The 72089-nt window shown below is 32.6% G+C and overlaps 5 protein-coding genes across 6 annotated transcripts; 1 reads left to right on the plus strand and 4 right to left on the minus strand.

Moving 5' to 3' along the window:
- Positions 1-23839: 23839 nt before the first annotated feature.
- On the minus strand, positions 23840-25764 carry LOC139845404 (protein LATERAL BRANCHING OXIDOREDUCTASE 1-like). Its single transcript, XM_071835668.1, has 3 exons — positions 25235-25764; positions 24550-24877; positions 23840-24269 (listed from the first exon to the last, which is right to left on the minus strand). The coding sequence occupies exons 1-3, from the start codon at positions 25714-25716 to the stop codon at positions 23961-23963; spliced, it is 1119 nt and encodes a 372-aa protein (XP_071691769.1). The 5' UTR covers positions 25717-25764; the 3' UTR covers positions 23840-23960.
- A 2406-nt stretch (positions 25765-28170) lies between these two features.
- On the minus strand, positions 28171-31973 carry LOC139845405 (protein LATERAL BRANCHING OXIDOREDUCTASE 1-like). 2 transcript variants are annotated; one of them, XM_071835670.1, is made up of 5 exons: positions 31932-31973; positions 31620-31829; positions 30168-31517; positions 28689-29019; positions 28171-28599 (listed from the first exon to the last, which is right to left on the minus strand). In XM_071835670.1, exons 3-5 carry the CDS (start codon positions 30641-30643, stop codon positions 28294-28296), a joined length of 1113 nt encoding a protein of 370 aa, XP_071691771.1. In that variant the 5' UTR covers positions 30644-31517; positions 31620-31829; positions 31932-31973; the 3' UTR covers positions 28171-28293. The 2 variants fall into 2 exon arrangements, with proteins under 2 accessions (XP_071691771.1, XP_071691770.1); XM_071835669.1 differs by having other exon boundaries at positions 31620-31839.
- On the minus strand, positions 31303-32407 carry LOC139842779 (uncharacterized). Its single transcript, XM_071832885.1, has 5 exons — positions 32402-32407; positions 32100-32312; positions 31932-31994; positions 31620-31839; positions 31303-31517 (listed from the first exon to the last, which is right to left on the minus strand). Exons 1-5 carry the CDS (start codon positions 32405-32407, stop codon positions 31303-31305), a joined length of 717 nt encoding a protein of 238 aa, XP_071688986.1.
- A 72-nt stretch (positions 32408-32479) lies between these two features.
- On the minus strand, positions 32480-36726 carry LOC139845406 (uncharacterized). The gene is made up of 5 exons (XM_071835671.1): positions 35715-36726; positions 33965-34159; positions 33775-33872; positions 32668-32734; positions 32480-32572 (listed from the first exon to the last, which is right to left on the minus strand). The coding sequence occupies exons 1-5, from the start codon at positions 35898-35900 to the stop codon at positions 32495-32497; spliced, it is 624 nt and encodes a 207-aa protein (XP_071691772.1). The 5' UTR covers positions 35901-36726; the 3' UTR covers positions 32480-32494.
- Positions 36727-37205: 479 nt separating this feature from the next.
- On the plus strand, positions 37206-40627 carry LOC139842780 (uncharacterized). The gene is made up of 4 exons (XM_071832886.1): positions 37206-37260; positions 37368-39403; positions 39492-39741; positions 39831-40627. Exons 1-4 carry the CDS (start codon positions 37206-37208, stop codon positions 40625-40627), a joined length of 3138 nt encoding a protein of 1045 aa, XP_071688987.1.
- The last annotated feature ends 31462 nt before the right edge of the window (positions 40628-72089 follow it).

Here is a 72089-nt window from a genome sequence, read left to right on the forward strand (position 1 = left end):
GTGTCGGACGCAATTACTATCCTTTGTAGGAGCAATAGTAAAGCTCACCCTTATAATTTTTCGGTCTGGCACAAGGTCCTGTCTTTGACCATGCTATGCAACCACCGTTCTTACGGTTGACACCCGATTTAGTTCAGGTGACCTAATGAATTCCAGGTGAATTTCTAGGATTTTACGTTCAATGGTAATGAACGCATTGAAAATAGGGTTTTCAGAAAACAAATCGGTTTGTAATTTTGATCAAAATATTTTCTCGTTCAAGCTCGAGTTTAGATATCATCGAATTCCATGAGTTTGTAATTCTCAATCTTTAAAGTCAATCTCAAGGATTGAGTAATATCAGTCTTAAAAGCTGATTTTTAATCTTTAAGGAGATTATCCTTTCTGGGGATCTGATTCATTAGTCTTATCAAGCTAATTTGCATGGTGCCCCCCATTGTACGAGATAAATCCTTCTCATGGTTAGGATAAATCTGACCACTTGGCGACCCTGTTTAATGCTGAGGTCCGTGGATTTCCTGCTGATTTTAGTGATGACTTTTCTAGATTTTTCGTCAACCTACAGCTGGTCTGGATGACAACTTCATGACCTAAATCAAGAAGCGCGTGTCTTTTTCGGAAGACTTTACTTCCTTTTAATGATGGAATTGATTCATCGTGTAGATCCATCTCTTCTTTTCTTTCATCGGGTAAAACAGTTTAGTTTAGTCCAAAGCAAAAGTATTTTCAGTTATTTGTTACAGATATATGTGACATATGTTTAAGATAACTTGGTAAATTTTCCCACACTTGGCTTTTATTTTCCTTTTTATCGTCCTCTATTCCATTTTAAATGAATTTTAACATTTTAGTTTGTTTCTCAATTTATGTCCTTTCCGAGGTAACAATAATTTCGGTGTTAAAACCTAGTTTTATCGTTCATAAATATGTATAAACATGATTTTGAATTCATTTAATTGAAAATTTTGAAAAATTATACTAGAATTGGGTAGTCAGTATATAAGACTAGGGCTGTTCTTTTTTTATCAGAGAGCACTAGATTCTAATACAACTACTGCTTTACTAGTATTTTTAATGGTAACCAAGTGTATAAAGTAAAAAAAAAATTTAAAATCCGAAAGAATTTAACCCCTTCCCACACTTAAGATCTTGCAATGCCCTCATTTGCAAGAAATCAGTAACAATTTAAATTATTGAGGGTGATTTGTGTGAAAATGATTAAATTTTACCAAAGTTTCCAAATATATTGGTGTTTGTTTGCTGAATGATAAATGGTGCACGTCATTTGTTCATTCCGTCTTGTTGTTATTTCACATATATTTTGCATCTTGTCGTCAAAATTAGTTGCTTTTGCTGAACTTAATGCCAGTCTTTGAAAATGCGTTGTTTTACCCTGTTGTGTACATAAGATAAACTGCAAACATATATACATATTTTTGAAGTTTGGTATATTACCCCACATTCAAAAATTATTAAAATCTAAGAATAAAAGTTAGATAATTATAAAAATGATTACAATATTAACAAAAGTATTAAACGTATCAATAATTACAAATTACAAAATAAAAATAAAAATAAGTAAACTAAGGATGATATTGGTACCAATAGGGGTTCCAGGCATAACCATAAGTGCTATAGAATGCTTCGGCAGGGTCATACGTAGGATATGGTGGCTGCATCTCTATAGACCAAGGAGGGAAGATGGGTTTCGGTGTAGGAATATAGTTTCTACCTATATGTTGGCAATGAGCTATGATTTGGTTCTGATGAACTTGCCAATCTTCAAATGCTCTCTGTCTAGCATTTTCGTATTCCTGAGAAGCTATAAACCTATGCATTTCTTGCATCTCATTCCCCCCTCCTACATTATCTTGCTGCTGGTTTCTCTCCACCTGTGGATGTCTACCATGGTATCGTACTGCGGCGTTATTTCGCCTCTTCAAAACTTTCGCACCATGGTATACATTTAAACCTATAGTATCGCGGGGTTCCGGCTCTTCTAGTAATAATCCCCCCCGACTTATATCCACACCGAGATATTCACCAATCAAAGTAATAAAAATACCACCTCCTATTATGCTATGTGGTCGCATCCCCCGAACCATAGCTGATAAATAATAACCCACACAATATGGTATACTTACAGCGCTTTGTGGGTCTCGAATACACATATGGTAAAACAAATCTTGTTCATTTACCTTTTCTTTGTTTTTACCCCTTTGTGTAATCGAATTAGCTAAAAACCTATGTATTACTCTTAATTCGGCTCTATCTATATCCAAATAAGAGTAATTTCCCCCTTTGAAACGGTGATGGCTTGTCATTTGACTCCACACACCGTGTGTATCAAAATTTTCATCTATCTTTCTACCGTTTAGTATCAATCCTCTACAATCGGCAGACGCTAACTCCTCAGGCGTATATATACGTAAAGCCTGAGCCATGTCCAGTAAAGACATGTGGCGCATCGAACCGCCTAACAAAAATCTAATAAAAGAACGATCGGTTAAACTAGCTACCCGATCATTCAACTCTATACTACATAACAATTCTTCACACCATACTTTATATACAGGTCTACGTATGGTGAATAAATGCACCCAGTCATTAAAAGAAGAATTACCATACCTCTGTACAAGTAATTCCCTAATTGGCCCGGCCAATTCTACAGCTTCTAAGGGTCCCCATTCTATGACCCTCGGTACCTCAACAACCTTAGAATGAAGAGTATGCAAACCCCTTTGATATTTTGGATAATCTATCCAAAGTCTGTCAAATCTCAGGTTCGGGTGCAACTCTTCCAAGTGCATATCGGAAAAGGTCATGACTGGATGAGGTATCTCCTGCTTGTAGTAGTTATCCACCTCCTGTTGTTCCAAATTCTCAGCAGGAGCATTGCGGGCTTGGGATGAAGATTCACCCCTTTCATTCTGCAAAACACATCAAACACAATTTTTGTGCATCCAAATATGCATTAGTGTCAGCAAAATCATCAATCAAAATAATTATAATGACATTATCAATTTATATCAAACTTAAGCTCATTTTCACATTTTTATCAAATCTACACTTTTTCAAATAAGCATATACGAAAATGTTCGCCAAGTTCATAAGCATTCAACTCAAATAACATGTCAAAATAATCATTACTAGCAATTAAACAAGTCTCAAATGGCATTATCTTTCAAAAATCAAGTTCATGAATTTTAGACTTGAAAAAGTCCACTTTAATTCTCAAAATCATGTTTAGGCTCAAAGTTTGGATCATTTAACTACCTAGACATGTTACACTACTCAATTTAGCAACAATTCATGACAAAAATCGGCCATAACCTGTTTATATCAAAAAGCCCCAAATTTGCTCAAGAACACAAACCCTAGATTATTCAAAATTTGAAGTTTAAGGCTTCTAATCATGTTAAACAGCATCAATCTAGGTTATACAAGCATAATACATAAACAATTTAAGCCTAATTACACTAAAAAGCATCAAAATCAAATTGGGGAAAAAATAGCTCAAGAACATCAAATTTCGAATTAAATGGTGTTTAGGTGTAGAAATTTACCGTTTTTCTTGAGTAATTCTTAGATAGCATCCTTCTCAACATGATTTTAGCAAAAGATTTGGTGATTAACGGTTAAAAATTGTGATTTTGGGGGTTTTTTTTCGTGTTTTTCGGGTGCAGTTTTTCGAGCTGTATTTTTGGGTTGAGGAGTATGAAACTGATCAGTTTGCAGCTCTTATATTTTTTTTTCTGTAATCCGGCTCCTCCGCGACTCGCGGGGATTTACTCTCCAAACTCCGCGACTCGCGGAGCTTTTTTTTTTTTTTTTTTATATATAATCATTAACTTTTGAAACAATTAAGTACTTAATTTTAAAATTTTGTTTCCCTTGTTATTTAGGACGAGGTCGTTTCGGATCGATGTCCTAGTCCGTCCCTCGACAAAATTTTAAAATTTGTCTTTTTGTAGCGATTGTTTTAAAAGCTAAGATTTTTGGGTTTTTTCAATGTTTTTGGCATACTCTAATTCAATAAGGTTAAAAATAATGATAATAAAAATTCTCGTCCCTCCCTCGGGTAAAGCAATTTCGGTTCAAAGACCTAGTCTTCAACTTACGACGAATTTTAAAAATCATATTCTTAACTTAATGAGATAAAGTAAATTTTTGTTTTTAAATTCACACAACTTAAATATAAAATTCAAAATTATTATTAAAAATTCACACCAAACTTAAAATTTGAAATGCATAAAATTAAAAATTTATATTTTAAAAATTCACACCAAACTTAATTTAAAAATTCATATTATAAATTCATACCAAACTTATATTAATTTTTCAAATATTTACAATTTTAAATATATTGTTTTTTACAAAGTTTACAATATTAATTTAAGATTTAAATATTAATTTTAAAAACATGGTAAAAATAAAATTAAAAATCTTTTTGTCTTTTTATCCCACTTTAATCAATCAAATATTAAAAAATATACGCCCCTCTTTTCGGTAAAGTAATTTCGGTTCCAAGACCTAATTTAACTCATGACGAATTTTTGAAATATTTTTGGTTGATTGATTAAAGATATTTATACCTTAAGAATAAACGTTAAATTTCGCAGTGATGTAATAAATTTTTGAATGATATCAATAATTTCGGTCGCCAAACCTAATTTTATTCAATACCAATTTAATACTTTTTAGCGAACAAATTAGCGTTTATTATCAAAAGGTTAAAAATAAAAATAAAAATAAAAACTGTACAGACAAACCTGTGAAATAGATTTCTTAGTTATATGATCTATCCCATTCATAAGATAGTCGGTTTAATTGGTTTTCCATGGCTACATAGGCGTAACCTCGAGCATTCAGTGTCTTTTCTTCTAAACATATGAACGGTCCGTCTCTGCATAAAGTAACAAATTCGGTATTTGAATAGGTTTGATTATTTGAACATTTACCTCCATGTGACCATTTTCCGCATTTGTGACATCGTTCTAGGTGTCGTGCTCTTCTTTTCGCTGCGGATTTTGATTTTCCTTTACCAAATTGTAACTTATTATCTTCGCATCTAGATTCTTTTCTAACTCCGTCCATTCTTTCTCTGATTACTGATACTAATTCACTCGGTAGTATGTCATTATTTCTTTTAGTGATCAAAGCGTGTAGCATTAGACCATGGTTTAGTTCACAGGCAGTCTTCATTTTGTAAAAACCTAAAAAAAAATAAAAATTCAGAATGGGGGGAGAAGACTAGTTCTTTAGGGTCTGCTAGGGAAAGACCATTCGGGTTCCATTTTCGAGAACTACACGAAAACAGACAATCTAACTCTAACAGAAATACATATTATCCTTTAAAGACTTGATTCTCCCCACACTTAGTTAGCTGTGGTGTCGAAATTGTGATTAACTTCGTTGTCGACTTCCATCGGACCATGTATGTAATGTTTAACTCTGTGACCATTAACTTTAAATTCAATCCCATGTGAATTTATTAATTCTATCGTTCCGTATGGGAAAACTCTTTTGACTATGAATGGTCCAGACCATCTTGATTTCAATTTTCCAAGAAATAGCTTGAATCGTGAATTGAAAAGAAGAACTCAGTCTCCTTCTTTAAATTCTTTTGAACTTCTGATTTTTTTATCATGCCATTTCTTCGTTCTTTCTTTATAGATTAACGAATTTTCGTATGCTTCATGTCTTAATTCTTCTAATTCGTTTAGTTGACTTAATCGTAGACGTCCGGCTTCATGTAAATCAAGATTACATGTTTTCAAAGCCCAAAATGCTTTGTGTTCAATTTCTACTGGAAGATGACATGCTTTTCCATAAACAAGTCTAAAAGGTGTGGTTCCAATTGGAGTTTTGTAGGCTGTTCTAAAAGCCCAGAGTGCATCCTCCAATTTAATGGACCATTCCTTCGGATTTGATCCTACGGTTTTCTCTAGAATACGTTTTAAAGCTCGGTTGGTATTTTCAACTTGTCCACTTGTTTGTGGATGATATGCGGTGGAGATTTTATGAGTTACTCCATATCTTTTAAGAACTTTCTCAAGTTGATTATTACAGAAATGAGTACCCCGATCACTTATTAAAGCTTTCGGTGTTCCAAACCTTGCAAAAAGACGTTTTAAAAAGTTGACTACAACTCGTGCATCGTTAGTTGGGAGAGCTTGTGCTTCCGCCCATTTAGATACATAATCAATGGCTACGAGTATATATAGATTATTATGAGATTTTGGAAATGGACCCATAAAGTCAATACCCCAAATGTCAAATACTTCACATACTTGTATGACATTTTGTGGCATTTCATCATGTTGACTTATTTTTCCGGCCCTTTGACATGCATCACAGGATTTGCAAAGAAGGTGTGCGTCTTTGTAAATTGTAGGCCAATAGAATCCAGCTTCATAAACTTTTCTTGCTGTTAGTTGAGGCCCATAATGTCCTCCTGTTGGTCCTGTGTGACAATGGTTTAATATTTTACTAGCTTCATCTCCAAATACACATCGGCGTATTATTCCATCGGGACAACTTTTAAACAAATGTGGATCTTCCCAGAAATAGTGTTTTATATCACTGAAGAATTTCTTTCGTCTTTGGTACGATAATCCTTTTTCAAGGAATCCACAAACTAAGTAGTTTGCATAGTCTGCAAACCATGGGATTTCTTTATAATCTATCTTCAATAGATATTCATCAGGAAAGTTGTCTTGTATGGCTGATTCATTTAGAACTTCTAATTCGGGATTTTCAAGACGAGAAAGATGATCAGCGGCGAGATTTTCTGCTCCTCTTTTATCTCGGATTTCAATATCAAACTCTTGTAAGAGTAAGATCCAACGGATTAATCTTGGTTTAGCATCTTGTTTTGAAAATAGGTATCTAAGAGCAGAATGGTCGGTATAGACCACCGTTTTTGCTAGAACGAGATATGATCGAAATTTGTCAAAAGCAAAGACAATAGCAAGGAGTTCTTTTTCAGTAGTTGTATAGTTTGTTTGTGCTCCTTGTAATGTCTTACTAGCATAATATATAGGTTGAAATCGTTTTTCAATCCTTTGTCCTAAAACGGCTCCCATTGCAAAATCACTTGCATCGCACATTAGTTCAAATGGTAGATTCCAATTTGGTGTTATCATGATTAGTGCATTAGTGAGTTTCTCTTTAAGAATATTAAAAGATTTGATACACTCATCTGAAAAGATGAATGGCGCATCCTTTTCTAGGAGTTTATTCATAGGAGTGGCAATTTTAGAAAAATCTTTTATGAAACGTCGGTAAAAACCGGCATGCCCTAGAAAACTCCTAACTCCTCTAACATTTGTGGGATGTGGAAGTTTAGCAATTACATCTACTTTAGCTCTATCCACTTCAATTCCTTCTTTTGAAATTTTATGTCCAAGAACGATGCCTTCTTTAACCATGAAATGGCATTTCTCCCAATTAAGTACTAGATTTGATTGTTCGCATCTAATTAACATTCGTTCCAGATTAACTAGACATGATTTAAATGTATCACCGAAGACTGAAAAGTCATCCATGAATACTTCCATGCATTCTTCTATCATGTCGTGAAAAATCGCCATCATACACCTTTGAAAGGTTGCAGGGGCGTTACAAAGTCCAAATGGCATGCGTTTGTAAGCAAAAGTACCATAAGGGCACGTGAATGTGGTTTTCTCTTGGTCCTCGGGTGCTATTGGAATTTGAAAATATCCGGAAAATCCATCTAGAAAACAATAGTAACTATTTCCGGCTAATCTTTCCAACATTTGATCTATGAAAGGTAAGGGAAAGTGATCTTTTCTGGTGGCGTCATTTAATTTTCTATAATCAATACATACACGCCATCCTGTTACAGTCCTAGTAGGAATAAGCTCATTTTTCTCATTTGTAATGACAGTCATGCCACCCTTCTTAGGCACGCATTGAACTGGGCTTACCCATGGACTATCAGAAATTGGATATATCAAACCTGCATCTAGCAGTGTAATAATCTCTTTCTTAACTACATCTTGCATATTAGGATTTAGTCTTCGTTGGTGTTGCACATACGTTTTATGACCTTCTTCCATAAGGATTTTATGTGTGCAATACGAAGGACTTATTCCTTTAATATCATGAATCTTCCATGCAATGGCTGGTTTATGAGCTTTCAACACAGAAATGAGTTGTGATTTCTCATTTTCAGTAAGAGAAGACGATATTATTACAGGTAATTCAGATTCACCATGTAAATAAGCGTATTCCAAATGGTTTGGAAGTGGCTTTAACTCTAATTTCGGAGGTTCTTCTATCGATGATTTATATCGATATCTGTCTTCTTCTTTTAGCATTTGAATTTCTTCTGTTGTTGGTTCATATCCATTAGCTATAAGTGTAGCTAACATTTCAGCTTCATCAATTGGTTCATTACCTTCTCCTAAAGAACATTCTCCTGTTCCTTGTAATTCTGGAAATTCTTCTAATAATTCTGCATGTGCATCTATAGTTTGAATATAATAACATGTATCATCTGCAGATTGTGGTTGTTGCATTGCTCTATCAACTGAAAAGGTAACACTCTCATCCTCTATACTTAGGGTCAGTTTCTTACCGAACACGTCTATCATTGCTTTAGCCGTGTTTAAGAATGGTCTTCCTAATATGAGAGGAACTTGAGAATCTTCTTCCATGTCCAAAACAACAAAATCTACTGGAAATACTAAAGTACCAACTTTAACTAGCATGTTCTCCATTATCCCTCTAGGATATTTTATTGATCTATCGGCTAGTTGTATGCTTATTCTGGTTGGTTTCAATTCTCCAAGGTCTAGTTTAGCGTATAGTGAATACGGCATTAGATTTATACTAGCACCTAAGTCTGCCAATGCTTCTATTGAACTAAGACTACCCAGAAAACATGGAATTGTGAAACTTCCTGGATCAGATAGTTTTTCTGGTATCTTATTCAACAGCACTGCTGAACAATTAGCATTCATAGTAACAGCCGAGAGTTCTTCCATTTTCTTTCTATTTGAGATTAGATCTTTCAAGAATTTAGCATATCTTGGCATTCCTGAAATCACATCAATGAAAGGAAGATTTACATTTATCTGTTTAAACATATCCAAAAATTTGGATTGCTCGGCTTCAAGTTTCTCTTTCTTCATTTTACTCGGGTAAGGAAGTGGTGGTTGGTATGGTTTAACATAAGGTTTATCCTTAACTGTGTTATCTTCATTAACCTTTTCAACTACCGGTTCTTTTTCCTTATCTTGATCAGGTTGTGGTTCTTGTGGAGTAGGAATGGTTTCATCAGAAGTTACAGGTATTTCAGGTGGTTTAAGTGTTGTACCACTTCTTGTGGTAATGGCTTTAGCTGTTTCATTCCGGGGATTAGCGTTTGTATCACTAGGTAGACTTCCCGGTTTTCTTTCACCTATTAACCTTGCTAGGTTACTTACTTCTTGTTCCAGATTTTGAATAGAAGCTTGTTGATTTCTAAATGCTTGAGCATTTTGTTCATTAGTTTGTTTTTGAGATGTGAAAAACTGCGTTTGAGTTTCAACTAGCTTTGTCATCATATCTTCTAAATTCGGCTTTTTATCATCGGTTTGTTGTGGTGGTTTGTTTTGAAAATTCGGTCTTTGCTGATTGTAAGTATTATTGGATACTTGTTGATTGCTAGGACCTTGTTGGTTGTTGTATGGAATATTTCGGTTATAATTCTGGTTTTGATTGTAAATCGGTCTTGGCGGTTGATAATTATTCTGATAATTATTTCCAGGCCTTTGGTTTATGTATGAAATATTCTCTCTTTGTCCCATTGTTAATTCAATACTGAGACAATCTTTTGTCAAATGTGGTCCTCCACACTGCTCACAACTAATTCGTATTGAGTGAATATCCTTAGTCATCTTTTCCATTAGTCTCTCCACAGCATCTATCTTTGCGGAAATGGAATCTAAGTCATGGCTAGAATCGGCTCTAGCTGCTTTAGATGATCTAATGATATCTTTTTCTTGGTGCCACTCATGTGAGTGGGAAGCAGTGTTATCAATAATTTTGTAAGCATCAGTTTCGGTTTTCTTCATAATAGAACCACCAGCTGCTATATCTATGTCTTTCCTTGTAGTGATGTCGCATCCTTGGTAGAATATTTGTACTATTTGACAGGTGTCTAAACCATGTTGCGGACATCCTCTTAACAACTTTCCATATCTTGTCCACGCCTCATATAGAGTTTCATTTGGTTTCTGTGTAAACGTAACAATTTCTGCTTGAAGTCTTACGGCTTTAGATGCAGGAAAGAATTGTTTAAGAAATTTGTCAACTAAAACATCCCATGTATCAATCGCCCCTTCAGGTAACGATTCCAACCAATCTTTGGCTTCTCCCTTTAAAGTCCAGGGAAATAACATGAGATATATCTGTTCATCCTCCACTTCTCGGATTTTAAATAGTGTGCAGATCCTATTAAAGGTACGTAGATGTTCATTTGGATCTTCCTTCGGCGCACCACTAAATTGGCATTGATTAGTCACCATGTGTAGAATTTGTCCTTTGATTTCATAATCTGGCGCATTAATGTCTGGATGAGTAATTGCGTGACCTTGGCCAGTGCGTTTAACTCTCATTCGGTCTTCCATACTTAAAGGTTCCAGATTCTCCATAATTGAATTTGTTGAATCGGTATCACTAGATGATTCTGATTTAATGGTTCGTTCCTCAACAATCTCTGTTTGAATGATTGGTGGTTCCGGAGAAAAGTTTAATGGTTCAGGATCTACGAACCGTTCCTGAATATTCTCTGGATTCTCAATTGTGAGGTCGGGTTCAAAAAATGGATTATCGGAAATTTGAACTGAAGTACTTGGTCTACTGGATGACGATTCTAAAGAAAAATCAAGGGTGGTTATATTTGCTAAATGTCTTGATCTAGTTACAGGTGGTGAACGTACAAAAGGTGGTGAACGTCTTGCTCGGTGCATTCACTGAATATCCTATTAGTTTTTAAAAGGAAAGAAAAATTATAATAAGTTATCCAATTAATAGACTTTTCTGATTTTGCCCACGTTTCGAATAGCCAAAAGATGCAGCAGAGGGGCAGGATTCGTTTGGTCTCAATATAATTGAGGACTGTTTGGCTCCAATAACCCGGTCCACGTACAAATCCAACTATTACTACGAATCAGAAAATTTTGATGTCTATTAATTTAACCACTTAAAATAAATTTTCGTAATTTTAAGAAATTTAGATAAGAAGTAGAAAAAATATCTATGTCCTAAAACTAGAATAGCGAGAAATAAGAAAGAAAAAGAATTCGTCGAAAAAGGTCGAAAAAGAAAAAAATGGTTGAAAAATAAAAGGTGACGGAAAAATAAAAGAAACTTATAAAAACTTAAAAATACTTGACTAACCTAACCTTATTACTACAACTAACTTAAAATTATAATCGCAAATTGAAATTACTAATTGGAATGATAATTGATACATAGTAAAAGGTGTCTAAAAATATTAAAGCTTACAGGAAAAACTAAATCCCAAATGGAGATAACTAAAAAAAGAAACTAAAACTTAAAAAGGCGTCGCAAAATTCTAAAGCACCTAAATCTTAGTCTAAAGAAAAAGCACTTAAGGAATTCTACGGCAAAGCCTAAAAATCTAGGAGTAAAAATAACTATAGCAAAAACTAAGTTTAAAATTAAATATGAGCTAAAAATACAAAATTTATGCTACAACGATTAAAAAGGGACAAAATATAAAAATATACAAAAAGTTGTAAAAAGTACAATTTTTATAAAAATATTATTTTTATATTATTTATTTTATTAAACTATTAATTTAATTAAACTTAATAAACTAAAATATAAATTAAATTAAACTTAAATTAAACTAAAACTAATTATAATAATAATAATAATTAAGGTTAAATAATAATAATAATTAATTAATACCCGTAATTAATGCAGGATTAGGGTTTCTGTTCGCGTGTCAGAGAAGCTCCGCGACTTGCGGTATTTAATGCTTCAAACCCCGCGACTCGCGGGGTTCAGAAATTCAGTTGACAGATTTAATCTTCAACGCGTTTTTTCTTTATTTATTTATTTTTATTTTCTGTTTTCTGTTTTTTTTTTTTAAATAAAAGATATTAAAATTAAACTTATATTTTTATAAACTAAAATAAAAATAAAGAAACTTATAAAACTTAAATATTTAACAAAATCTAAAAAAAATACTTATATTTTTGTTTTTCTTTTTATGTTTTCGAATAATTAAAACGTATTTTTACAAAAGCGAATTTTTAATAGAAGTAAGCTAAAAAAAAATTTTTTTATTAACGTTGCGCTTCCGGCGTTTAGAAAGTTCCCCGGCAGCGGCGCCAAAAATACTTGATGTCAAAGCAGAGGGGTATAAAATACTATTAATTTTTACAAGGAAAAACTATTAAATACGATACAATTTTACACAAGATATTTATTTATTTATAGAATGGATATACTTAAACCTTGCTACAACACTTATAGGCAGTGTACCTAATCGTAAAGTAGTGTAGTTTTTAGTAAGTCCGGTTCGTTCCACAGGGAAATCTTTAAACAAAGCTCAACGCTATATTAGTTTACTTTTATAAAAATACAAATATATATATAAGTAATATTATTATTATAAAAAGGGGGTTTTTACCGTTTAATGACCGGTTTGTCGATTTTAAAACTTTAGTCGCAGTTAAAACCTAATGTAAAATATTAAATAAATAAAAGACTTAAATTAAAGCGTAAAGTAAATAACAATAATGAAATTGCGAATAATAAAAGTGCGATAAAATAAACTTGCGATAATTAAAGAGTACGATAATTAAAAGTGCGATAAAATAAATTAACAATAAAAATGCGATAATTAGAAGTGCAATTAAATATAAAATAAAGGAAATTAAATATGAAATAAAAGAATTATGCTTATTTAAACTTCTGTAATCATGATGTTCGACGTGTTGATTTTAGTTTTATGCCCATGGGTTAATTGTCCTTTGTCCTGGATTATTTACTATGTCCGTCTGGTTTTTGTCCATAACAGTCCATCAGTCATAAATATAAAGTGCGAGTGTCCTCGTCAAATTATTATTATACCCGAAGTTAAATATTCCAACTAATTGGGGATTCGAATTGTAACAAGGTTTTAATACTTTGTTTAATGAATACACCAGGTTATCGACTGCGTGTAAACCAAGGTTTTACTACTTTGTTAACAATTACACCAATTACCCTTGAATGTAATTTTACCCCTGTTTTAATTATTCTAGTGGCTATTAATCCATTCCCGTGTCCGGTTAAATGAACGATTATTCGTACATATAAATACCCCGCCCATCGTGTCCGATTGAGTGTATATGGTAATTTATAGGGACGCCCAATTGTAAATCTTTATATTAACATTAACAAACTATCATTTAGTTAAACAAATATAAAGCCCATTAATAGCCCATAGTCTAATTTCCACAAGTGTCGTTCTTGTCCAAACCCCAATTATGGTACAAAGCCCAATTACCCAATTTTAGTAATTAGCCCAACATCATGATTACTTCGTTTTAAATAAGCATAATAATAACTTAGCTACGAGACATTAATGTAAAAAGGTTGAACATAACTTACAATGATTAAAAATAGCGTAGCGTTACACGGACAGAATTTCGACTTACACCCTTACAACATTCGCTAACATACCCTTATTATTAGGATTAAAATTAAAATTAAAATTAAAATATAAATTATATATATATATTTTACGTATATAGATAGAGAGATGGATGGACATATTGTTAATTTTGCGATCAGAATTCGTTTGCTTTTATAGGGATTTTTGACTTTTGGGGCTCCGCGACTCGCGGCCATTTTGGCCTTCAAACTCCGCGAGTCGCGGAGTTTGAAATTCCAGCTCACATCTTGGAGTCTTTCTCTGCCGACGGTTTTTATTTATAAATATAATATATATATAATTAATATAATTAATTATATATTATATTATATTTATATGCATAGTTAACTTGTAATTTTTAGTCCGTTGCGTCGAGCGTTAAGAGTTGACTCTGGTCCCGGTTCCGGATTTTCGAACGTCCTTGCGTACAATTTTATATTTTGTACTTTGCGTTTTGAATCTTGTACTCTTGTAATTTCGAGACGTTTCTTATCAATAATTGGAACCTCTTTGATTGTCTTTTGTTCTTTTGAGCTTTTTGGTCGTTTGCGTCTTCAATTCGTCGAATCTGTCTTTTGTCTTCACCTTTTATTATTTAAACGAATATCACTTGTAAATAGAACAATTGCAACTAAAAGCTTGTCTTTCTTGAGGAATAATGCTATGAAATATATGTTCGTTTTTAGCATTATCACGTAGTAATCGGGGCAAATCACCGTATTTAATTAAAGAGATTTTAATTTCCATAAATCCCGAAGAATCAGATCTTATAGATCTTCAATATTTTCTTTAAATCCCTTGAATTCCGGAATTCAACCAAGGCAATGTTGAAAGTTAAGACGCGCCTTATTTTCTAAATTCAAACTTGACTACGTCAAAAGTTAAAAACAAATCTTTGTTTCTCATTTCATTCTTTTGTGAATAGCTTCACTTGTGCTCTTCGAATAATCAAATTGTTTTATCTATATTACTCAGTGATGATAAAACTCTATTTATCAACTCATATTCGTCATGAAAACATTTCTATAATTAGCCATGACCATCTCACTCAAATTTCGGGACGAAATTTCTTTAACGGGTAGGTACTGTGATGACCCGGGAATTTTCGACCAAAATTAAACTTCAATCTTTATATGTTTCCGACACGATAAGCAAAGTCTGTAATGTTGAGTTTCGAAAGTTTTAAAATCTATACTCATGTAATCAATTACCCTTTGACCATGCCTGACGATTCACGAACCATTGTGTGTAAGTATGTATGTAACTAAATATATATTAAACATTCAATAAAGATCATATATCATATAATTATTAAATATTATATAATTAATAACAAATAATAAATTAAAACATAATTGTTATATTAATATTATTATGAGTACTTTCATTGTTATTATCAATATTGATATTAATATTAAAATCCGTAGTATTAATATTATTATATTTTTTATATAGATAGGAATTCTGTGATGACCCGAAAATTTTTGACTTATTTAAACCAATTCTCTATACGATTTATTATTTTAACACGCTAAACAAAGTCTGTTAGATTGAGTCTCAAAATTTTAGAACTGTTTCATATATACAATTACCTTTGATTACTCTCGACGATTCATGAACAATTATATGTATGTATATATATATATGTACAAGTAAAAACGACTTTCCTACAGTAAAACCCTATTTGCTACAGTAAAAATTAATTTGCTACAGTAAAACACTATTTGCTACAGTGAAACCGTATTTTGCTACAGTGCTACAGCGAAACACTATTTGCTACAGTAAAACACTATTTGCTACAGTAAAACACTATTTGCTACTATTTGCTACAGTAAACACTATTTGATGTCGACGAACTAGCAAACAAAAACAGAAAAGGCGGCCATGCGATCGCATGGCAAAAACACTGAAAATTCATGTGATCGCATTAGCTACAGTAAATCGAAAAGTACTATAAAAGGTCAGTTTTGCTCGACGAATTTTTCATAATAATTTCTTTACGTAAATTTTATATTTATAATTATAATTATAATTTTAATTTTAAATTTAATAATAATAAAGTATATTCGAGGGTATTTTTAATTCGGGTTTCAAACCGTTTTAAAATAAGGAAATTTTGGGTATTGTTCGGGATATTGTTCTTGAATCCAAGACCAACCATACAGTCGTCTACCATCATTACGTCTACGCAATTTACCTACAATATTGAATCGCAATATTGAACTGTGAGTTATAGTCTCCCTTTTTAAATACTTTAAATATTTTTGGGCTGAGAATACATGCAATTTATTTTAAACGCAATAAGACACAAGTACATACAAAATTCTACACTGAGTTAAACCGAAAATCCCTTAGCTTTGGTAACTAGTAGCTGCCAGTACATAGGATATAGACTGGTGGGCGCGAATAATTGTATATGGATCCATAGGGCTTGACATCCCCGTCCGAGCTAGAGAGCTAGCCTTTTAACGGACATATGTTATTTGAGTTTAAGACACGTTGATTTGCGTGTATTAAAACGAATGGGGTAATTATCACTATAGCGTTAAGTTTAGTTACCAGGGTGCTCTGTTACGTAGAATCTATTGATAAACTTTTGATGAAATCTTGTGGTCTATCTTTATACATGTTTATGACTCGAGCAATTAAACCTATAACTCACCAACATTCGTGTTGACTTTTTAGCATGTTTTATTCTCAGGTCCTTAGAATGCTTCCGCTGTGATGTGCTTGTTGCCTGCATGGAGTCTCTCATGCTTTGTACAAAGTTTATTGCATTCAAAATAAAACTGCGTTGTGTAATAAATAATTGGACTGTGATGTCAACCTGTAAATTAAAGACTTATGTATTTCGGGGTTTTGCTTATACCTAAGCACTTGCCCACATGTTTATAACTTTCTATGTTTAGAAAGTCACTTATTTTAATGAATGCAATATTTTATCAAAACGTATCATATAGAGGTCAAAACCTCACTGTGGAATCAATGATTAACGTGCCGCGTCAATAGCGATTTTGACGGGTCGTTACAAATTCTAATACATGTGTATTATTATTATTATTATTATTATTATTATTATTATTATTATATATAATAAATAAAAATGAAAATCTTACACAATTGATTTGTTATATAACTACTATTATTATTAGTATTGTTGTTATCATTATTCATATAGTAAATAGTAGCAAGATTACAATTTAAGCTATTATCAATGAATACGTATGATTATTATTATTATCTTTATCAATATTGTTATTATTAATATTATTATTATTATTGATACCTAATATTATTATAATTAATATAATTATTATCAGTGTTATGATAATTAATATTTAATAGGATTGTTATCAATATTATTATTAGCATTAAGATTATATATTATCATTATTAGTTCTATTAATAATATTCAAAATTAAGATATGTATAATTAATATTATTAAATTTCTTTATATAAATATATATGGATAAAAATCGCTATAAAAAAATACAGTTACATAAAATACTGCTGTATATTTATTTTACATACGTAAATATGGCTAATAAAATAAATATAAATACAGGAAGTAGATAACCAGGTAAATACTGCTGTATACTTATAACCATTATTATTATTAATGTAAAGATTACTAATATTATTATCATTACTAGTATTATTGTTAAGTAGTATTAAAATTAATATTATCAATTGTATTATTATTATTATTATTATTATTATTATTATTATTATTATTATTATTATTATTATTGTTGTTGTTGTTGTTGTTGTTGTTGTTGTTAGTGTTGTTATTATTGTTATTATTAGTGTTATAAAGATTATTATTATCATTTGCATAAGTATTAAAATGATTACTATTATTATTAGTATTGCTAATACAAGAAGTAAATATAAATTATTAATATGATTATAATTATAATGATGATGATTTATATTATTGTTACTAAAATTAATATCATACTAATATGTGTGTTATTATTATTAACATGTTTAGGATTAGTATTATCATTATTAACGATATCATTATTATTATTGGTATTTCATTATTAATAAAGGTATTATTATTAGTAACTCATTAATATAAATACTATTATTTTTAACAAATAAATATTTTGATACAAAATATATTTAGTACATATACTATAACGATATTAACATCTCATATAATTACATATTAACATTATATAAATAAATATATATTTTTATCATGTATAAACCCTAAAATAAATTGTTATATTAGCCATATAATTATATAAACTAAATATAATAAATTTATCTATAACTATATAACATATGAGATAACAAGTATATTATTTATAATAATAATAATAATAATAATATATATAAACTTGTTCGATTACGAATTATTAATTTTGTTCGATTACAATTATGTATATTAATAAATATACAAATGTTATAGGTTCGTGAATCCGAGGCCAACCCTGCATTTGTTCAGTTGTTTAACGTCATTATATGTATTTTTACTACAAAATACATTAGGTGAGTTTCATTTGCCTTCTTACCCTTTATATTTTTGGGCTGAGAATACATGTGCAATTTTTATAAATGTTTTACGATATAGACACAAGTAATCGAAACTACATTCTATGGTTGAATTATCGAAATCGAATATGCCCCTTTTTATTAAGTCTGGTAATCTAAGAATTAGGGAACAGACACCCTAATTGACGCGAACTCTAAAGATAGATCTATCGGGCCCAACAAGCCCCATCCAAAGTACCGGATGCTTTAGTACTTCAAAATTTATATCATGTCCGATGGAGGATCCCGGAATGATGGGGATATTCTTATATGCATCTTGTGAATGTCGGTTACCAGGTGTTCAATCCATATGAATGATTTTTGTCTCTATGCATGGGACGTATGTTTATGAGAAATGGAAATATGAAATCTTGTGGTCAATTAAAAATTATGAAATGATTATTTATGTTAAACTAATGAACTCACCAACCTTTTGGTTGACACTTTAAAGCATGTTTATTCTCAGGTACGAAAGAAATCTTCCGCTGTGCATTTGCTCATCTTAGAGATATTACTTGGAGTAATTCATGACATATTTCAAAAGACGTTGCATTCGAGTCATTGAGTTCATCAAGATTATTATTAAGTCCATTATAGTAATATATACTACGAAGTGGTATGCATGTTGTCAACTTTCGATGTAATGAAAGATTGTCTTTTCAAAAACGAATGCAATGTTTGTAAAATGTATCATATAGAGGTCCAGTACCTCGCGATGTAATCAACTGTTGTGAATCTTTTATAATCGAGATGGACTACGTCCGGATAGATTAGGACGGGTCTTTACAGTTGGTGCTGATGCTGGTGGTGCTGTTGGTGCTTGTAAATTTTGCACCATATTCTCCAAAGCCAATCCTCGAGCACGAAGCTCGTTGACTTCTTCTATTACACCGGGATGATTGGCGGTTTGAACGAGCGGATGAATAAGATTTAGAATAGTAGATGTTACGTAATCATTGCGAGCTATTCTGGAAATGAGGGTGAAAATGGTGTTACAGATTGGTTCGCCGGTTAGTGCTTCAGGTTCTTCGCCCAGAGGGAAATATGGTGGATGGAAAGGATCACCTTCTTCCTGTCTCCAATGATTAAGTAGATTACGAACCCATCCCCAATTCATCCAGAATAGATGATGGCTAATTGGTTGATCCATTCCGGTTACGCTGCTTTCGGAGCTCATGTAGAAATCCATATCGGAATAGCTGTCGGAATCTGAGGAATTTGAACTAGTTGCGAGTTCCATGTTGTACGTTCAGATAAAGGTTTTTCGATATGAAATAGATTATAGGACTTAGATTGGTATTCTTCAATACACAATTTACATATGTATATATAATACCAAAATCTCATAAATTACGGAGGAATCTTCGGAAGATGTCAGGCAAAGTTTACAGTAACAGATATGCTAAGATATGAATTCGTCTGTACACTATCTATGAAATAAATGCAGGAAAACTTGTCTAGACTTAAGAATGATAAGTATGTAATTTCCAACAAGAATTGATAAGCAAAAATCGGTAAAAACAAATACGGTCATAGTCCAGACTCACTAATGCATCCTAACAATTACCAGTTAAACACAATAATGCAAATTCTGGTTCCCTATGACCACTAGCTCGGATACCAACTGTAACGACCCGTCAAAATCGCTATTGATGCGGTACGTTATTCATTGATTTCATAGTGAGGTTTTGACCTCTATATGATACGTTTTGTAAACATTGCATTCTTTTGAAAAGGCACACCATAAATGAATATATAAATCCAAGGTTTTCGACATATGATGATTTCTACGTATAGATAATCACCGTAAACAATAGTTTACAATACTACATCTGTTGACAATACAGTCAAAATAAGTTACATAGTGATTTTGTGAATGCAAAGTTTTCTCGAATAAAGCATGTATGACTCCATGCACATAGCTTGTATAACGTATAAGCAAACAGCGGAAGACTTCTAGGAACCTGAAAATAAACATGCTTAAAAGTGTCAACACAAAGGTTGGTGAGTTCATAGTTTTAAATGATGCGCATAATCTGTATATAAAGGTGGATCACAAGATTTCAGTTGTTTCATCCAGAAATGTTTATCAAAATATTCTACGAAATTGAGCACCCTGGTAACTAAACTTAACGTATATATAATAAGTACCCCTGTTTTAACATACATGCAACTAACATGTACAATACACGCAAACCAACATGTACAAAACTCAAATAGCATACGTCCGCTTTATAGTTCAGGCTAGGGTCTCTAAACCTGGAATGGACGGGGATGTCAAGCCCTATGGATCCATATACAACTATTCGCGCCCGCCAGTTCTTATAACCGGCAGCTACTAGTTACCAAAGCTAAGGGATTTTCGGTTCAAACTCAGTGTAGAATTAAGTATGTACTTGTGTCCATTGCATATAAAATAAAGTGCATGTATTCTCAGCCCAAAAGTATTTAAAGTATTTAAAAAGGGAATCTATAAACTCACATATCAATATTGTGGTTCAATATTGTATGAAAAGTATGCAGACACAACGGAGATGACAAATGAAAGATTAGCCTTTGATTCGCGATCAAAAACCCCAAGCAATACCCATAACCTCCTTAGCTATAACCCATAATTTTCTTAGCTCTATCCCGCCCGAAAACCAATTTTGAAAATAACTCGCTCATGACCTCGTCGTAATATTTTATGTATAATAATACTAATAATATTAATAATAATATCGGTAATACTAATAATATAATAAAAATAATAATAATAATAATATAAATATAAATATAATTACATATGGAGTAATTGAGAGAGATTGAATGAATTCAATTAGGTCAGAATTCGATCGATTTATAGAGTAAATATAATAATATAATAATTAAAGAGAATCCAACGTGGGATTTAAAACCCGCCCATGTTTTGTCATTTCTACCGACAGTTTTCACGAACCGGTATTTCGTACTCTGTTGTTAATAATTGACGGGTAAAAGTATAAATAAAAAGAATTTCACTTTTTATAATTGAATACATATATTTATTTTGGTCTTAAGCTTTATAAAACTAGTTGTAAAAAGGTCCATTTATTTATAAAATTACTATATACGTTCGATGTAGAGTGTACGTACTAGTCTGCTGATCATTCTGTGCCACCGTAAATTACTGAATTTGTTTAATTCAATCGAATTAACGAATTTTAATATTTTAAAAAGTCGTATTTATTAAATATACTTCAGGGGTATTTTATGTAACTTATAATTAATAGTTTCTATCATGTCGCTTTTATGTGAATAGTAAATTAATAAATTTCGTTTTATTTACTATTTATATGAATAGTAAATAAATTAATTTCGCTTTCATGTCGTTTCATTTACTTTCAGGTGTATTATTATTATTATTATTATTATTATTATTTAATATATTTATTATAATAATAATTGTTATTATTATTATTATTCGAATTCACCTTAGGTAAATATATTACTTAAGATAGTATCATATAATACACTGTTAATATAGTGTATATTAACGCAATAATTGGTACCAAACCACGATTCCATTTTTTCCTTTTATGATTCGTAGTCACACCTATATGTTTACTATGTTAATTAATGAGAAATGATATTTCAACCTTCCATTTTATTCTTTCCACCATAATTTAATGAAACTTCTCAAAATACCTTTATTTATAACTAGTGTCCACTTAAATAATTTAATTTATTTATCAGCGTAAGTTGTGCCGAGTACTTTTTCTTTCACTTGGAGTCTATTAACTCTCTCTCATCCTGAATTGATACACGCATATATATCATTTTTATTATCATATCTATGTATGTATCATTCCATAATATTTGATGGAAGTAGTTCTTTTACATTACGGAGTATTTTTCTTTTTCTTTAATTCGTACATGATCCACCATCCTTTTCTATTTATTTATACTTGTTCACATCTTGTTTGAAAGTTTTCCAGTTTTTTTTTTTTTTTCCCCCTGTATTAGCACTTGATTTTTTGGGGTGGTGTTTTATCCATCTATTTAGACTCATGTTCAGATCTTGTTTGAAAAACGCAAGTTTTCTAATTTTGAGTTTTAACTGTTAGGATGGCATTGAAGGACGTAGTACATGCTCTTCATTTCATCTCAATCTTAATATAGTAATAATATAATATGTTTGATTGCCTTTAAAAAAAGTAGGAAAAAAAAAAATTATGAATGCGATAAATAAGATGAATGTGAGGCAAAAGACAAAAGGAGAGAGATATGTATATGAGATAAGAAGGTGTAATGAGAGGTGTACTCAGATCTAGTTGAATATGTAAGTAAATCTGTCAATATTAAGCAATTAGTTTATAGGGGTATTTGAGGGAAACTATTAAATATAGTGGAAGAAGTAAAAAAAGTGTAGAAAATATCACCTCCGTTTGGATTATTATGCAACATATATTATTTAAATAATTTAATATTGTTGGTACAGTAGTACACACATTACATGCCAAAATGTTAAACACAAGCGTATAAGTTAAATCTAAAATTGAAAACAAAATCAAAATTTAATCTTTTAAGTGTATTATCATATAATTTTTATCTGACAAATCGGTTCATAATCTCTTTGATCAATATTATTAACAATTCAAAATTGATTGGTTACAAATGTTAGCAGATAATTGGTTTCAATAATATCATGTACGTAGTAACAATTTATTACTCCTAATAGAAGCAGCTAGCCCTGTTGTAATATTGGTGCAATATTTTAACAAGTGGTATAAGAGAATAATGCAATATTCCTTGTTTATTTCCAACAAATGTATCCCATGTTTATCTATATTAATAGTAGTATTTAATGCATGTCTATGCATTTGTTTATTATGTCCATTCATGAGTTTCAAAAGCCACATATTAATTTTAGGAAAGCCATTGCCAGACACTATATATATGCACACTTACAGTATTATGTGTACACATACTCATAAAACAGAACAACATAGATATCCAAAGATACAAGAGGGAATTCAAGTGAAATGATGATGATGATATAGATACATAGAAAGTGATGATGATGATGATGATGATGATGATGATGATACATAGAAGGTGATGATAATGATGATGATTCAGAAACTGGAAATGTGTATGCAAATATTGAAGTTGGCATATGAGTTCTTGATGGTGTTCATTGAGGCAGTTGATTTAGTTCTTCATCAAACAATTGAATCACAACAGATTTACTCTTCTACCCCTTCCAACCTCTACATTGGTCTTCTTCCCTAGCTACCATTTGAGTCATGTAATATTTATTAATTTCTTCCAATTTTGCTTTTGTTATGTGGATGTAAATGAATGATGATCATAAGTTACTTTACATATATATAGAAATTTTTTGGTTTTATACTTTCATGCATGTAATATAAGACGGATTTCAACATATATAACCTTAAGTAAGCATTTAATTTTGGGATTATATATTAGGAAGCCACCCAAGTTTATCGTTATGTGTTTCTAGTCCATCCATATTTGGAAATGATTTTGTAGGCCACCCAAATATATTCGTGTTTAAACTGTTTAATGGTTATGAAACCAAAATACCTTTTATCGAATACGGGTCAATCATTTATACTAACAATCATTCTTTTTATTCAAGAGGGCCAAAATATTGACTCATGGAACATCGGTACCATTACAACTACAAATGCTAAATATCAAGGTCCATAACTTTATGTTACATGAAAAGATAAGATAACCACTTCTTACTTACATAACAATATTCTCAAAACGAGAAACGACATCATCAATTTTTGGCTCATCTGGTTTCTTAAAGTGATAAATCTGTATGTTCTCAACATCAAGTTTCTTGAAATTACTATGTTTTCGAGTGACAAAGAACTTCCCCCAATTGTAACCTTCATATTTGGCAGGGTTTTGCTCATCTATTAACTCTCCTAGCGGTTCAACGATAGTGTAGTGGGCAGGGTTCACGAAAAATGGGATCGAAAACCGTTCTCTTGTGGAGTTCACCCTCACCCTGTGTTCTACACTCTCATATGTATCATTGCTCCATACCTATAAAACATTATTAATTATCAAATACTTCAGTTCAAACTAAAAGTGCTTATAGCCTAGCAGTATTCGAAGAGCTGTTCAACCAAAATGGTTGGAGTTCAAGTCCAGTTGTGAGCATATTCGTGAATTAATTCAGGTTGGATGTGTGAGTTACTGTTCTAAGAAAGATACTACAGTTCAAACTATTTATTTATATTCATATATTTATTTACAGTAACTATAACTATTAAAGTTTAAAACAATCTAACAATTAATATTAATATAATTAACTATATTGTACCTGAATTATGTCCCCAACATTGATAATGAAAGCATTTGGTGTAGGCTTGACAAAGATCCACTCTCCATCTGTTTTCCGTTTAACTTCCAAACCTCCTACGTCGTCTTGAGTCAAGATAGTCAACGCACCTGCATCCTTGTGTCGACCAACACCAAGGGCTAAGTCAGGTGCGTTACATGGCGGGTAGTGATTTAGCCGAACAAAGGTTGTTTGGTCCTTGAAAAAGGGCTGTAATCGGTTCGCAGGGAGGTTCAAACTCAAAGATATCAGTTCCAACAGTTTGTTTGACAGTTTTTGCAGATCTTTAACATATTCTTCACATGCCTCCCTGTATTATTAATGTGAAGAGTAGATATACAATAACTTGTTAATCATTTTAGATTTTTTCGTATGTTGACAATTATGAATTCTATGATTAACCTTTAATAGTTGAAATATCTCATGTTTACTAAAACTGAACAGAAGGTTATCTAAAAAATTAATAAGAACTCTGTGGTATATAATAAATAGTACTGAAAATGGAGTGATCCGTACACTACCAGTTATATCCGTACACTACCAGTTATTATCTGTAAACCACCAAATATGTTTTATGATATTGTACAATACAACATGATAATACATATTTGATGATGTATGGATGAAAGCGGATTGTGTACGAATTATCAGCCTACTGAAAAAGTACCTTAATTCCGGAGGATGTTGAGGCCACTGACTCGTAAACTCAGTGGTCCGTTTATCCTCCGGCTCATGAGAACTAGGCATAACGGTTGGATTTTCGACCGTAAAATCAAAAACTTCTTTCCAGTCTCTCACATTTTTTGTATGTTCGGTATCATAATAACCAAATGGATTCGATTCATCTCTCTTCACCTTCCTCTTCTCTTCGACCGTTTGATCGAAAAACCTCTTGGATGCCAATAGTATCCGTTCCCGGGTATCGATTGGAACCCCGTGGTTGATCACTTGAAAAAAGCCCCAGTTTTTGCACGCGTCATGGACCTCGGCAACAAGATTTTGTATCGCGGCCGTATGATCATTGGTGTCGGTTGGTTTCGAGTTTATGAAAGGTGCGAGATCAATTTGTGGAATTCCATGAGCTTCGATTACTGATGGTTTTGGCCTGTGTTCGAGTTCTTGGATGAAAGTTGGATCAACTTCTCCCATGGCTAATAATGATTGATTAAATTATGAAAATAGTTAAAAGGTGGTGGTGGTGGTGGTGGTTCAAAATGCATATATAATGTCAAGATTCATTTGTAGATACATTATATAATTAATATAATATAATCATTTGGTTGGAGTTATGAATCTGGATGCTTTTTTGCTCATAATACATGGAATGATTGAGATTGTTGGTTGATGCATCGTTTTTACCATAAACATTTATTGTTACATTTATTTTTTATGCATATAAAACTTGGAAAAATGTAGGCCATAAACGTAAACGAGCTGAGTCATGCTTGAGATGGCTCGTTTAGAGTTAAAGATGTTGAGTTCGACTTGTTTCTAGCCTAATATATTAAACTCGAAATCAGCTCGTCTGATAGTATACAAACTCGAGTTCTACTCATCTAATATTATTCAAACTTAAGTTCGGCTCGATATAGTTATAGTACGGAGTAATTCGTATATTCTTTAAAAGGAAAACTCACACACTCATTACATGAATATTTACAATAATTCACGAAGTATGTTCATAGCACGACAACTCGTATGAAATTATATTACTCAGTACATATATTATATTGTTGTAAAATAATAATTAATGTATAAAATTAAAGAGTCACTTAGGCTTGCGAGCACGTTCTACTTTTGTGTATGTTAACTAAACGATCTTCAAAATATGTTCAAATTCGGACTCTGGCTTGTTTAAACCCGCTCGAATGGAGTTTTCAAAAAAACGATCCCAAGTTGATTACGAATTGCTCGACTCATCTACGCCTTAGAAAATGAGACGCATCACATTTTAAACTAAACTAATACAAATATTTAATACTTTTGTTTTTAAAAAATGTATACATAATAAATTAGAGAAAATAATTTACAAATGAACTTTTCTCGCTCTTTCTATTGGGATTGGGACACATCAATTTGTATCATAAATTTTATAAAAGTTTTGTAATCGTATTATTTCTTTAGATATTAAAACAACCTATTACTTTTTCTTTTTTTTCTTTGGCGAAAAACGAAAACTTATATATAACCGAGGTCGCTTTCCAAAGAAAAACGCCCACAACAAGAAATACAAAAATACGGGAGAAACGGCCAAACGGAGAAACTCGCACCTAGAAATGAACCATCTCGAACGCTATCTATAACCGAGGCTCCCCTAACATCCCGAAAACCTTACAAACAAACTAACCAAACAAAACCGAAAACTACATGAATAAAGTAAGAACCAAATGAAACGAATTACACAAGACGAACCTCAACCATCAACCTCTAGGTCCCGCCCTTTTCAATTTGCCATTAACCGTCTCTAACACATTAGCGGATCCATCTCCCGGTATGCCCTCATCGGCTAAACGTGTCATCATCTCATCGAAAGCCGCGAAAGCCTTCGAATTCGCAGACATAGTTCCTCTCCCGAGTGCTGATGAACCGCCATCTCTTCCATCTCGAGGACCCATAAACAAGCTTTGAATTGCATCTCCATAATCCAAGTCATCAATGTTGTCTTTGAGCTTATAAACACCCGAAGTGGAAGCCTCGTTTGCCTGCTTTCTTGACCTCAGATTAGCTTCACCAATTAAACTTCTTGAGACATCTTTATTCAAGACATACCATGCTTTACAAAAACCTTCACACGAAGGGACCTCGCAGCCGCAATAACTTCTTCCACTCCGACCAATCAAAACCAGTGTAGGCTTATCAACGTTCGATTCTGTCATACGTTTTACCAATTCTTCTTTCCTATTCTTTTTCTCCTTCTTCAACCGATCCAATCTAACCGCAAATGTGATGTTATCATCATTCGGCTCTAACACATCATTAGAAACTTTGTTAATTGTCGAATCATTGTCTTCAAAAACAGCCCGAGATAAACCCGATCTAGACCCGATTGTGGCCCTGTCAATGACCCAAACTGGATAATGGGCCCATCCTCAGCAGCTGCAAACCCAAAAGAAGGAACCGGCCCAGGAGTAACACCCGGCCGGATAGCAACTGCACAATCGGAAACTAAAACAGAAGCAGTAGGCGTAGAAGCATTCAACAAATCAATAGGTTTTATTGAATTAACGTCATCTACAACATCTTGATCTTCTTTCTCACAGCATTCAGCAGAACCATTTTTATCACCAAAAACCTTGGCAGAAGCGTCTTCAATTGCTTCGAATAATAAAAATTCAGCAAAACAACCTATTACTACTTCCCAATCTTATACTAAAACTTATTACATGTCATTTTGTGTTATCTTGTACTGGGCTAAGGTTCAGTTAAATAGTAGAAATATAAATACTTCAATACATGGTAATCTTGTGAACCTATATAGACCCAAATGATCAAGTGTTTCAACGGTGATCTAATAACTTGTAGAAATTTAAAAGCAAACCAAATTGTACCTTTTTGAACATCACAAACAATTAACTAAACAAGTTATATATCTTACAAGCAAACACTCTTTTATTCATGGGAGTAAAAATTTTGGTTTTTAGCTATCATCAGTATATGATAGTAGCAAATTTCTTGCCCCATAACATCTTCCTTTACATGAAAACATGACATCCATCTATTTTCTACTTATACAAGATTTTCGTTTTGGGATAAAACAGCAACAGTTTTTTGCTCACTTGATATTTTAAAATGATGAATTTGTATGTTTTCGACATGAAGCTTCTGAAAATTACTGCGCTTTCGAGTGGCAAAGAACTTGCCCCAATTGTAGCCTTTGTATTTGGCAAGGTTTTGTTCATCTATCAACTCTGCTAGCGGTTCAACCACAGTGTAGTACGAAGGGCTCAAGAAAAATGGGATCGAAAACCTTTCTTTAGAAGAATTCACCATCACCCTATGCTCAACGCTCTCGTATCTATCATTGCTCCATACCTATAAAACAACATAAACAAAGTGCAAACAATAAAAGCCCAAATGAAATTGAGACCTTAATATAGAAGTCGATATGATTTTAACGGTACCTGAATTATGTCCCCGACATTGATAATGAAGGTATTTGGTGTAGGCTTAACAAAGATCCACTCTCCATCAGTTTTTCGTTTAACTTCAAGACCCCCTACATCGTCTTGAGCTAGAATAGTCAAAGCGATAGCATCCTTGTGCCGGCCAACACCAAGGGCTAAGTCGGGAACAGGGCAAGGTGGGTAATGGTTAAGCCGGATGAAACTGGTTTGGTCCTTAGAGAAGAAGGGCTCAAACCGATTTGCAGGAAGGTTCAAACTCAATGAGATAAGTTCCATCAACTTGTATGATAGTTGTTGCACATCCTTAACATATGCTTCACATGTCTCCCTACATTTTTACCAAATGTTCAAAATATGTAATAATAAGTATAAATATAATCAGGCCATGATTTACTCATACGAAATCTTATGTTCAAATTTAACTTGGGTTGGCGGGAGAAAAGGTTGAAAACGGTCACGGGGTAACCTCGTTATGCGCATACATCTGAGTAAAAAATATTCACCTTCTCTCCAGATAACCGCCTGACCTTCTCTCCAGATAGCCTGAACAGAGAAAACCTTATCTGCTTTATAATTTGTCCAACTTTATGTAGTTTTTCTAGTAACATTCTTCTTGCAAATCATATTTGTTTCGTATACTCTTACAAATATTTCGCCTTAACTATTTGCTGTAAAATAATTTTGTGAACCGAAAAGATATGTATATCATTTCCGACCCTTTTCCCTGGCCAGCCCAATATATAGGCTTGAAGTTGAGACCTTTTATAAGAATACCATTCGGCTATAATAAAACTAATAACATGTTGTCTTATTAGTTATGAATAGTACTATTTAATATTTCATTTCTCACGCACCCTACCCCTAACTTTCATTAAAATACAAATCGAATCCCCCCATTTTATAGTACTATTTAATATTTCATTTTTCACACACACAACCCCTAACTTTCATAAATACAAATCGAACCCCCCATTTTATAGTACTATTTAATATTTCATTTTTCACACACTCAACCCCCTAACTTTCATTAAAATACAAATCGAACTCCCCCATTTTATACCTATATTCTAAAATATTATTTATCCCATCACTAACACTAAAAATATTGAATAATAACACTCACCACGCTACTACTGTGCTACTTTTTTTTTGTCTCAAACGATAAAAAAGTAACTTTCATAAAAGGAACAACCCTTCAATGCTACCAAAAGATGTCGAAAAATATTCTTTTTTACAAAATAGATCAACTAACTTTAAAAAAAAAAAAAAAAAACCCGAACGCTAAAATAAGCAACTTTCACAAAGGAACAACCCTTCGATGTTAGATGTCGAAATTTTTTTTTTTTTATACAAAATAGATCAACACTTTTTTTAACTCGCATTCAAAACGGAGCCCCCGGCGCGAAGCGAGGGCTCCACAACTAGTATACATAAAAGGCGAAAGCAAAATGTACTACTTTTAGAACGTAAGATTACCTTAATTCCGGAGGATGTTGAGGCCATCGATTAATATACTCGGTGATTCGATCATCATCAACTTCATGAGAAGCAAACATCTTTGTCGGATTCTGCACCGTGATATCAAATACTTCTTTCCAGTCCCTAACATTTTTTGTATGTTCAGTATCATAATAACCTTGCGGATTCGCTTCATCTCTTCTTACTTTCCTCTTCGCTTCTACAGGCTGATCGTAAAACCGCTTGGCAGCCAACATTATCTTCTCACGGCTCTCAAGTGGGACCCCATGGTTATACACTTGAAAGAACCCCCAGTTTTTACATGCTTCTCGTATCTCCGCAACTAAATCTTGTATCGACTCTGAAGTATAATCGATTGAATACAAGTTGATTAAAGGAGAAATATCGATTTGTGGAATCCCTTGGGCTTCGATTATTGCGAGTTTAGGCCTGTGTTCGAGTTCTTGAATGAAAGTTGGATCAAGTTCACCCATGGTTTGATGATTGATGGATTGAATTCAAGAAGTGGTGTATTAATGGTGGTGGTGTTGATGTGTAAATATACTTTGTCATGTGAATGAATTTGGATGGGGTTGTGTATATAATGCGGTGAGTTTTGGTTGTTTCTGAATTATGATTCCATCACTGTCACATTGGACCTATTTTTATACGTCATCTTTTTATTACATTTCTGCTAAATGGTGAAAAAATGAATATTACAGCGAGGGCGATTGCGATTTGTTGTATAAAATATTGGAACATTTTTATGTTAAGAGCATTGTTAGATAGAAGTTAGATATATGAATAATTTCATAAAGTAACAAATATATGAATTTGTCACATTGGACACATTGGACCTATCAATGCAACTGAAGCCTTGGAGCCCAGGAAAATAAACCTTTCATCAAAAGGTCAAAATTATGAATCATCAACAAGAATAGTAGACGATTCGTAAATCGTTCAACTAGAAATTGTACACAACTTACAAGTCATGAAAAGTACGATTTAAAAAAGATCGTCTATTCAAGGTAACTAGTAGGAGTACAGATTCATGTATAGATCATAATAAAGTAAACTTTGCAATCCAAACTAAACGAAATAACTATAACTATATACAACATGAGAACTGTATTAATCTATAATTTGGGATTACCTAAGCAGCAGGCATCGAATTTGAAAGAACAACATATGCCAAGAAATGAAGGTCGTCCTGAATTTTACCAACAGCTGTGGTCTGATTAACATTTAGATCTTCAGAATACAACTTCACTTTACCTTCAACTGATTTCTCTGGTACAACTTCATTTGAATCAGCAGTAGCAGCAGATTTTATGGCTGCTGCATACGTTTCTGCTACATCTGATATGCCTGTTTACGAAATTGAGATTTATAACATCAATATTGCAAATTAAGGGGAAAAAAATTGTACTTTCAGTGTGTAATATGCATAGCTTAAATGATTATACACACCTGTGACAAAACTAACTGCAACTGCCTCAAGATATTCGGTCATTAATTGGGTTTTCATTTTGATAGTTTTAGCTTTTTCAATAGAATCCTCGGGCCAGTCAAGTTTAACGATATCTTCATCATCATCAACAGCATTTTGGCCTTTGTTAGCATATTGTATAACCGATTTCCCAATAATCAGAAGTTGAGAAACCGCAATGCAGCACATTTCTGAAAGTCTCTGCAAAAGCACGATAAATCATCACGAGATACATTGATTTCACACAACTTTTTGATACTATAGAATATTTATAACAAAGCATATCTTCATACATGAACACCCTCAGAGTAAAGAGAATCAAGTTTTCCACCAGTCCAGATAAGGTATTTGTAAACCTGCAAAATATCAGTTAAGCTGTTAAAGGACGATAACTTGTGATAAACCGAGTAACGAGAGTACGAAAAAAATTACCCCGCAGACATTTCTGTAGCCTTACTGACACTTGAACTGTGAAAACTCTTGATTTCATCAAGAGCGTTATCAGATATATTCTCGATATTCTTTCCTTTTTCAGATTCAATTACAGTGTCTAAACTCAACATTTGTTGGACCTCTTTAAGTTTTATATCAGATGCAGATTTTTCTTCTGTTGACAGCTTTGCTTTTCGCCGGTTGAATAACAGAGCATAATGGTTTGATAGTGCTTCAAGCTCCTGCAAATCAATATCATTGAACACGATTCAATTTAAGGGCTTTTATGACTGGAATTTGACAATAAACAGTACCTCTAGCTGTTCTGGACCTCCATAGATATAAAAACATCTCTCAAAAGTGACTTCCTCCAACAGTGACTTCCTCTAGCATAATGGTTTGATAGTGCTGTCTGATTCCGTTATCAAAAGATCCACGGTTTCTTTTCTTTTCCAACATAATAGAGTACTTGAATGCCCTTAGCAGTAAAAGCTCTCCCGGTCTGTTTTACCGATCCATAATATATATCAAATATAAAAAATAAATTATAAAAGAAAGTTTTATGAGAAATAGAAACATGAAAGGATAGGTGTTAACCTCTAGAAGAGATGGTGCAACAGAACCTGGTGCAGGTACCCCACCTTGCTGTATGGATTCTTCTAACCTGATGATGAAGTAATATTAAACTAAAACACGTTAGAAGTGACATGCAAACACTAATTTGCCCATACTATTGAATATATACATAGAAGTAGTGTCTTCTTTATAATTGCAAGATAATACTAATCTAACTCTTTTTAGTAAAATAAATTCGAATTCGTGCTTGGTAGTTTCAAATCTATACTTGGTAGTTTCAAATCGAACACGTCCCAGATTAACTCACTCATAAGTATACCTGGCAATTAAGACCCATACTCTCAAATTTGGGTCAAATGAATCAAGATTTCGGGTCAATTGGTCTTGAAAAAAATTAGGCCCGATAATGTAAAACAAAACTTGAAAAAGTTCCAATGAGTTTTTCTTCAACCTATTGGGTCTTATACAAAATATAAAAGAACGGGTCAAATGGGTATCAAATCCTAAAGTTCATTAAATAGAGACAGGTCTGATGGGTCTTGTGAATGGGTCAAACAGGTCGAGCATAACAAGTTTCATCCGTCAATCATTTAAAAAAAAAATGGTAAAACCGACCCTCTGCTAGCCCCACACCGACCGGTCCCACGGCCAAGATGTGAGATCCGTCAATCATTTATGAAAGCATTAATGGCTATATCAATTATTATGTATATTATTATTTTCTTATATATAGTTATAGTTATAATAAATAATAATAACTAAAACAATATAATAAATGTAAAAAATCAAATGTAAAAGTATGTGACCTGTTTGGATCTATTTGACCCACTTGACTCATTACCCATTTGGACATGTTACCCAAACCGACCCAACCTGACCCGTTTAAAATTTTTACCCGTTTGACCCAATACCCATTTCAACCTAAAAACGTTTTGACCCGTTACCCAAACCGACCCAACTTGACCCGCTTGCCAGGTATACTCATAAGTAAAAGGGTAAAAATTACCACCACAAGAGCACATAAAAGTATTTTACTCTTTTCTGAAACTATTATCATTGGGATAGATTTTACCATATAAGCGCAATGTAAGCTAAGAAAATTTAAAAAAAGCCACTAAATTGGCTTACTTGTGAACAAAACTAGAACCCTCATTCCAAGCATTCCCTAATGCTTGCCAAGCACCAGTAGCAAAGTTCTCCACGGATGTGTCAATGGCCTTTATTCCCTATAACAAAAAAATAAAAATAAAAAATAAACTAATGTTTATAGAAAAATCCAATAAAAAAATTAACCACCATTCCTGTTTTATGCATTTACCTGGCCAAGGAAGGTGTCGTCGCTAGCTTTCTCAAGTCTTTCAAGAGCAGCCTTACGCTTCTTATCATCTCCATCTTCACTTTCTTGATCATCATCAGAAGCTTCCGGGTGATCCTCCTTATAAGATTCTGAATCTTCAAACTCCTTTTGCAATTCAGAGATACTATTTGCAGCCGACTTAGCAACCTCAGAAGCCTGTAAACACAAAAAAAAAAAAAAAAAAAAAAAAAATCACTAAACCTTAAACATATTGCAAACATCTTTCCATTACATTATGTAATTTAATGAATCATGTTAGAGCTGCGGAAACCACAAAGGCATAGAGCAAGTTGTATATTGTAACTAACCAAATACGATTGAAATCAAATGGAAGATTTCATTAGTAAATAAAACTTCCTAAACAGGTTACATATCACAATACTCTTGTTACTTTGACTTCATATAATGATACGCCCCACGAACCGTATCAAATAATCCATAATTCGGATATGGATTATCCATTCACAATATATTGTTGCCGGGACGGATAAGATACTTGTTACCGAAGGACGGAACCAAAATTAATAAAAGGAATTAACATATTCAGATGAATGGAAGACGGGAAGGATGAATTATAAATAAGAAGATGATGTTCATAAATAGGCAAGATGTTCCGCCACCATGACCAAAAAGACAAGATAAAGATAACCGGATAGAAGGATCCGGATAAGTTGTGACAGATAGGAATACTTGGAACATATTTAGGATGTACTTACACGTAAGCCCTTTAGTTTGAACATTCTTTGCGTTATTCGGTAGCATGTACACGTGTCCCAAAATATCTATGCAGTGGCACAAGAGTGGAGTGTCTGTGCCACGTAAACCCGAATATCCAGGAAAGTTTGTTACACACTCAAGTTGTACGTGTTCCACGTCAACTATTCATGTAACAAACTTTTCCCGTTTAAAAATAGACCTCTTAGGTGTCATTCATTTGAGCATCAACACACGCACAGTAAACTTACTCTGCAAGAATCGCATTTCAGATTCAAGTTCATCAACTCCGATTGAATTCTGATCATCTTCACCGGAATTCATCACCTTAGATATTAATTACTAAATTGAGTAGATTAATCGATCAATTGTTTTACACGCTCGCGAACTCTCAGGCTCCAATTAGGTTTGCAAGATTGCTTGCCAGAGATAAAACAATTGATCAATCCCATTTTCCCAAATTTAGCCTCAAACATATCATTTCCAATACTAGGATTGATCAAATGGCATCGTCTTAAGGTATGAACGATTCGACAATCTAAAAGAGCAGTTCGGTATCAAAAACAGGAGCCTCTGAATATGATCAAGTGGTGAAAAACCTTGATGCTCCGTTCATCATTGGATTGGAGTAGGTCAATAGCAAATTTGCTTCACAAGTTAAATTCGGAACATTGAAAGGAGCGAGTTTAATTTCGAATTATGAGGGAATTAATGCTGTGTAAGTGATGGAAGAGAGAGTGACGTGGCGCATTGCCATTGCAGCATAGATACATACAATTATACAAATATATAATCATAAACCTCTCAGTTACATATAGCCATATACGTGATACATATGAAACGCAAGATCGAACAAGTGAACGTTGAAGTAAAGCCCTAAGTTTAATTAACCTAAGTTTATTTAACCTCTAATTGAGGTTAACAGATAATAATAATTAATAATTAATAATTTAATAGTAAATTAGAGTAACAAAATGCAATGCAAAGAAGGCGTTACATTGCGAGAGATCTCTTCAGCGGCTTTTTGAAGAACTGAAAACGCAGAGAAACCACCCCACCCCCATCCGCCGCCGCCGCCGTTTACTTGTTTGGGAGACTGATCCACCGGCGGCGCTGATTTTTCTTCTACTGGCTGTATCTCGTTGGTTGATGATAATTTTATGTCGGTGTTGTTGGTTTCCATTTGTTATGTGATTTGGGAAATCTGAAGAAATTAATTGAGTTTTTTTTGGGTAGTGGATCGGGTGTTTGTTGGTTGTCAAACTTAATGAAACGAAAGGCACTTCTGGATCTTAACTAACAAAACTTCTGCTTCACTATACTCGTCTTGTTAACCGTTTTACGTCGTCGTTTTGTTGGGCGGTTTGTCTGTCCCTATTTCATTCCGATGCCGTGGTAGTTTCGGCACGGAGGTGATAAATCCACTCTCAATTTTTATTCATCCACCACAATAATAGGTAAGTTCCTAAAATACCCTTACTATTGTAATTGCTTTTAATTTGTTTACCCTCTTTCTCTACTTCTCGTAAGTAGATATTATTATTGTTCATGAACTACATAGATGTTATCTGCTTCTCTAGTCTTCTTACGAGAGCTTCACAACTGTAGTTTCTATTTTCTAATTATCCACTACTTTTTGAGTAGGTCACCTTCTTCATTTGATATTTTTCCTCAGTATTTTCTTTTGGCAAAAATAAAATTTTCACCCAAAATATTCCTACATCAGTGATATCTGTTTCTGGAATTTTTCTTCACCTAAAAATTTGAAGATTCCCAAGTTGCTTGATTCATTTACCAACATACAAATACATGAATCAAAAATTAGAAGTATAAAAATATAAAAAAGAATACAAATTGGGTGTGTGCCTCGATTCAATAATCCTTACACCACATGAGGTAAGGAGTGATTAACTTTTTAATTTCTGAATATCCAATTCTTCTTTTTCTTATCTTTTTCAAAGATGACAAAATATGAGTGATTGATTAATACACTCAAAATTCTAATTTTAACATTCGCAATCAAAGATACAAACCCTAGAACTAAAAGCAAGAAATTCACAAATCGTGACTCAAGATACTTCACTACCCTCAAAGAAATTAAAACAACCAGAAAATTCACTACCATTTCATTTTTGTATGATTGAGCAAATGAGAAAGAGAATCGAACACCAATTTTTTCTTGATAAAATAAAGACAAAATTTCATTCCTCGTCCCTGAACTTAACATCGACTTTGACTCCCGGTCCTTTTTCTTTTTTTTGTGCAATCCGAGTCCCCAAACTATGAAAAGGGTACAGCCCTCGTCCCCCCGTCTACTTTCTGTCAAAACCTACCGTTACCCCTTATCACGTGCATGTCATGTGAGGGCATTTTTGTCATTGTATTTTCTTCTTCTATCATAAAAACCCCCAAAACTTCACCTCACTCTTTATTCCTCGTCCCCAAATTAGGTCAAGTTCTTCTTTAACGATCCTGAGGCTCGTATTCGATGGATTACACAATTCGACCTATAGATCCTGATTATGATCTTGGATTTATTTACGGTGAGTATCTGTGTATCTTAATTGCATTTTTTGTTCTGTAATTTCACACTCGATATCATTTTAAACCCTAATTTTTTACATTTTATTTTGTGTTTTATTCGTAACAGGGTGTGATGATTTACTGTTTACACTAAAGATTCATCATGGTGGAGAGTTTACTGATGCTCCAGGAAGGGAATATGTGAATGGGAAAGTAAGTTACATTGATTTTATTGACATGGATATGTTTTCAATACATGAGCTTGACCATCTCATTCAGGACTTGGGATATGATGGTTTCAAGGTGATAGTATATCACTTTCTTAGGCCTGGTAGTGACCTTGATTTTGGTTTAGAACCATTAGGTTCAGATGATGATGTTAGAAATATGCTTAAATATGTCAAAGAAAGTAGGAAGAAGAATAGGGTTGTGGAAATGTCTGTTTACACAGAACATGAACTCAACCCAAAGGTGATTGTGCCTGAGTTTGTTAGTCCAGCTGGTAGAAGTAAATTTGTGCTAAAGGAGATAGTTGAGGAAGAGGAAATAACAGTTAAGAAAAAACCAAAAGGTAAAAAAGGCAAAGTTGCTAAGAAGCTAGTTGTAGAAGGAGCTGAAGTAACAGTTAGTGAAGTTCCATTGGTCCCTGCATGTGAAGTTCCAGTAGTAATGGATGAAGCTAATAATGTTGAAGATGATGAACCATTGGTGCTATCTAGTGAAGTTCCAGTAGTTAGTGAAGTTCCATTGGACCCTGCATGTGAAGTTTCAGTAATTAGGGATGAAGCTAATAATGTTGAAGATGATGAACCAGTGGTCCTTTCTAGTGAAGCTCCAGTAGTTAGTGAAGAAGGTGTTGAAGATGATCAGCCTGAGGCATTAATTGAAAGTGATAATGATGATGATGAAGATGATGCTGAGTTTATTGTAGATGAAGAGAATGATATATTTGATGAGTTTGTTGACATGAGAGAATTTGTAAACAATATTGATATTGATGTTGAATACATGGGAAATTCAACCAAACAACCTACTGAAGCACAAAAGGATGACTATGTTGATAATGAAGTTTTTGGTATTGATCAATTTGATAGTGATATTGGTGATGAGGATGACCCTGGTTTTATGAGGAAAAAAAAAATTAAACAATTGAAGGCACAAGAGCAGGAAAGACCAATTGGAGTTGGTACTATTAGGTTCATTCATGGTCAAGAGTTTGGAACTAAGGCAGAGGTTACAGAAGCAATAAATTTGCATGCAGTTGAGAGTAGAAGGAATCTGGTAATAGTGAAAAATGACAAGATTAGAGTGAGGGCAAGGTGTGAGGGTGTTGTTTGGAAAGAGTCTGGTCAAACTTCAAAAGATGTGAAGGTAGGTGAGACTAGTGGGACCAAATTAAAGGTGGGAAATAAAGGGAAAAAGACAAATACACCCACTACACCCAATAAAGATAAGAATAAAAAATCACATCATAGGGCAAAGCACATTGAATGTGACTGGGTTTTACATGTGTCCAAGGAACCTAATGCAGATACATGGGTGGTTAAAACATACAGAGATCGGCATGATTGTTTTGAATCAAGAATCATTAGGCAATGTACATCAAAATTACTTTCTAAACAGTTGGTTGATCATTTACAAACAAACCCAGAAATCCCAGTGAAAGCAGTGAAAGCCCAATTAGAGAAGGATTTGGAGGTCAAAATACATCCACATAAAGCTTTTAGGGCACTTCAAAAAGCCAGACAATTGATAAAGGGAAGCTACATGGATCAATATGGAGAACTAAGAGATTATATACTTGAACTGAGAAGGTCTAACCCTGGTAGCACTGTTAAGCTTGAGGTAGAAGATTGTGATACACCATCATCAATGACAAGAGTGTTCAAAAGGATTTACATATGTTTGGGTCCATTGAAAAGAGGTTTTAATGCTATTGGAAGAGATCTTCTTGGTTTGGATGGAGCTTTTATGAAAGAACCAGCTAGTGGTTTTATGTTAACAGCTGTTGGTCTTGACTCCAATAATGGAATATACCCTCTTGCTTATGCAATTGTGGAATCAGAATGCTACAGTTCATGGTTGTGGTTTCTTGAATTATTGGCTAGAGACTTGGATTTGACTGAGATGTCCAATTTCACTTTCATAAGTGATAGGCAGAAGGTACCATTAATACCATGTCTAATTTATGTCATATATTACTTAGTTTTTAATGTCTAATTTATATACTATGGTTATACTGTGGTTACAGGGACTAATAGCTGCTGTTGGTAAAGTTTTTCCTGTGGCTGAACATAGATTCTGTTTGAGGCACATTCAACAGAATATGAAGAAGTATTGGAGTGGGGTTGCATATAAGAATCATTTGTGGGCTTGTGCAAGTGCCACCACTGTACCTCAGTTTGAAAGGAGAATGGCTGAGTTTAAAGATTTTAGTGAACCTGCACATCTGTATCTTTCTAAAATACAACCTGCACAATGGGCAAGAAGTCATTTTACAGGTAAAATTGGTCTTTATTTCCTTTAAATTCATAGTTTGGTACCATTTACAGTTGCATTTTATTAAAGTTTTAAATATACTGTCCCATAGGGCGTGCACATTCAGACATATTGTTAAACAATCATTGTGAAGTGCTAAATAGATGGCTATGTGAGGCTAGAGACAAGCCAATCATTACTGCTTTGGAGTATATCAGAACATATTTGATGAAAAGAATTGCTAATGTTAGAACAACAATCTCAAAGTCTAAAGGGCCACTTACACCAGCTGCCACTAAGATGTTTGACAACATAAAGAAAGAAGCAATGAAATGTGATGTTATTTGGAATGGGGATGATAAGTATCAGGTGAATGGTCATCATCATGACCAATGTGTGGTTGACATGACTTTGAGAACTTGCAGCTGTAGAAAATGGGAGCTTACAGGCATGCCTTGTAAGCATGCAGTAGCTGCAATGTTGAACATGTCTGTTTATAGTCAAGATGTTGTTTTAGAGTCAAATGTTCATCCTGTTTATTGGTTATCTACTTGGGAACAAACTTATTCACATACCATTAACCCTGTGAAAGGCAAATCTGAGTGGGTCAAGTCTCCAGTACCAACAACTTTGGTATGTCCAAAAAAAATTCCAACTGCAGGTCGTCCTAAGAAGAACAGGAGGAAATCACTTGAAGAAAAAGATGACATGGTTAATAAAGGAAAGCTGTCAAAGAAGGGTACAAGTATTAAATGTTCAAGGTGTGGAATATATGGTCATAATGTAAGGGGTTGCCCAACTAGAGGTGAAGGGTTGAAAAGAAAGCAAGCAAGTGGTAAAGGTGCCAACAAGCAATCAAGTGGTAAAGGTAGCAAGAAGAAAGCAAAAACTGGAAATGGTGGTCCTTGAATGTGATTCTGTTTATTGTCTTTTGGTTTGTGTTACTTGTCTTTAGAACAATGTTATTTGGTATTTGGTGTTAATGTAATGAACAATCTAGTGTATTGTCTTTTGGTAATTTGGTACTTTTGTAACGAACAATGAATTGCTTTAATTAGTACTTGTCTTTTGGTAAATTGGTACTTGTTATGTGGTACTTGTCATTAGCTAAATTAGATGTTATTTCTCTTGCTAATTGATGTTATTTTGCAAACACAATGAGAAAGAATCAAAACATTGATTTTTATTGATGTTAAAACACAACATTGGCACATACAGTACTTCAGCATACATTACCAACATTTTACAATCCCAAACAACACCATTGACAACTTAAAATACAATAAAGTACAATATAATTCCAACCCAATGAAGAAAAATAATCCACTTTAGTCTTCTTGTTTTTTGCTTTTCCAATTGAAGCAAATCTTGTTGTGGCTCATCCCCGATAGCGTCAGCCCTAGTAGGTGGATCAATCCAACAAAAGAAACCACAATCTGAAAACTGCAAATATAACAGATTACAAAGCATTTAATCAAACCTCATTTCTGGATTCGACATCAAAATCAGAACTAAAATTAAAATAAAATTAGTCAAAAAGAAGAACCTGATTTCGACATCTGAAGAAACGCCTATCTGGATTCTTTCGTGTTGTTGACGTTCGTTGAGCTGCAAGTATACCGCAATTACAAGAAACCATCGTTATTTGATGTGTTTGTTGACGACCTGCGTGCTCGCTTTTTAGAAAGATGAACAGGTAGCTTTTTGGAAAGATGGAACCCTAATTTGGGGACGAGGAATAAAGAGTGAGGTGAAGTTTTGGGGGTTTTTATGATAGAAGAAGAGAATACAATGACAAAAATGCCCTCACATGACATGCACGTGATAAGGGGTAACGGTAGGTTTTGACAGAAAGTAGACGGGGGGACGAGGGCTGTACCCTTTTCATAGTTTGGGGACTCGGATTGCACAAAAAAAAGAAAAAGGACCGGGAGTCAAAGTCGATGTTAAGTTCAGGGACGAGGAATGAAATTTTGTCTAAAATAAAATAGTTGTGCTGTGATTTTCAAAATAGGGAATGAAAGAGAGTTAACCATAAATATATATATATATATATATATATATATATATATATATATATATATATATATATATATATATATATATTGTTAAGGGTATTTTAGAATGGATGAATAAAAATTGATTGGTGTGTTTGGCGCAAGAGCTTATGGGAGCTTATGAGAGCTTATGGGAGCTTGAACTTATGATTTTAATAAGCTCTAAGTAATAAGCTTTGTTTGGTAGACATAAAAAGTAGAGCTTATGAAAATCATAAGCTCTAGAAAAAGAAGCTACTTTTAGTAGCTTATGAGTGTGTTTGGACGAAAGTAGCTGGAGCTGGAGCTTATAGCTAGAGCTGGAGCTTATGAGCAGAAGCTGGAGTTGGAGCTTGTTTTTGAAGCTGGTAGCTGGAGCTTATTATTTTTTATAAATGTTTGGTAAACTAGCTGGAGCTTATTTTTCAGTTCATAAGCTCTACTGTTTTTCATAAGCTACTACAAGTAGCTTCTTTTTTCAGAGCTTATGATTTTCATAAGCTCTACTTTTTTTTTTACTAACAAACGAAGCTTATGACTTGGAGCTTATTAAAATCATAAACTCAAGCTCTCATAAGCTTCCATAAGCTCCAATAAGCTACACGCCAAACACACCCTATGAAAAAAAGTAGAGCTTATGAACTGGAAAATAAGCTCCAGCTAGTTTACCAAACACTTATAAAAAATAATAAACTCCAGCTACCATAAGCTCCAGCTCCAGCTCTAGCCCATAAGCTCCAGCTCCAACTATAAGCTCCAGCTCCAGCTAGTTTCATCCAAACACACCATGTGGAAATATCATTTCCCGGTGGGCACGGGTCGGTGATATTTCTTTTTTCATTTCTTTTTTATATATATTTAAAATTTAAAAATTAAAATATATTTAAATTAAATATTTAATATTTAATTGCTATAAAACGTACGGAGTAGAACATTCTTATAATTATTAGTATATACATTAATTGTTGTAAATCAGTCACCAATCACATTCCTCCACATCATCAAAAATTATTGTAGCTTATTTTTTATATACTCCGTAACACCTAGGGTTGCCACATCATCGTTCTCTCTTAACTTAAATACCCTCTCATAAAATACACCACCCAGTTCACCATCTCCATCTCTCTCTAGAAAGCTCTACCAACACCAACTTCTATCCACCAACTTCTATCCATCTCTCTATATATATATTCATTTTAACAAACTTATTATCTTGCATATTATTTTACTTATATATATATATATATATATACATATATATATATATATATATATATATATATATATATATATATATATATATATATAATTGTTGTAAATCAGTCACCAATCACATTCCTCCACATCATCAAAAATTATTGTAGCTTATTTTTTATATACTCCGTAACACCTAGGGTTGCCACATCATCGTTCTCTCTTAACTTAAATACCCTCTCATAAAATACACCACCCAGTTCACCATCTCCATCTCTCTCTAGAAAGCTCTACCAACACCAACTTCTATCCACCAACTTCTATCCATCTCTCTATATATATATATTCATTTTAACAAACTTATTATCTTGCATATTATTTTACTTATTTATATATATATATATATATATATATATATATATATATATATATATATATATATATATATATATATATATATATATATATACATGGTTTTATATAATTGATGATTTTATATATAATGTAATATATTAAAACATATAAATATTAAATATATGTATATAATTAGTAGACATTACCTAAGTAATAAATTATAATATAAATAAATTAAATGTAACTGAGAGTTAAAAATATAACTGTTAGGATAAATATTATTATTACTAATTTCATTAATATCAATAATAGTAATAATAATAAATATTACATATTAAAAAAAATTTAATAACTTTAATGTAATGATTATCAAAATAAATACTTAAAATATAAATATTACTATAAGAACGATTAAAATTGTTATTTAGTTGTAATTTAGATATTATTAGCTAATATGATCAATACGTGTATCATCTATTAATTATTAGTAATATTATTATTATTACTAGTATTATAATTATTATTAGTATTATAGTTATTATTATTATTATTATTATTATCATAATGATATGTTTCATAATCATTTTTATTTAACATTATTATGATCATTATTCTTAATATTAGCAGTAGTCTTATTGTTATTAATATTATTATTTTTATTATTATTATTATTATTATTATTATTATTATTATTATTATTTCTATAAATATTATTAATAGTATTTTATTAAATAAATGATTACCTGTATTTAATTATTAACACCATATTACTTATAAATCAGTAATAATCTGGATGGAAACAAAAATATTAGATATCAGAATCAATTCGTACAAAATTTGTTATCCTTCGTTTTCTTCTTTTTGATTCTTGTTTCTTATAATTAGAATTGTCTACCACCAATCAACCTATATCTCTTTTTCTCTTTCTATGATTAAACGTAAATGTCCACCCTTTCAATATCTCTCTTTCTCTTCTACCTTCGGTTATCAGGATTTAAAACCCAACCACTTTATACTAACGTGCTACTATGTTTATTTCTCTTCTTCTTATTGCTACACAAACCGGTATCATCTCAATTTAATTGCTACTATATACTTTTGTTCCCAAATGCTTTTGAACAAAATCATTGATCACGACTACAACCAAGCCCAGACACCAACCTTCAACTGTTATTCTTTGTCTCCCGTCTCTGCTTACAGTCCAAGAACAAATCGTTCACAACAACTGCTGCTACAGTAAACCTCTAATTTTATTTCTTTGTTTCTTGTTTGATACGGCTACTACTATAAACAATTATGTCGGATTCTTTCTGTCGTGCCCCAAACATAACCAAACCTCATCATTATGTTACTATCTTCTATTACCACGTTTCTGCTTTCACTTTCTGATTGAAACCACCACATGTTACAATCTTAGCTTTCATTGTTGTATCGTGCTATTTTAATTAAACCCAAAACAAAACCTGGTTGTGACCAGCTGCCTAAACCACCCAAAACAGTCTTAACACCGCGCTTAAACTACCACTATCGAACATCACAATAACATGATCATCTGTTGCTCCCGTCACTTATGTAACTTTTCTATTTTTATTTTCAATCTCCAGCTTACTAAGTATTGCTGTGTTCTTCTGTTAAAATGGCGATGTATTCATAAACATATGATAAGTGATGATGGGGTGATAAAAGAAAAGATACAATTAGTGGCCAACACCTTTCTACACACTAACCCCACCTTTTGTTTCCCACTTGAGTTAATACTAGAATAATCCTAGTGGAGATTTAAAATTCGCTGCATGTGCTGTAAACCATCAAATAATTCTAAGGGCCACCTGATCTTCTGTTTGAAAATTTACAAAACCCAATTAAAGTTAATGAAGTTGTTGATATGCGTATTTATTTTATGTTCCTGTCGGTTAAAGTAGAGAAAGAAATAGAACAGATTACCTCATCCATTATTCCCTGTTGACTTATTTAATTCACGAAACTTTATTGTAAAAGTGCCGGTAATATGTCTGTTAGATTATGATAAAGATACGAGTAGGGAATTAATCGTGATGGGCTACTAGGGTATATTTTTACTTGGGCCGTATTCCGTTATCCTGCTGGGCCGGAGTATCTTGGGCTGTAAATGGGTATCTTGGACTGCAAAAAGTCACACGAGCTGCTGCAGTGCAACATTCATTTTCTTCTATCCTCGTTCAAAACACAACAAACCGCATTCATCACTTTTATTTTCCTGTTTCTTTCTATTTTATCGAGCATTAGACTCACCATCCAAATACCACCCCAAAACCCCACCTACTGCATTTGTATTTCTGTTTCTTTTCGATTAGAACGAAGATTAAGAGGAGATGATGACTATGAAAGAAGGTTGAATGATGTTAGTAAGATGAATGATGGTAAGTTGGTAAGATGATTACGATGATATAAATAACGATATAAATATAGATGATGATTGAGCAAAGGACCGTTATGGTACTGATAATAAATAAAGTAATTAAGATGATAAAGATGATCATGATTATATGACTTTGATGGTAACATGGTGAGTGACGATGGAGAACAAATTGAAACAGAAATATAATGGTTAATTAGATTTAGGAAACGATTTAATTAGATAAGTAAGCAGTAGGGGAGTGGTTATGTGTGTTGTTGGGTTAGCGAGAGGTCGAGGGTTCGAGCCCGGACCGAGGCATTTATCTTTTTAAAGCTTGTTTCATTAAGGTAGCACTTTTATTATTTTTGTTATTATTATTATTATCATTATTGTTATTATTGCTAGATTATTTATTATTATTAACAAAATTAAATCATAACTATTAGTATTATCATTAAACGTTATTAGTATTAACATTACAAACATTATTATTATTAGTACTATCTTTATCATTAATATTAAAATTATCATTATTATTATTATTAGAATTACCATAATTTTTATCATAATTAGTATTATTTTTATCATTATTATTATTAGTACTATTAATATATCAAATGTAGATTTTCTATATAAAAATATATTTGTGACATAAAACCTAACCATATTAATACTTTTGTAATAAATGTTAATTATCTATATAAAGATAAATATATCTAATTAAGTTATTAATAAAACACATGATATAAAATGACAAATAAAATCACTAATAATAATATATATATATTTATTCGATTACGAGTATATGTTTTAATATATATACAAATAATATAGGTTCGTGAATCTGAGGCCAACCCTGTACTTGTTCAATGTCGTCATATGTAATTTTACTACAAAATACAGTATGGTGAGTTCATTTGATTTCCTTTTACTCTTTACATTTTTGGGACTGAGAATACATGCGCTGTTTTTATAACTTTTTTGTTAAATGCTTTTGAAATATATTTTGAACTGCGAATACATGAAATACTTTTATAACTGTTTTACGAAATAGACACAAGTAATCGAAACTACATTCTATGGTTGAATTATCGAAATCGAATGTGCCCTTTTTATCATGTCCGATGTTTTCCCGGAATGATGACGAATTTATCATGTCCGATGTTTTCCCGGAATGATGGCGAATTTATCATGTCCGATGTTTTTCCGGAATGATGGTGAATTTATCATGTCCGATGTTTTCCCGGAATGATGGTGAATTTATCATGTCCGATGTTTTCCCGGAATGATGGTGAATTTATCATGTCCGATGTTTTCCCAGAATGATGGTGAATTTATCATGTCCGAAGTTGTCCCGAAATGATGAGAATATTCTATATACAACTTGTTAAGGTCGATTACCAGGTGTTCAATCCATATGAATGAATTTTATGCATGATGTTTATGGGAAATGGGAATATTAAATCTTGTGGTCTATTAAAATGATGAATTTTATTATTTACGATAAATCTATGAACTCACCAACCTTTTGGTTGACACTTGAAAGCATGTTTATTCTCAGGTATGAAAGAAATCTTCCGCTGTGCATTTGCTCATTTTAGAGGTATTACTTGGAGTCATTCATGGCATATTTCAAAAGACGTTGCATTCGAGTCATTGAGTTCATCAAGATTATTATTAAGTTAATTATAGTTGGATATATTATGAAATGGTATGCATGCCATCAACTTTCAATGTAAAGAAAGTTTGACTTTTGAAAACGAATGCAATGTTTGTAAAATGTATCATATAGAGGTCAAGTACCTCGCGATGTAATCAATTGTAATGTATTCGTCCAGATGGATTAGGACGGGTCATGAAAGTTGGTATCAGAGCGGTGGCCTTAGTGAACCAGGTCTTGCATTAGTGTGTCTAACTGATAGTTGTTTAGATGCATTAGTGGGTCTGGACTTCGACCGTGTCTGCATGTCAAAAGTTTTGCTTATCATTTCGTGTCGAAAATTACCTGCTTATCATCCTTAGGAAATTACCTGCTTATCATTCTTAGTCTAGACACGTTTTACTGCATTGACTGCATGAATAGTGGATAGACAAAATTCATATCTTAGCGTATCTGATAATTCATATCTGAACGCATCTGTTACTGTAGACTTGCCTGACATATGCCGTAAATTCCTCCGTAGTCTACGAAATCTTTAGTACTATATATATAGATATTCTATGTAGTTAGAATATCATTCAATATTCGAAAATCATTTCATATCGAAAAATCCTTTACTCTATCGTACGAGATGGAACTCGCAACTAGTTCAAATCCCTCGGATCCGACAGCTATTCCGATATGAATTTTCACTCAAACTCTGAAAGCAGTGAGACCGGAATGGATCAACCATTTAGCCATCATCAATTCTGGATGAATTGGGGATGGGTTCGCAATCGACTTAATCAATGGAGATAAGAAGAAGGTGATCCTTTCCATCAACCGAAATCACTTCTTGGCGAAGAACCTGAAGCATTTACCGGCTAACCTATTCGTAATACCATTTTCTCTCTCATTTCCGGAGTATCTCGCCACGACTATATCACAAGCCAGATTCTAAACCTTATTCATTCGCTCGTTCCTACCAACAATCATCCCGGAATAATAAAGTCAACGAGCTTCGCGCCCGAGTTGTAGCCTTGGAAAATATGGTGCAAAACGTACCAGCTTCAGCAACATCAACGGCATCAACAGTACCACCAGCAACAACACATACCACAACAACACACGCCTCAACATCACAATCTGTACCTCGAGCATAATCATCGTTCTACATGACGTTCTACATCATTTATCTTCGTACGACATGACAATTATGTAATCTCTAATGTTCTAGAGATTATATATTCTTGTTCTAACGGTAAATCAAATTAGTTTAATATCATATTGACTCATTAAATCCATGATTACATCTGAAGAGAATATATATGTAAGTATATTTTCATAAAGATTGTAATTAAAAATTCTTTTGTACAAACGATTAATGGTGAAAATATTTTAACGGGTAGGTAATACCCGAAAAATATTTAGATTTCACATTAATAATTTACACTGTACATTCTTTGAATCTGATTCAACAGTCATTTACTATCCTACTTACACCCACAGATATACGTATCCGTTCACCGCAGAATAACCATTTTTATTCAATTTCATATTTGGATTTTGACCTATTAGAATCCAACAAGTGGCATAATGAAGAAAACATTGGACAAAATAAAATTTGTTAGAAACAAACAAATTAACTATGGGAAAAATTTTGTTAAGAATTCACGCTAACTGTTCTTAGCTAACTGTTCCTAGCTAACTGATTACATTTTATTTATCGCAAGTTATTTATCGCAATTTATATTCTCGCAATTTTATTTATTATCATTTAATTTCTGTTATTTATTTTACGCACTTTAAATATCGGGACACGTATACAAGGTTTTGACATATCATATCGACGCATCTATATATATTATTTGGAATCACCATAGACACTCTATATGCAGTAATGATCGAGTTAGCTATACAGGGTTGAGGTTGATTCTACAATAATATATATATACTTTGAGTTGTGATCGAGTCTGAGACATGTACACGGGTCACGATACGTATTAATTAATTCGAATATTATATATTAAACTACATATGAATTATCGGACTGTGGACTATCGACTGTGGACTAATAATATTGGACAATCAAAATGAATTAAAATATTGATTAAAACATATGAAACTAAACATTTCTTCAAGTTTGCCACTTGATTTCATCTTAAACCTCATTTGTATCTTGACGATTACAATCTGCGTACAAACCTTTCATGATTCTTGAAAACACCTCAATCGAGAGGATGAACCAACCGCATTTAATCTACGGAAGAAAAGATTGATGCATATAGTTATGCACCTGAAAACACTTAAAACTTAAGTAAAAGTTTATTACGTATCTGCAATAAATCAATTGACAGTGTTATTTCCCAAAATAACCTTGCAATTCTTCTCAAAGTAGACAGTTTTGTCACAGCTCCAGCAAGTCAACTTCGACTTTTCAGTCAGACTAGCCTTATTATAACCTTGATATATACGTTACCCTTTTATCATCATTACCGGAGAACCGTTTATATTCCACCACATTAGCAGTAAACTTACCAATAACTTCATTACTCATTGGCTTAAGTCTCTCTGAAGAACCATTATATTTGTTCGTTAAAACCTATTCATATACTCATCCACATCTTATAACAAGAATTACCACATCAATTACCGAAAATTAGCAATCAGTATTTTTAAAATCTCGTAGCGTTTCTACATCAATAGTTATATGTATACATATAACATTTATCTCTTAGAATTATGATCTCCCATTCTGACATTCTGAAAAGCAATCTAGTCTATGAATCAGTTCTTTAAATTTTGAGAAAGCTGATAAAGCAGCGAAAACTGTTAATGACTTTAACAGTCAAAAGTATGATGATAAAGAATGGAGTGTTGGAAATGCTCAATAGAAAATTTAGTACCGAAAAGCGGATTATGCGAAACTATGAAGGAGACTGTGGACAAATCACAAAGACTAAACCTGCCTTCAAAGAATTCAAATAATTCAGTATCTGCTGAAGTCATTAACAAATACCTTGCTCCTGACTCTAAACTCTTGCGGAAAAATCTTCATCATCATCCATCAATGTCAGAAATTCTAAGATATCATAGTATCTTTCATTATAAATATCCTCGATATTTCTGAAGATATTTTCATAACTATTCTTATCTGAAATCAATTATCCTCTTCGCGATATCAGTGTTACATCAGAAAGGAAACTGTTTTAGTTTCTAAATTCTGAAAAATCCGAACTTAAAATATGAATGTTATTGAAGTAGTGTTGGGAACTGAAGCATGAGTTAGTATAATATAATGACACTTGATCAACGTGATTATATTACAGTAAGTCATGCTGAGTTTCTAATGAAACGTGATGATTCACAGACTCTAACGTCATCATGTGCCATGTTACACGACTCTTACGTTCTGTCTAATCTATAAACATATCAAGAACATATTTTTGGTAGTCCTATCTTTTCCTTGAATTCTGGTAATTTGACAAGTCATATTGTGCTATTACCGTTTCTTTCTTAGAACATTAACAATGTTCATTCTGAAACTTATATCTGCGAATTCTGGACCATTACAAGAGATGCCCAATCGCAAGAAGAAGAAACGAATGGACAAAGCTCCGAAATAGAAATTGGAGTATAAATCGCAGCAAATAGGAGGGAGTATTAACTGTGGATGACAGTGATTATAGGAGATAGGAATAGGGACATTGAAATATAAGGGAGAATATAAAGCCCGATAACAACACATAAATTACAAATCCGTGTATATCAATGTTTATCGCAACATAGAGACACGAGAGAATTAAAAGCACTATAACACCAAGGGCAAAGTAGAAGTAAGCAGATTCCTCTGGTGGAAGTAGGAAAAGGAGAATAATGGTTGCGATAGTAAGGATAAGGACAAGGATTAGAACTGGATTAAGCATTTGCACAATCTTTTAAATTTGGGAATTGAGTATAGGAATGGTAAAAGATACAAAACGGAAGAAGTTAATTTATAGTGAAATATTTGATAGTGAAATCAAGACAGATCTCCGCATTTAATTAGAGAAACCCTAATTTCCTTATTCACCGAAGAATCAAATCTTTTAGATTTCGAAGATTTTCATTAAATTCCTTGAAATCCTAATTTCAATCGTGACTACGTCAAAAGTTAAATCTCTATTTCAATCTTTTGTGATAGCTTCACTTGTACGCTTCACATAATCGAATCGTTTTATCTATATTAATCAATAAAGATAAAACTCTATTTATCAACCCATATTCGTCATGAAAACATATTCATTGTCAGCCACGACGATCTCTATCAAATTTCGGGGATGAAATTTCTTTAACGGGTAGGTACTGTGACGACCCGGAAATTTCCGATCAAATTTAAACTTAATCTTTAAATGATTTCGACACAATAAGCAAAGTCTGTAATGTTGAGTCTCAAAAATGTTGAACTGTGTTCGTATATTCATTTGACCTTCGACTATTACCGACGATTCACGAACTATTGTTTGCAAATTAATATATATATATATATATATATATATATATATATATATATATATATATATATATATATATATATATATATATATACCTATATATATATATATATATATATATATATATATATATATATAGGTATATATATAATCATTGGAAATAATAACAAATAAGTAAAATAATATGCAAGATAATAAGTTTGTTAAAATGAATATATATATATATATATATATATATATATATATATATATATATATATATATATATATATATATATATATATATATATAATCATTGGAAATAATAACAAATAAGTAAAATAATATGCAAGATAATAAGTTTGTTAAAATGAATATATATATATATATATATATATATATATATATATATATATATATATATATATATATATATATATATATATATATATATATATATATATATATATATGAATATGGTTCTATATAATTGATGATTTTATATATAATGTAATATATTAAAACATATAAATATTAAATATATGTATATAATTAGTAGACATTACCTAAGTAATAAATTATAATATAAATAAATTAAATGTAACTGAGAGTTAAAAATATAACTATTAGGATAAATATTATTATTACTAATTTCATTAATATCAATAATAGTAATAATAATAAATATTACATATTAAAAAAATTTTAATAACTTTAATGTAATGATTATCAAAATAAATACTTAAAATATTAATAGTACTATAAGAACGATTAAAATTGTTATTTAGTTGTAATTTAGATATTATTAGCTAATATGTTCAATACGTGTATCATCTATTAATTATTAGTAATATTATTATTATTACTAGTATTATAATTATTATTAGTATTATAGTTATTATTATTATTATTATTATTATCATAATGATATGTTTCATAATCATTTTTATTTAACATTATTATGATCATTATTCTTAATATTAGCAGTAGTCTTATTGTTATTAATAATAATAATATTATTATTAATATTATTAACATTATTATTGTTTCTATAAATATTATTAATAGTATTTTATTAAATAAATGATTACCTGTATTTAATTATTAACACCATATTACTTATAAATCAGTAATAATCTGGATGGAAACAAAAATATTAGATATCATAATCAATTCGTACGAAATTTGTTATCCTTCGTTTTCTGCTTTTTGATTCTTGTTTCTTATAATTAGAATTGTCTACCACCAATCAACCTATATCTCTTTTTCTCTTTCTATGATTAAACGTAAATGTCCACCCTTTCAATATCTCTCTTTCTCTTTGTAAGTAACTAGAGGGGGGGTGAATATTTACTTAATGCGTTTTTAACAATTTTTCAATTGATCACCAAATTCGATTTTACTTTGATCAACCAATTTAACTCAAACTTGATGTGTGTGGTGTATATGTTCAAAATGATAAATGAAGTAATGTAAAGAACATAGACACAAGGATTTATAGTGGTTCGGGTGGATGTTAACTAATCCACCTTAATCCACTCCCCGATTACACAAATCGGGATTTGTTGCTTCACTAAGCACTTTTCTCCAAACCCGGTGGAGATCCGATTTACAAGTCTTCAATCTTCTTTAGTAGACAACAAACCTAATCTTTCTATCCCTTCGAAAGATCAACTCTAACCTAGATCAACTTGTCTTCACCTTGGACAACTATTAATCTCCAAATAAGATTAATCAACTTCCTAAGTCCCTTTAAGGAAGTAGATCACTAAGCTAGCATATGCTTCCACTAATTGAAGTTACAAGACTTACACACTCTGTAATGATGATCCTAACACAATACTAGGACATACATTACATTAAGTAAACTCACAAGATAAATGAACTTGATTAGTAAGTTTACAACAACCCAATTCTATATCTATAAGATCATAGAATCTTCTCTTGCTTGATCACATTTGAGTAGTAATTGATGCACTTGTGATCACTGGAGATATGCCCTTTAAATGTGCAAGAGGGTCAGCTTGAAATGAACTCAAATGTTTGCCTTTTATAGTGAGATTCAAAAAATAGCCGTTGACACACGGTTCCCAGCACGGTCGACCGTGGTGCGACCGTGCGTGCTCCAGTCCAAAATTGGTATCCATTGTATAGCCGTTTGACTCAGATTTAAACACCACTTTTTGGCACCTTTACTCCTTCTAGCACCTGCAAAAGAAACCAAACATCCTATACAAGTACTATATGCATTAAGTGTGTGAGATTTGGTCTTATTGCATGAAAGTGACTAATCATTCCAAAAGTGGGAAACCCAACATTCTTGGAGAAGTGTCTTGATTGATATTTAGGGAAATTTCAGATTGGTCAAGACTTAGTTAGTCACTTTAATGCTCTTGGTTCAATTCTAAAGGCTAGTCACTATATCATTAACTTCCTAGTTCTAATTAATCTCAAGTCATGTTTTATTTGAGTTTAGTTAGGGATTAATTGAATAATGTCTATATAGGATAATCAAGAAGTATGTAGAGACATTAAGGTTAAGTTATTATTGAGCAAGCAATCATACTTAGTTACTTAGACTAGACCAAATAGACAATTAACTATTGTGAACCATTTTACACTTAATCTATTGGAGTAAGTTAGTTACTTAAATTCTAACTAGTGAGCACATGGCAAACATATTAAGTTGACAAGTTTATGAGTATTAAGCATATTATCAAGTAGCAAGTAATACTCACATAGCAAGAGATAGTTATTCTAGGATCAATCATATAGATACTTGTACAACTTATAATTCAAGCACTTAATAAGTATAATGTGCAATATAACACATTTCATGATTAATGTGTAAGCACACATTAATATCCAACACATGCACAAGGGAAGAGCAATATCTAGTTAGGACTTGGTGACCATCCTAAATGTATCTAAGTGTGTTTTAGGATTACAAGTCATTTCTAGTTTAACCTTGAGATCATTGTTCTTCATTTAGCCTTAATTAATCACTAAGTCCTTTTTAATAGCAATCATTATTCTAGTGATATTGGCTTGCGTGTGTTGATACTTGATGATCATAATAAAAATATCTAGATAAGAATTAAGATCACAAGTTGTTGATTAACACTTATGTTTTATGCCTAATCTTGGTTAACTTGTCATTAAGATGTCATTAGGCGTAATTAATCACAATTAGTGTTTTTATGACCAAGACTCAATTGAGTATGGAGAGAGCATCTATCCTAAGTATGTTTAGAAAGGTTTCATGAATTATAGATGCCGGGAACTAGTCAAACTTTATTTGATCAAAATTTGAGACAGAAGAAACTGCGGTCGCGCTGCGGTTGACCGTGGTGGCGACTGTGTAACTTGTTTTCACAAAACTTCGTTGCAATTCAGTTTGGGGTTTCACGGTTAACTATGCGGTCGACCGTACCTCGACCGTATGTTTGCCTGAACTTTTAATTTCATTCTTTAACCTATGTTTGACTTGGTCGTTTGCAAGATAAAGTATGGATTAGTGACCTTGCGTGTTTTATGTTAAGATGTCAGTCATCACTTATGTGTATATGTGTGTGTCATCATCAAAACATATTCTTTGGTTAATTACACTTTGGTTAATCATACTTAAGTTTATCGTTTAGTGTATTAACCCACATTTAACCAACATTCTTCCCCTTTTTGATGATGACAAACCATACAAGTGATGAGGGACATTTTGCTATAAATACGCAAGTGTTAACAATCACTTGTATCCATCTTTCTCCCCCTTTTGTCGAAGCAAAATGGTTAGCTCCCCTAGAACTAAGCTCGCCCTTAAAACAAAACTCCCCCTTAAATTGTGCACGTTGAAAAACATATATAATAAAACACAACAAGCACACATTTTATTCAAATTAAACACGAAACACAGATAGAGAATACATAATAGGCAAGAGACGTTTAATTATTGTGATGAGAGGATTGACTCTTATCTTTGCCCTCAAGTCGTGATAATCTTCGACCAAGTTTTAGAATGTTTGCATGAATTACATTGTTTTGTCCTTGTGTCGAAAGAGAACAAAAATTGGGTGGATTTTCAAGAGGAGGTTCTTGGACATGCTTGGTTGAAGCTTTGCATATTGGATATGAAGAGACTTGAATGGAATGATGAAATGGAGATGTCATTTCAACATATGCGAAAAGCTTGGTTAGATGGAGACCGTATGGAAGTGATATGTGGGAATGTTGACTTGCATGTTGCATTCTTGATTCCATGAAGTGTGCAACTTTCACTTTTGTGGAGTTCAGAAGACACCACATGAAGGTAACTTCATTTGCATCTAATCGATCTAGTAGCTCCCCCCTTTCCGTAAACATTTACAGTAATGATCTGTTGCCAAAGATCATACGTTGATGCAAGATGTTGACAAAGGAATCCATCCTTTTTGATGAATTCGGGTCTAAGAATTCCGTTGCACATAATGTCTAGTGCATTATCTTTATTTACCCATCTAGGAAGTTCATTGAATGAATTTGGTTCTAGAAAGAATGTTCGACCTTCACCTGGAACATCCATAATATTTCCAAATTCCTTGAGTGTTGATGTCAAAGCTAAGGTATACGAAATAGTTTATATTTTACTAGGAAAAACTATTAAATACGATACAATTTTACACAAGATATTTATTTATTTATAGAATGGATATACTTAAACCTTGCTACAACACTTATAGGCAGTGTACCTAATCGTACAGTAGTGTAGTTTTTAGTAAGTCCGGTTCGTTCCACAGGGAATCTTTTTTTTTTTTAAACAAAGCTCAACGCTATATTAGTTTACTTTTATAAAAATACAAATATATATATAAGTAATATTATTATTATAAAGGGGGGGTTTTACCGTTTAATGACCGGTTTGTCGATTTTAAAACTTTAGTCGCAGTTAAAACCAAATGTAAAATATTAAAAATAAATACAAGACTTAAATTAAAGCATGAATTAAATAACGATAAATGAAATTACGAATAATTAAAAGTGCGATAAAATAAACTTGCGATAATTAAAAAGTACGATAATTAAAAGTGCAATTAAATATAATAACAATAAAAATGCGATAATTAGAAGTGCAATTAAATATAAAATAAAGGAAATTAAATATGAAATAAAAGAATTATGCTTATTTAAACTTCCGTAATCATGATGTTTGACGTGTTGATTTTAGTTTTATGCCCATGGGTTAATTGTCCTTTGTCCTGGATTATTTAATATGTCCGTCTGGTTTTTGTCCATAACAGTCCATCAGTCATAAATATAAAGTGCGAGTGTCCTCGTCAAATTATCCTTATACCCGAAGTTAAATATTCCAACTAATTGGGGATTCGAATTGTAACAAGGTTTTAATACTTTGTTTAATGAATACACCAGGTTATCAACTGCGTGTAAACCAAGGTTTTACTACTTTGTTAGCAATTACACCAATTACCCTTGAATGTAATTTCACCCCTGTTTTAATTATTCTAGTGGCTATTAATCAATTCCCATGTCCGGTTAAATGAACGATTATTCGTACATATAAATACCCCGCCCATCGTGTCCGATCGAGTGTATATGGTAATTTATAGGGACGCCCAATTGTAAATCTTTATATTAACATTAACAAACTTTCATTTAGTTAAACAAATATAAAGCCCATTAATAGCCCATAGTCTAATTTCCACAAGTGTCGTTCTTTTGTCCAAACCCCAATTATGGTACAAAGCCCAATTACCCAATTTTAGTAATTAGCCCAACATCATGATTACTTCGTTTTAAATAAGCATAATAATAACTTAGCTACGAGACATTAATATAAAAAGGTTAAACATAACTTACAATGATTAAAAATAGCGTAGCGTTACACGGACAGAATTTCGACTTACACCCTTACAATATTCGCTAACATACCCTTATTATTAGAATTATAATTAAAATTAAAATATAAATTATAAATATATATATATATATTTTACGTATGAGAAGAAGAAGAAAAAGATGGATGAAAATGATCAGAATTCGGTTTGCTTTATAGGGAGTTTTAAAACTGGGGGCTCCGCGACTCGCGGCCTTTTTGGCCTTCAAACTCCGCGAGTCGCGGAGTTTCAAATTACAGCTCAAAACTTTTGGAGTCTTTCTTGCCGACGGATTTTATATATAAATATAAAATATAAATAATTAATATAATTATTTATATATTATATTATATTCTTGTGCATAGTAGACTTGTAATTTTTAGTTCGTTGCGTCGAGCGTTGAGAGGTGACTCATGTCCCGGTTCCGGATTTTTGAACGTCCTTGCGTACAATTTTATATTTTGTACTTTGCGTTTTGAATCTTGTACTCTTGTAATTTCGAGACATTTCTTATCAATAATTAGAACCTCTTTGATTGTCTTTTGTACTTTTGAGCTTTTTGGTCGTTTGCATCTTCAATTCGTCGAATCTGTCTTTTGTCTTCACCTTTTATTATTTAAACGAATATCACTTGTAAATAGAACAGTTGCAATTAAAAGCTTGTCTTTCTTGAGGAATAATGCTATGAAATATATGTTCGTTTTTAGCATTATCAAATATTCCCACACTTGAGCGTTGCTTGTCCTCAAGCAATATCGTCTTGAAATACTAGAATCACTTCTTTATTCTTCACACTTTGTACATCAGTGATTTCTATACGGTGATATAAACAATGGTAGTAACGATATGGTTTACAGTCCCACATGACTATAAAAATTTAGATCCATTAAGGAAATTGGATCTTTATGAAAACATTTGATCTTTTGAAAATTAAATCTAGTTTTTACCCTAGATAAGTTTTCCGGAATAACCCTTTACCGGTGTTTGCAAAATATTTTTGTGGGTTTGGTGGGTTTCAGATTTGAAAATTTTAGCTCAAAACTTATGGTTTTGTGTCACCCACTTGCTAACCTTGTATTTGGAAAGCAACACGTCCAGTTTACTTGTCCCGTATATTACCTTTCGGTAAACTACCGTCCGGTTGTAAAGGAAAGCGTTGAACAAGCAACTGTTAAGGCAATGTCCCCTGACATGCTTTTAATTATGGTCTATAACGTGTCGGACGCAATTACTATCCTTGGTAGGAGCAATAGTAAAGTTCACCCTTATAATTTTTCGATCTGGCACAAGGTCCTGTCTTTGACCACGATGCAACCACCGTTCTTACGGTTGACACCCGATTTAGTTCAGGTGACCTAATGAATTCCAGGTGAATTCCTAGGATTTTACGTTCAATGGTAATGAACGCATTGAAAATAGGGTTTTCAGAAAACAAATCGGTTTATAATTTTGATCAAAATATTTTCTCGTTCAAGCTCGAGTTTAGATATCATTGAATTCCATGAGTTTGTAATTCTCAATCTTTAAGGTCAATCTCTAGGATTGAATAATATCAGTCTTAAAAGCTGATTTTTAATCTTTAAGGAGATTATCCTTTCTGGGGATCTGATTCATTAGTCTTATCCAGCTAATTTGCATGGTGCCCCCCCATTTTACAAGATAAATCCTTCTCATGGTTAGGATAAATCTGACCACATGGCGACCCTGTTTGATGCTGAGGTCCGTGGATTTCCTGCTGATTTTAGAGATGACTTTTCTAGATTTTTCGTCAACCTACAGCTGGTCTGAACGACAACTTCATGACCTAAATCAAGAAGCGCGTTTCTTTTTCAGAAGACTTTACTTCCTTTTAATGATGGAATTGATTCATCGTGTAGATCCATCTCTTCTTTTCTTTCATCGGGTAAAACAGTTTAGTTTAGTCCAAAGCAAAAGTATTTTCAGTTATTTGTTACAGATATATGTGACATATGTTTAAGATAACTTGATAAATTTTCCCACACTTGGCTTTTATTTTCCTTTTTATCGTCCTCTATTCTATTTTAAATGAATTTTAACATTTTAGTTTGTTTCTCAATTTATGTCCTTTCCGAGGTAACAATAATTTCGGTGTTAAAACCTAGTTTTATCGTTCATAAATATGTATAAACATGATTTTGAGTTCATTTAATTGAAAATTTTGAAAAATTTTACTAGAATTGGGTAGTCAGTATATAAGACTAGGGCTGTTCTTTATTATCAGAGAGCACTAGATTCTAATACAACTACTGCTTTACTAGTATTTTTAATGGTAACCAAGTGTTTAAGATAAAAATTTTAAAATCCGAAAGAATTTAACCCCTTCCCACACTTAAGATCTTGCAATGCCCTCATTTGCAAGAAATCAGTAACAATTTAAATTATTGAGGTTTATTTGTGTGAAAATGATTAAATTTTTACCAAAGTTTCCAAATATATTGGCGTTTGTTTGCTGAATGATAAATGGTGCACATCATTTGTTCATTCCGTCTTGTTGTTATTTCACATATATTTTGCATCTTGTCGTCAAAATTAGTTGCTTTTGCTGAACTTAATGCCAGTCTTTGAAAATGCGTTGTTTTACCCTGTTGTGTACATAAGATAAACTGCAAACATATATACATATTTTTGAAGTTTGGTATATTACCCCACATTCAAAAATTATTAAAATCTAAGAATAAAAGTTAGATAATTATAAAAATGATTAAAATATTAACAAAAGTATTAAACGTATCAATCATTACAAATTACAAAATAAAAAAAAATAAGTAAACTAAGGATGATATTGGTACCAATAGGGGTTCCAGGCATAACCATAGGTGCTATAGAATGCTTCGGCAGGGTTATACGTAGGATATGGTGGCTGCATCTCTATAGACCAAGGAGGGAAGATGGGTTTCGGTGTAGGAATATAGTTTCTACCTATATGTTGGCAATGAGCTATGATTTGGTTCTGATGAACTTGCCAATCTTCAAATGCTCTCTGTCTAGCATTTTCGTATTCCTGAGAAGCTATAAACCTTTGCATTTCTTGCATCTCATTCCCCCCTCCTACATTACCTTGCTGTTGGTTTCTCTCCACCTGTGGATGTCTACCATGGTATCGTACTGCGGCGTTATTTCGCCTCTTCAAAACTTTCGCACCATGGTATACATTTAAACCTATAGTATCGCGGGGTTCTGGTTCTTCTACTAATAATCCCCCCCGACTTATATCCACACCGAGATATTCACCAATCAAAGTAATAAAAATACCACCTCCTATTATGCTATGCGGTCGCATCCCCCGAACCATAGCTGATAAATAATAACCCACACAATACGGTATACTTACAGCGCTTTGTGGGTCTCGAATACACATATGGTAAAACAAATCCTGTTCATTTACTTTTTCCTTGTTCTTACCCCTTTGTGTAATCGAATTAGCTAAAAACCTATGTATCACTCTTAATTCGGCTCTATCTATATCCAAATAAGAGTAATTTCCCCCTTTGAAACGGTGATGGCTTGTCATTTGACTCCACACACCGTGTGTATCAAAATTTTCATCTATCTTTCTACCGTTTAGTATCAACCCTCTACAATCTGCAGATGCTAACTCCTCAGGCGTATATATACGTAAAGCCTGAGCCATGTCCAGTAAAGACATGTGGCGCATCGAACCGCCTAACAAAAATCTAATAAAAGAACGATCGGTTAAACTAGCTACCCGATCATTCAACTCTATACTACATAACAATTCTTCACACCATACTTTATATACAGGTCTACGCATGGTGAATAAACGTACCCAGTCATTAAAAGTAGAATTACCATACCTCTGTACAAGTAATTCCCTAATTGGCCCGGCCAATTCTACATCTTCTAAGGGTCCCCATTCTATGACCCTCGGTACCTCAACAACCTTAGAATGAAGAGTATGCAAACCCCTTTGGTATTTTGGATAATCTATCCAAAGTCTGTCAAATCTCAGGTTCGGGTGCAACTCTTCCAAGTGCATATCAGAAAAGGTCATGACTGGATGAGGTATATCCTGCTTGTAGTAGTTATCCACCTCCTGTTGTTCCGCATTCTCAGCAGGAGCATTGTGGGCTTGGGATGAAGATTCACCCCTTTCAGTCTGCAAAACACATCAAACACAAATTTTGTGCATCCAAATATGCATTAGTGTCAGCAAAATCATCAATCAAAATAATTACAATGACATTATCAATTTATATCAAACTTAAGCTCATTTTCATATTTTCATCAAATCTACACTTTTTCAAATAAGCATATACGAAAATGTTCGCCTAGTTCATAATCATTCAACTCAAATAACATGTCAAAATAATCATTACTAGCAATTAAACAAGTCTCAAATGGCATTATCTTTCAAAAATCAAGTTCATGAATTTTAGACTTGAAAAAGTCCACTTTAATTCTCAAAATCATGTTTAGGCTCAAAGTTTGGATCATTTAACTACCTAGACATGTTACACTACTCAATTTAGCAACAATTCATGACAAAAATCGGCCATAACCTGTTTATATCAAAAAGCCCAAAATTTGCTCAAGAACACAAACCCTAGATTACTCAAAAATTGAAGTTTAAGGCTTCTAATCATGTTAAACAGCATCAATCTAGGTTATACAAGCATAATACATAAACAATTTAAGCATAATTACACTAAAAAGCATCAAAATCAAATTGGGGAAAAAATTGCTCAAGAACACCAAATTTCGGATTAAATGGTGTTTAGGTGTAGAAATTTACCGTTTTTCTTGAGTAATTCCTAGATAGCATCCTTCTAAACATGATTTTAGTAAAAAATTTGGTGATTAACGGTTAAAAATTGTGATTTTGGGGGTGTTTTTGGGTGTATTTTCGGAGTGTTTTTCGCTGTGTTTTTGAGTTGGGGGTGTGTGGACTGAAACTGATCGTTCAGCTCTTTTTTTTTTTTTCTGATTTTCGGTCCTCCGCGACTCGCGGTGAAATACCCTTCAAACTCCGCGAGTCGCAGAGTTTGCTATTTTTTTTTTTTTATAATCATTAACTTATTAAAACAATTAAGTACTTAATTTTTAAAATTTTGTTTCCCTTGTTATTTAGGACGAGGTCGTTTCGGATCGATGTCCTAGTCCGTCCTTCGACAAAATTTTAAAATTTGTCTTTTTGTAGCGATTGTTTTAAAAGCTAAGATTTTTTTTTTTGTTTTTTGTTTTTTAATGTTTTTGGCATACTTTAATTCAATAAGATTAAAAATAATGATAATAAAAGTTCTCGTCCCTCCCTCGGGTAAAGCAATTTCGGTTCAAAGACCTAGTCTTCAACTTACGACGAATTTTAAAAATCATATTTTAACTTAATGAGATAAAGTAAATTTTTGTTTTTTAAATTCACGCAACTTAAATATAAAAGTCAAAATTAATATTAAAATTTCACACCAAACTTAAAATTTGAAATGCATAAAATTAAAAATTCATATTTTAAAAATTAAAAATTCACACCAAACTTAATTTAAAAATTCATATTATAAATTCATACCAAACTTATATTAATTTTTCAAATATTTACAATTTTAAAAATATTGTTTTTACAAAGTTTATAATATTAATTTAAGATTAAAATATTAATTTTAAAAACATGGTAAAAATAAAATTAAAAATCTTTTTGTCTTTTTATCCCACTTTAATCAATCAAATATTATCAAAAATATGCGCCCCTCTTTTCGGTAAAGTAATTTCGGTTCCAAGACCTAATTTAACTCATGACGAATTTTTGAAATATTTTGTGTTGATTGATTAAAGATATTTATACCTTAAGAATAAACGTTAAATTTCGCAGTGATGTAATAAATTTTTGAATGATATCAATAATTTCGGTCGCCAAACCTAATTTTATTCAATACCAATTTAATACTTTTTAGCGAACAAATTAGCGTTTATTATCAAAAGGTTAAAAAAAATAAAAACTGTACAGACATACCTGTGAAATACATTTCTTAGTTATATGATCTATCCCATTCATAAGATAGTCGGTTTAATTGGTTTTCCATGGCTACATAGGCGTAACCTCGAGCATTCAGTGTCTTTTCTTCTAAACATATGAACGGTCCGTCTCTGCATAAAGTAACAAATTCGGTATTTGAATAGGTTTGATTATTTGAACATTTACCTCCATGTGACCATTTTCCGCATTTGTGACATCGTTCTAGGTGTCGTGCTCTTCTTTTCGCTGCGGATTTTGATTTTCCTTTACCAAATTGTAATTTATTATCTTCGCATCTGGATTCTTTTCTAACTCCGTCCATTCTTTCTCTGATTACTGATACTAATTCACTCGGTAGTATGTCATTATTACGTTTAGTGATCAAAGCGTGTAGCATTAGACCATGGTTTAGTTCACAGGCAGTCTTCATTTCGTAAAAACCTAAAAAAAAAAAAAAAATTCAGAATGGGGGGAGAAGACTAGTTCTTTAGGGTCTGCTAGGGAAAGACCATTCGAGTTCCATTTTCGAGAACTACACGAAAACAGACAATCTAACTCTAACAGAAATACATATTATCCTTTAAAGACTTGATTCTCCCCACACTTAGTTAGCTGTGGTGTCAAAATTGTGATTAACTTCGTTGTCGACTTCCATCGGACCATGTATGTAATGTTTAACTCTATGACCATTAACTTTAAATTCAATCCCATTTGAATTTATCAATTCTATCGTTCCGTATGGGAAAACTCTTTTGACTATGAATGGTCCAGACCATCTTGATTTCAATTTTCCAGGAAATAGCTTGAATCGTGAATTGAAAAGAAGAACTCTGTCTCCTTCTTTAAATTCTTTTGAACTTCTGATTCTTTTATCATGCCATTTCTTCGTTCTTTCTTTATAGATTAACGAATTTTCGTATGCTTCATGTCTTAATTCTTCTAATTCGTTTAGTTGACTTAATCGTAGACGTCCGGCTTCATGTAAATCAAGATTACATGTCTTCAAAGCCCAAAATGCTTTGTGTTCAATTTCTACTGGAAGATGACATGCTTTTCCATAAACAAGTCTAAAAGGTGTGGTTCCAATTGGAGTTTTGTAGGCTGTTCTAAAAGCCCAGAGTGCATCCTCCAATTTAATGGACCATTCCTTCGGATTTGATCCTACGGTTTTCTCTAGAATACGTTTTAAGGCTCGGTTGGTATTTTCAACTTGTCCACTTGTTTGTGGATGATATGCGGTGGAGATTTTATGAGTTACTCCATAACGTTTAAGAACTTTCTCAAGTTGATTATTACAGAAATGAGTACCCCGATCACTTATCAAAGCTTTCGGTGTTCCAAACCTTGCAAAAAGACGTTTTAAAAAGTTGACTACAACTCGTGCATCGTTAGTTGGGAGAGCTTGTGCTTCCGCCCATTTAGATACATAATCAATGGCTACGAGTATATATAGATTATTATGAGATTTTGGAAATGGACCCATAAAGTCAATACCCCAAATGTCAAATACTTCACATACTTGGATGACATTTTGTGGCATTTCATCACGTTGACTTATTTTTCCGGCCCTTTGACAAGCATCACAGGATTTGCAAAGAAGGTGTGCGTCTTTGTAAATTGTAGGCCAATAGAATCCAGCTTCATAAACTTTTCTTGCTGTTAGTTGAGGCCCATAATGCCCTCCTGTTGGTCCTGTGTGACAATGGTTTAATATTTTACTAGCTTCATCTCCAAATACACATCGGCGTATTATTCCATCGGGACAACTTTTAAACAGATGTGGATCTTCCCAGAAATAGTGTTTTATATCACTAAAGAATTTCTTTCGTCTTTGGTACGATAATCCTTTTTCAAGGAATCCACAAACTAAGTAGTTTGCATAGTCTGCAAACCATGGGATTTCTTTATAATCTATCTTCAATAGATATTCATCAGGAAAGTTGTCTTGTATGGCTGATTCATTTAGAACTTCTAATTCGGGATTTTCAAGACGAGAAAGATGATCAGCGGCGAGATTTTCTGCTCCTCTTTTATCTCGGATTTCAATATCAAACTCTTGTAAGAATAAGATCCAACGGATTAATCTTGGTTTAGCATCTTGTTTTGAAAATAGGTATCTAAGAGCAGAATGGTCGGTATAGACCACCGTTTTTGCTAGAACGAGATATGATCGAAATTTGTCAAAAGCAAAGACAATAGCAAGGAGTTCTTTTTCAGTAGTTGTATAGTTCTTTTGTGCTCCTTGTAACGTCTTACTAGCATAATATATAGGTTGAAATCGTTTTTCAATCCTTTGTCCTAAAACGGCTCCCATTGCAAAATCACTTGCATCGCACATGAGTTCAAATGGTAGATTCCAATTTGGCGTTATCATGATCGGCGCATTAGTGAGTTTCTCTTTAAGAATATTAAAAGATTTGATACACTCATCTGAAAAGATGAATGGCGCATCCTTTTCTAGGAGTTTATTCATAGGAGTGGCAATCTTAGAAAAATCTTTTATGAAACGTCGGTAAAAACCGGCATGCCCTAGAAAACTCCTAACTCCTCTAACATTGGTGGGATGTGGAAGTTTAGCAATTACATCTACTTTAGCTCTATCCACTTCAATTCCTTCTTTTGAAATTTTATGTCCAAGAACGATGCCTTCTTTAACCATGAAATGGCATTTCTCCCAATTAAGTACTAGATTTGATTGTTCGCATCTAAGAAGCATTCGTTCCAGATTAACTAGACATGATTCAAATGTATCACCGAAGACTGAAAAGTCATCCATGAAAACTTCCATGCATTCTTCTATCATGTCATGAAAAATCGCCATCATGCACCTTTGAAAGGTTGCAGGGGCGTTGCAAAGTCCAAATGGCATGCGTTTGTAAGCAAAAGTACCATAAGGGCACGTGAATGTGGTTTTCTCTTGGTCTTCGGGTGCTATTGGAATTTGAAAATATCCGGAAAATCCATCTAGAAAACAATAGTAACTATTTCCGGCTAGTCTTTCCAACATTTGATCAATGAAAGGTAAGGGAAAGTGATCTTTTCTGGTGGCGTCATTTAATTTTCTATAATCAATACACACACGCCATCATGTTACAGTCCTAGTAGGAATAAGCTCATTTTTCTCATTTGTAATGACAGTCATGCCACCCTTCTTAGGCACGCATTGAACTGGGCTTACCCATGGACTATCAGAGATTGGATAAATTAAACCTGCATCTAGCAGTTTAATAATCTCTTTCTTAACTACATCTTGCATATTAGGATTTAGTCTTCGTTGGCGTTGCACATACGTTTTATGACCTTCTTCCATAAGGATTTTATGTGTGCAATACGAAGGACTTATTCCTTTAATATCATGAATCTTCCATGCAATGGCTGGTTTATGAGCTTTCAACACAGAAATGAGTTGTGATTTCTCATTTTCAGTAAGAGAAGACGATATTATTACAGGTAATTCAGATTCACCATGTAAATAAGCATATTCCAAATGGTTTGGAAGTGGCTTTAACTCTAATTTCGGGGGTTCTTCTATCGATGATTTATATCGATATCTATCTTCTTCTTTTAGCATTTGAATTTCTTCTGTTGTTGGTTCATATCCATTAGCTATAAGTGTAGCTAACATTTCAGCTTCATCAATTGGTTCATTACCTTCTCCTAAAGAGCATTCTCCTGTTCCTTGTAATTCTGGAAATTCTTCTAATAATTCTGCATGTGCATCTATAGTTTGAATATAATAACATGTATCATCTGCAGATTGTGGTTGTTGCATTGCTCTATCAACTGAAAAGGTAACACTCTCATCCTCTATACTTAGGGTCAGTTTCTTACCGAACACGTCTATCATTGCTTTAGCCGTGTTTAAGAATGGTCTTCCTAATATGAGAGGAACTTGAGAATCTTCTTCCATGTCCAGAACAACAAAATCTACTGGGAATACTAAAGTACCAACTTTAACTAGCATGTTTTCCATTATCCCTCTAGGATATTTTATTGATCTATCGGCTAGTTGTATGCTTATTCTGGTTGGTTTTAATTCTCCAAGGTCTAGTTTAGTGTATAGTGAATACGGCATTAGATTTATACTAGCACCTAAATCTGCTAATGCTTCTATTGAACTAAGACTACCCAGAAAACATGGAATTGTGAAACTTCCTGGATCAGATAGTTTTTCTGGTATCTTATTCAACAGCACTGCTGAACAATTAGCATTCATAGTAACAGCCGAGAGTTCTTCCATTTTCTTTCTATTTGAGATTAGATCTTTCAAGAATTTAGCATATCTAGGCATTCCTGAAATCACATCAATGAAAGGAAGATTTACATTTATCTGTTTAAACATATCCAAGAATTTGGATTGCTCGGCTTCAAGTTTTTCTTTCTTCATTTTACTCAGATAAGGAAGTGGTGGTTGATATGGTTTAACATAAGGTTTATCCTTAGCTGTGTTATCTTCATTAATCTTTTCAACTACCGGTTCTTTTTCCTTATCTTGATCAGGTTGTGGTTCTTGTGGAGTAGGAATGGCTTCATCAGAAGTTACAGGTATTTCAGGTGGTTTAAGTGTTGTACCACTTCTTGTGGTAATGGCTTTAGCTGTTTCATTCCGGGGGTTAGCATTTGTATCACTAGGTAGACTTCCCGGTTTTCTTTCACCTATTAACCTTGCTAGGTTACTTACTTCTTGTTCCAGATTTTGAATAGAAGCTTGTTGATTTCTAAATGCTTGAGCATTTTGTTCATTGGTTTGTTTCTGAGATGTGAAAAACTGCGTTTGAGTTTCAACTAGCTTTGTCATCATATCTTCTAAATTCGGCTTTTTATCATCGGTTTGTTGTGGTGGTTTGTTTTGAAAATTCGGCCTTTGCTGGTTGTAAGTATTATTGGATACTTGTTGATTGCTAGGACCTTGTTGGTTGTTGTATGGAATATTTCGGTTATAATTTTGGTTTTGATTGTAAATCGGTCTTGGCGGTTGATAATTATTCTGATAATTATTTCCAGGCCTTTGGTTTATGTATGAAATATTCTCTCTTTGTTCCATTGTTAATTCAATACTGAGACAATCTTTTGTCAAATGTGGTCCTCCACACTGCTCACAACTAATTCGTATTGAGTGAATATCCTTAGTCATCTTTTCCATTCGTCTCTCCACAGCATCTATCTTTGCGGAAATGGAATCTAAGTCATGGCTAGAATCGGCTCTAGCTGCTTTAGATGATCTAATGATATCTTTTTCTTGGTGCCACTCATGTGAGTGGGAAGCAGTGTTATCAATAATTTTGTAAGCATCAGTTTCGGTTTTCTTCATAATAGAACCACCAGCTGCTATATCTATGTCTTTCCTTGTAGTGATATCGCATCCTTGGTAGAATATTTGTACTATTTGACAGGTGTCTAAACCATGTTGCGGACATCCTCTTAACAACTTTCCATATCTTGTCCATGCCTCATATAGAGTTTCATTTGGCTTCTGTGTAAACGTAACAATTTCTGCTTGAAGTCTTACGGCTTTAGATGCAGGAAAGAATTGTTTAAGAAATTTGTCAACTAAAACATCCCATGTATCAATCGCCCCTTCAGGTAACGATTCCAACCAATCTTTGGCTTCTCCCTTTAAAGTCCAGGGAAATAACATGAGATATATCTGTTCATCCTCCACTTCTCGGATTTTAAATAGTGTGCAGATCCTATTAAAGGTACGTAGATGTTCATTTGGATCTTCCTTCGGCGCACCACTAAATTGGCATTGATTAGTCACCATGTGTAGAATTTGTCCTTTGATTTCATAATCTGGCGCATTAATGTCTGGATGAGTAATTGCGTGACCTTGGCCAGTGCGTTTAGCTCTCATTCGGTCTTCCATACTTAAAGGTTCCAGATTCTCCATAATTGAATTTGTTGAATCGGTATCACTAGATGATTCTGATTTAATGGTTCGTTCCTCAACAATCTCTGTTTGAATGATTGGTGGCTCCGGAGGAAAGTTTAGTGGTTCAGGATCTACGAACCGTTCCTGAATATTCTCCGGATTCTCAATTGTGAGGTCGGGTTCAAAAAATGGATTATCGGAAATTTGAACTGAAGTACTTGGTCGACTGGATGACGATTCTAAAGAAAAATCAACGGCGGTTATATTTGCTAAATGTCTTGATCTAGTTACAGGTGGTGAACGTACAAAAGGTGGTGAACGTCTTGCTCGGTGCATTCACTGAATATCCTATTAGTTTTAAAAAGGAAGAAAAATTATAATAAGTTATCCAATTAATAGACTTTTCTGATTTTGCCCACGTTTCGAATAGCCAAAAGATGCAGCAGAGGGGCAGGATTCGTTTGGTCTCAATATAATTGAGGACTGTTTGGCTCTAATAACCCGGTCCACGTACAAATCCAACTATTACTACGAACCAGAAAATTTTGATGTCTATCAATTTAACCACTTAAAATAAATTTTCGTAATTTTAAGAAATTTAGATAAGAAGTAGAATAAAAATCTATGTCCTAAAACTAGAATAGCGAGAAATAAGAAAGAAAAAGAGTTCGTCGAAAAAAAAAAATCGAAAAAGAAAAATGGTTGAAAAATAAAAGGTGACGGAAAAATAAAAGAAACTTATAAAACTTAAAAATACTTGACTAACCTAACCTTATTACTACAACTAACTTAAAATTATAATCGCAAATTGAGGTTACTAATTGGAATGATAATTGATACATAGTAAAAGGTCGTCTAAAAATATTAAAGCTTACAAGAAAAACTAAATCCCAAATGGAAATAACTTAAAAAGAAACTAAAACTTAAAAAGGCGTCGCAAAATTCTAAAGTACCTAAATCTTAGTCTAAAGAAAAAGCACTTAAGGAATTCTACGGCAAAGCCTAAAAATCTAGGAGTAAAAATAACTATGGCAAAATCTAAGTTTAAAACTAAATATGAGCTAAAAATACAAATATTACGCTAAAACAATTAAAAAGGGACAAAATATAAAAATATACAAAAAGTTGTAAAAATTACAATTTTTATAAAAATATTATTTTTATATTATTTATTTATTAAAACTACTAATTTTACAATTTAATTAAACTAATTAAACTAAATAAAACAAATTAAATAAAAAGAAATTTTAAAATAAAACTTAATTTTAATAATAATTGATAATTAGGGTTTTATATTAATAATTATTATAATTACCCGTAATTAATGCTTGATTAGGGTTCTGGTCAGCTGTGTCAGATGGTCTCCGCGAGTTGCGGTATTTAATGCATCAAACCCCGCGACTCGCGGGGTTCCAAAATTCAGCTGACAGGTTATTTTAAATTCGACGCGTTTTTCTTTATTTTTTTTTATTTTTTATTTTCTGTTTTTAAATATGTGTATTAATAAAACTTTATATTTAAAACTTAAATAAAAATAGAATTACTTTATAATTTTATAAATAAAAATCTTAAAACTAGATTTATATATATATATATATATATTTTTTTTATGTTTTTAAATAAAAACAAAATACTTAAATAAAACTTATGTTTTTATAAAATAAAAACAAAGAAACTTTATAAAACTTAAATATTTATCAAACTCCTAAAAATATTTATATTTTTGTTTTTCTTTTTATATTTTTGAATATTTAAAACTTTTTTTTTTCTTTTTTTTTATATAGAGCGTTGCGCTTCCGGCATTTAGAAAGTTCCCCGGCAGCGGCGCCAAAAATACTTGATGTCAAAGCTAAGGTATACGAAATAGTTTATATTTTACTAGGAAAAACTATTAAATACGATACAATTTTACACAAGATATTTATTTATTTATAGAATGGATATACTTAAACCTTGCTACAACACTTATAGGCAGTGTACCTAATCGTACAGTAGTGTAGTTTTTAGTAAGTCCGGTTCGTTCCACAGGGAATATTTTTTTTTTAAACAAAGCTCAACGCTATATTAGTTTACTTTTATAAAAATACAAATATATATATAAGTAATATTATTATTATAAAGGGGGGTTTTTACCGTTTAATAACCGGTTTGTCGATTTTAAAACTTTAGTCGCAGTTAAAACCAAATGTAAAATATTAAAAATAAATACAAGACTTAAATTAAAGCATGAAGTAAATAACGATAAATGAAATTACGAATAATTAAAAGTGCGATAAAATAAACTTGCGATAATTAAAAAGTACGATAATTAAAAGTGCAATTAAATATAATAACAATAAAAATGCGATAATTAGAAGTGCAATTAAATATAAAATAAAGGAAATTAAATATGAAATAAAAGAATTATGCTTATTTAAACTTCCGTAATCATGATGTTTGACGTGTTGATTTTAGTTTTATGCCCATGGGTTAATTGTCCTTTGTCCTGGATTATTTAATATGTCCGTCTGGTTTTTGTCCATAACAGTCCATCAGTCATAAATATAAAGTGCGAGTGTCCTCGTCAAATTATCC

Source organism: Rutidosis leptorrhynchoides, chromosome 4, assembly GCF_046630445.1.
Source record: "Rutidosis leptorrhynchoides isolate AG116_Rl617_1_P2 chromosome 4, CSIRO_AGI_Rlap_v1, whole genome shotgun sequence".
Taxonomy (NCBI): domain Eukaryota; kingdom Viridiplantae; phylum Streptophyta; class Magnoliopsida; order Asterales; family Asteraceae; genus Rutidosis; species Rutidosis leptorrhynchoides.

What these genes read in the sequence shown, in the direction of transcription:
- LOC139845404 (XM_071835668.1), bottom strand. Translation starts at nt 25,716, where the DNA reads ATGGGAGAAGTTGATCCAACTTTCATCCAAGAACTCGAACACAGGCCA. An exon ending in CAACATCCTCCGGAATTAAG is followed by an intron (nt 24,878 to 25,234) that starts GTACTTTTTCAG and finishes TTAATAATACAG; the next exon opens with GGAGGCATGTGAAGAATATG. An exon ending in ATGTTGGGGACATAATTCAG is followed by an intron (nt 24,270 to 24,549) that starts GTACAATATAGT and finishes AATGTTTTATAG; the next exon opens with GTATGGAGCAATGATACATA.
- LOC139845405 (XM_071835670.1), bottom strand. Translation starts at nt 30,643, where the DNA reads ATGGGTGAACTTGATCCAACTTTCATTCAAGAACTCGAACACAGGCCT. An exon ending in CAACATCCTCCGGAATTAAG is followed by an intron (nt 29,020 to 30,167) that starts GTAATCTTACGT and finishes GTAAAAATGTAG; the next exon opens with GGAGACATGTGAAGCATATG. An exon ending in ATGTCGGGGACATAATTCAG is followed by an intron (nt 28,600 to 28,688) that starts GTACCGTTAAAA and finishes GTTGTTTTATAG; the next exon opens with GTATGGAGCAATGATAGATA.
- LOC139842779 (XM_071832885.1), bottom strand. An exon ending in AGAGTTTTCACAGTTCAAGT is followed by an intron (nt 31,995 to 32,099) that starts GTCAGTAAGGCT and finishes GATATTTTGCAG; the next exon opens with GTTTACAAATACCTTATCTG. An exon ending in TGCAGTTAGTTTTGTCACAG is followed by an intron (nt 31,518 to 31,619) that starts GTGTGTATAATC and finishes TTTCGTAAACAG; the next exon opens with GCATATCAGATGTAGCAGAA.
- LOC139845406 (XM_071835671.1), bottom strand. Translation starts at nt 35,900, where the DNA reads ATGGAAACCAACAACACCGACATAAAATTATCATCAACCAACGAGATA. An exon ending in GGTTCTAGTTTTGTTCACAA is followed by an intron (nt 32,735 to 33,774) that starts GTAAGCCAATTT and finishes CTTCATCATCAG; the next exon opens with GTTAGAAGAATCCATACAGC. An exon ending in TTGCACCATCTCTTCTAGAG is followed by an intron (nt 32,573 to 32,667) that starts GTTAACACCTAT and finishes TCGGTAAAACAG; the next exon opens with ACCGGGAGAGCTTTTACTGC.
- LOC139842780 (XM_071832886.1), top strand. Translation starts at nt 37,206, where the DNA reads ATGGATTACACAATTCGACCTATAGATCCTGATTATGATCTTGGATTT. An exon ending in TCATAAGTGATAGGCAGAAG is followed by an intron (nt 39,404 to 39,491) that starts GTACCATTAATA and finishes CTGTGGTTACAG; the next exon opens with GGACTAATAGCTGCTGTTGG. An exon ending in GGCAAGAAGTCATTTTACAG is followed by an intron (nt 39,742 to 39,830) that starts GTAAAATTGGTC and finishes ACTGTCCCATAG; the next exon opens with GGCGTGCACATTCAGACATA.